Source organism: Poecilia mexicana, unplaced genomic scaffold, assembly GCF_051168715.1.
Source record: "Poecilia mexicana isolate PSO_F unplaced genomic scaffold, ASM5116871v1 scaffold_6, whole genome shotgun sequence".
Taxonomy (NCBI): Eukaryota; Metazoa; Chordata; class Actinopteri; order Cyprinodontiformes; family Poeciliidae; genus Poecilia; species Poecilia mexicana.
The window spans coordinates 22,468,735-22,528,793 of record NW_028263375.1 but is presented as its reverse complement, the minus strand read 5'-3'; the positions used below and the strand labels follow the sequence as shown (position 1 = coordinate 22,528,793).

At 39.6% G+C, this 60,059-nt stretch overlaps 1 protein-coding gene across 1 annotated transcript; it reads right to left on the bottom strand.

The window, feature by feature from the left end:
* Nucleotides 1-4,307: 4,307 nt before the first annotated feature.
* On the bottom strand, nucleotides 4,308-39,440 carry smpd3 (sphingomyelin phosphodiesterase 3). Its single transcript, XM_014969572.2, has 9 exons — nucleotides 38,903-39,440; nucleotides 38,234-38,479; nucleotides 36,189-37,140; nucleotides 21,025-21,100; nucleotides 18,554-18,715; nucleotides 17,557-17,646; nucleotides 14,060-14,123; nucleotides 13,676-13,844; nucleotides 4,308-10,469 (listed from the first exon to the last, which is right to left on the bottom strand). Exons 1-9 carry the CDS (start codon nucleotides 39,202-39,204, stop codon nucleotides 10,368-10,370), a joined length of 2,163 nt encoding a protein of 720 aa, XP_014825058.1. The 5' UTR covers nucleotides 39,205-39,440; the 3' UTR covers nucleotides 4,308-10,367.
* Between the last annotated feature and the right edge of the window lie 20,619 nt (nucleotides 39,441-60,059).

Sequence of the window (60,059 nt, the reverse complement as noted above, 5' to 3'; positions counted from 1 at the left end):
TGTTTGTGTTCTTGTATTTGATACATTGTCAGAACCATTTTCTTAATATGATTTTCTGTTTTTGGGTGACAGGTTCGATTTAGGACTAATTTAGGCCTAATGTGTGAATTGAGTGTAGGCTATGTTTAGGGTAAGGATGAGGGTTAGGCTATAGGAACTAATGAAAGTCAATGCAACGTCAATGTAAAGTCAGAAAGACATACTGCGTGAGTGAGTGTGTGTCTGATGGTCCAGGGGAAGAAGGTGCTGGTCAGTCTGTTGATGTGTGACCTGAACGATCTGACCAGTTTAGATGAAAACTGCTTTGGGAGTTTTTGATTTACCACGAAGAAGAGCATTCCTTCCCTGGTCATGTGGTGAATCATTTCTTGTGATATTTGCTCAATTTCAAGCACTTATTGAAAAAAATCCTGGCTGGATTTCTTGTTTTTGGAGATTCTGCTGTGGCATGGTTCTGGTCTAGGTTGACACTGTTTTCTGTATTTTTCTCATGTTGCAAGAGTGACTTTTTCTAAATAATCCACATCTTTTAGACACCCATTTGGGTTTTTCCTGTTATAATTATTGACTGTTTATTCTGATTTATATTTTTGTTTACCATACTCGATGATGCCTCTACATATGTTTTTGTAATGTTATGCCCAATAATTTTATAATTGTAGAATTAGTAAAGTACATCTTATCTTATCTGTCAAAAGAAAATGTACACTTAGGCAAAGCTCAGATGGCAAACATCACACTTATAAAGCTAAAGAAATAACTGGGGTTTTTGAGACATGTACATATCAGAGTTCACTGTAAAATGACTCATATTTGTGATTTTTACATAATTTACTCATAGTAATCCCCACTGATGAGTTTGAATCAGTCAAGCATAAAGAAAATCTTTCTTCTTTTGCAGCTAAAAAATCCCAAGATAAGTTCAGTCATACTAGAAGCACAGCCTTTTTATGTTTTCCCATCTGCCTGTGAGTCTGTTTAACAAACTGTTTAATAACCTAAGTCACAAACAGAAGCAGATATCTCAGGTCAATTCTCTCTGTCTTTCTTCTTACTGCTTCAAAATAGATACAAAAAAGGAATTTTCAAAGTTTGGAAGAGCAAATCAGTCTGCCTATTGCTGCTAAGGGATTTAACATATTGTTTTAAACTTATACGTGTTGCAAAGAAATATCTAATTAAGGTAAAAATTACATTTTTATTGTCAGTTTTGCTGTTTTGATTTGAACTGCTTTGCCGTGCTCCGTACTGCCTGAAGCATCTTTATGATGTCTTTTTAAATCAAATACAGACAACAAATAATTTGTAAACCATGGCCTGTGTTGAGTGGAGTCATATTGGGTGCACTTGAGGCCATGATATAAAGGTACTTTTGTGTTTACAAAGTGAACTTTATCGTACTTCTCCTTTCTGGGTGTCGACTGCCATTTATTGAGTCTTCTTTGGAAAACGGTGGCTGCCTCTGTGAACTTATGAGTGTGACGGTCTGTGTTTTCTGTGTAGTTATTTTTTGAGGTTTTGTGTCCTGTGTTCCCCTGTGAGTCTCTGCGTCTTCCCCGCTGATTGCTTCCCAGGTGTGTCTAGTTACCTGATTACCCTCCCTGTGTATTTTAATCCACCTGTTGTCTTTGTCTCTTGTCGGGTCCTCATCTAAAGTCGTTTGTTCTGTTCCTTGTGCTGCCAGTGATTTTTGGATTTTAAGTTCTTCATTAAACATCTTTTTGACATCCTGGGCCTGTCGGCGTCTCCCTCACCACCTCCCATCATGACAATGAGAGTGAAAAAACAATAAAACAAAGAACAGAAAGAAGCTTTAAGTCCTCAAAGTAGAAAAACAACATGGGGTTTTTCTAAAGGTTGTATTGGCACAAGCAGACTATTTGATAGTGGTTAGAGAGGAAAGTAGGTCATGAGAAACGACTTTCCTTCTAGCTTTTATGTGTAAATTGAACAAATTCTTTGATTAGGAAAAAAAAATGCAGAAATTTCAAATAAAGACGATGGATAAATACAAATTAACTTTTTGTGGTTTAGTAAGATTCAACATTTACACCAAAAATAATTAATAATTTATGCAATTTATGTTTTTATCTGTGCCAAAACAACATATAGCCCCATAATTTGAAGAAAAGCCAATAATATATACTAGGCAGTTTTGGAACCTCACTAGTTTGTCAAAAATAAGGTGATTTTTGGAGTTTGTAGACAAAATGCTTCGCTGTATGCATTAGGAAAATGGTCCTCATTCTGTATCAAATACAAGGCGCACACACACACACACACACACACGTGTTTGCGTGGCTATCTTTGTGGGGACTTTCCATTGACTTCCATCCTTAACCCTAACCAAAACTCAATTCAGACCTTAGTCCTAAACCTGACCCCTAACCCACAAACAGAGTTTCCCCTCGTGGGGACTGAAGCTTTGTACCCACAAGGAGCAGTGGGTCCCCACAATGTAGTGTCAGGAAACTGGTCCCCACGAGGTATTACAAACAAATGCACACACACACACACACACACCTGCCCGCTTCCGTACACAAAACATCCTTCTTCATGAATATTTTGGTAACTCCTTATGGAGTTGGCAGTACCCACTCTGGTCTCTTCCTCTGTCTATCTGAGGTTCATGTCTTTCTCTTTCTCCTCTTCTTCACTAAGTATTTCTAAGTATGTTTCACTACGTTTGGCTTATTTTGCTGCATCCATTCAGATGTTACTTAGTCTTGTTTTCTTGTAGCCTCCCCTCACACTTTTGTGGTTTGTTGATTTCTACTCACTTCTCCAACTCCGGTCAGCTTCGCTGGAATAACGTAGAACCTTGGTTGAAAGATTTCATTGGATCAACCCAACGTCTTTCAAGAAAATTAACCAATGGACTGTGGATAAAATAATTTTCAATATGTGTTCTTGGTGAAATTATGAAAGCCCTGGGCCCACCCAAAAATGCGTGTGGGCCGGCTGGGCATTACCTGCTCCAGTCCACCTCTGGTTGTGACCATTAGGTTTCCGTGTTTCGTTCGTTCTGTTTAGTGTCATTTCTGTATTTTTGAATGTCAGATCTCACCATTCCAGTTTTCTTGTCTGTTAGATATTTCCTACTTTTATTGACCTTTGCACCTTTTGATGTTCCTAAGATTAGTGTTTTTTTATTTTTTGGTCAGTGTTTATTATGGTTTCAGGTTTCTCCCCTTAAGTTTCAAAGTCTCCGTTTCTTTTATTGTTTAATTTCCTTTCTCCTTCAGGCTGGCAGCCAGCTGCTCTTCTCTCCTTTTTTCCTCAGCTGTTTCTACTCCTGTCATTTTAACTCCTTCCCAAGCCTATATTTAGATTTCATTCTCTCTTTTCTTACTGCCTCCTTCTGTTGCAACCTCTGTTATTCATCTCCTGGTCTTTGCTCCATGTTCTGCTTAATCCTGCAGCCATTAGGTGAAAGTCATCTTCGTTCATTCTTATAAAAACTTTACTTGCATTTATCTCTGCACCATTTAACACCAAACAAGACACCATGTGGCTTCCAGTGCCATGTCTTTTTCCTGTTATAGTTAAATCTCATAATATGAAGCTTGCAGAGAGTCACATGTCAAAATCAAAGACAGTTTAAAAAAAAAAAAATCAAACAGAATTTGCTGACGCTTACTCTTAAAATTCCCATGAGCAAAACACTAAAAACTCATTTAACAAATAATAATTTAGTCTAATTAGTATTTTTGCATTAATTTGTCAGCCATACTTCATACTTGGATGTTAATTATTTAAAATGTAATAAATAAAATCAATGCTTCTTAAGTTTAAGGCAAAGAAACAAAACATTCAGAATGAGTCATCATTATGACCCCTTTGACATTTCTCTGCTGTAACACTTTCATGTTTCTTCAAGTTGACCAACACAACTAGTTTCACTGTATGGGGGAGTTTTCTTACACTTGACCCTGTATGTAAATTTAAATAGCCAGACATCTTCCCCCGCTCACAAAAAGAGGAACCTCTCCTCTGCTTGCTTTTTCACTTCTCATTAAGTGTCCTTTAGAAAACATTTTTGCCCTGGATACACATGTAGAAATGGCGCATCTGGTGTGCATTAGACATTTACATTTAATTACATTAAAAAAAAAAAGCAGAAATAAAGAGATTATTTTTTTTTCCATCAGTGGTTGTTCCCTTTGCTCACACCAGGACTTCAGACGACTTCTTCATTTCACAGCCAACGTCATGCGCGGTTGGCACCGGCTGCCAAGCTCAGCCATTGTTCCCACTCATACTTCAGAGTTCATAACGGTCAAAGAATGACACAAGACACACAAAAATAAAGGGAAAGTTTGTTTGCTTTTTTTTTTATCTTAGAAAAGCAGAAAATAAGCAGTTTGATGAAGATTAGAAAGAGAAAACCAACTGAACCCCTCAGTCATGTTACAGAGACCAAGTCAGACAATCCCAAAGATAAACAATCCCCAACAAAAGACAAAAATCAATAAAAAACATGAAATCATAGAAAAGTCAAACCAGAAAAGGATAGCAAAGAGAGGCATCGATTCTACTGAGACTACTAGCCTGAAGCGTTATTACAGTACATGCAGCTATGCAAGCCTGGAGCTGAACTCCTCCAGCAACTTTGTCCTACTTTGACTTGAAAAAGGAAACATTTGAATAAAAATCCCAGTTTCTTCGTTTCCTCAGAATGCTGTCAGGACCGGATCTACATGTTTGTGGACATGAAACGTTAATAAATCATCGTATAAGTGCCAATGTTGAACAAACATCTAAATCTTTAACTCAAGTCACCTTCTGTCACCAGCATACATTTGGACATTTTGATATTCCTGCCCCAGCGCGGCTTTTAACGGATTACTCGGGGATTATGGATGGCTAATTCCAGTTGCTTGATTGTCGTGAGCAACAGTATCAATAGGAAATGGGATTTATATTATGTGATGTGAGTCAGTGAGGTTGAACTCCATAAGGGAGGAAAGGATAGGAAAATGTATCCTAAGACCTGACTGCAGAGTTTCACTCCATTCTTTAGCGGCGTAATTTAATTATAAATGGAAAGTTTAAGCTCAGATTCTGATAACAGACCTGGTTTAGAAAAACCATTTAAAAAATTAAAAATGGTTGTACATGCCGACCTGCAGAAGTCATTAAACGATTTAAGTATAACTGTACATCTGGTGACTTACAAATCCATCCCTGATCAACAACCACTATATGACAACGTTTTCTTTCCTAGTTGTTCTCCAATATTCATGGCTACAGGTGGCATAATTCTTTATATGTTCAATTTCATATAATTAAATCCGCCCTAAGGCTATTATATTTAAAATATTTTTTAAATTATATATACATTTGAGCATAAAGACCAGTTATTGTGAATTATTACAACATTGTTTGGGCTGGGTGTTATTTTCAATGTTGTGAAAGTTCAACCTCAGAAAATAAGGGATTAATCTTACAATAAATGCTTTTATTCTGTAATTTTGAAAAATTTTTCTATCTTTAATTGGGAAATAACATTTCTGTCGACCTACAACTACAAAATCACAAAAGCCTGAATTAAAAAAATACAATTGACGACTTCCTTGCTCGACACTAAATTAGGTCCAAACGTGGATGTCCAGGCTGGCTCTTTTAGCTCTACAGATCTTTCTGTTTTCTCTATTGTTTGCTGCACATTTTCAAGCGACTTTTGCCCACTGAAAAAAATGTAGCTTAGCAGGTGGGAGGCGGATCCTTCGCGTTAACGTCGCTTGAGTTTGCGCGACATGAACCGAGGCTGGCGATGTGGATTTGCGGTGAACTGTGTTTTGCTTCCAGCATAGAAGAAAACCGCTCCAAGAAACAAAAACAGAACCATATTAATAGTATTTAATTTGCACATAGTGGGAAATGAAACTTGTCTCATAAAATATCACTTCATTTCCTTATTCTCCACCAACAAATGTAAAATTTTTGATCTTCTTCCTTCCACATATAATTTAACACTTGTCTTGCTAAACATCATGGTCCCACCACACTGTCTGTGTATCTGTACTGCTGTAAAATAGTTTTTAAGCTTACATGGAAACAATCTGAAGAACAGAAGGTAACAATATAGATTATGTTCTGAAACTGATATTTTACATTGTGGTAATTTGGGTTTGTCTCTATTACATTTTCCCCATAAAAAGCAGAAACGGCAAAAAGCAAGGAGTATGAACTGAAAGTCGTGGATAAAGCCAGCCAGCATTTTATTTACCAGCAGAGTTCCCACTGTGGGAGTTGTTGATTCACATAGTGTTAGTTAAAATGAAAGTAGACACTCTTCCTAATTCGTGGGTCTTCCCTGTCAAAAAAAATAAATAAATAAAAAATAAAAATCTGAGTTGGTCTTTGTAAAGATTAAGTTGTTTAATTCCAACTTAAAGTGGACAAATTCCAGCAATAAACCAGCAGCCATGTGCTCCTGATCAAATGCACTGTGATAATACAGCACCTCTAAACGAGGAGAAATGTTGGCAGTCTGCTGTGGAGCCCACATGATGCAAAGGTGGGAAGAGACGAGCAATGACCTTGGAGAAAGCACTGTTGCTGTTCTTCAGATCATACAGGCCTCAGCTAGCATGATAAATATTAGCAGGACGATTGGGGAAAAAAAGACTAACGTGGCAGCACGACTTAGATTTGCAAATTTGCACCTGAATGGACCAGAAAACCTCCAGAACTCTGGACAGATGAGACAAACGTAGCGATGTCTGAGCATGTAAGATGCAGCCGCACGACATGGGGGCCCTGCTGTTGGAACGAGCGGTTCTGTGTACCGAATTATCATATTTATATAACTCTAGGTCCATATGCAGCAGGACTTTGATGTTTTAAACCTTCGACCTGAAAGAAGGTGTACTTTTGCTTATAATGACGGCACATCAAAGGAAAAGAAGAGAAAAATAATTCTGGGAATCGGAGCAAAATTTCTTTTAAAATGAATCACACAAGTGATGAATTAGAAAATTAAAAATACAAGCAGTTTAGCATGAAAAATAAGAGTAATTGTGATAATAATTACAATATGTGAGTCATAAGGAGCGTGACCGAGCTGCCAGGTGACCTCCGGACTCAAACCGTAAAACAGAAATGAACAGAAACGACACCTGGCATTTTTCTGACTCATACAGTATCACACACCGTCTCACTGCTGCGCTCAGTAGCTCATGTTTCTACAGCCAGTCTACAGTTTAATAGTTTATAATAATTTACTGTGTGCGAACTCCCCTGACGTGACTCAGAAACAGATGGTTAAAAATGGCTGTAAACATTATTCACCGTGTAAAAACACTGGACGTCAGTCCATATTTACTACTACGACCCCGTGACTTCAGAGTCTGTCCTGAACGATCAGATAAAACTCTTTTCTGCTGAATAACGAATCTGTCGTTAAAATGTGTTTTCAAGGTTAAACGTTCTCTGCTGTGTGTCAAAACAACAACAAAAAAAAACACTGGTTAATCCCTTGAGTTGAACCGTTTTATGCCTGAATGATTCATAGGTCAGACTTAAATGATGGAACAAACTTTCCTCTGGAAATGGTCAAACTGTGAGACGTGGAACATTTTCCTCCCAGAACGCATTTTCCTGCAGTGCTCCAATTTAACGCACCATCTGTGTGTTTTCACCGTGGTGAACCTGAGTGAATGACTTCTACTGCAGAAGGGCTGATCAATGCCTTGTTGAGCTGCTGAAGGAGGCAGAGAAGGGCCAGGTTACGACACCCAGTGGTTCTGTCACAGCGATTGTAACTTAAATACAGAGGTGTAGCTGTGAGAAACCTGAGAACTTTTAAAACAATCGGAGAAGCAGAACCCCTGTTTTCTGTCTTCTGATGCGAAAGAAAAAGGAGAGGAGACTTGCGCATATAGCAGACACATGAGCTGTTATATCTATTGTATAAGATTAAGTCCAATTAATCTCTAAGTAATTTAGAATTTGGTTGACAGCAAAACAAGAAAAATAGGCCAACTAATCCGACTGATTTTTTTTATATTTAATCAACCAATTCAAAAATACTTGACATACTTCCTCCTTTAAAATATTTGCTCAAAGTTAAAAAGATTACAAGAAAATATTGCAGGCTGGAAGGAAAATATGAATCGGTGATCGCATTCGGTAGTTAAAGTTTTAATTTTGTATTTAAGTCCTGGGTGTTTTTAAGTGAATCACGTCAGTATTCAAAACCAAACAATGTAAATGCGTTATATTTCATAATAAGCTTCGAGTTTATCTCCCGTAATGGCAATTTGGTTTGAACCAATCACTGTATGGCATTCCTGTCTGTACCGAGTGCCAACAGGACGGGCTCATAACAAATGATCAAAACACGCCATGCTGCAAACGGTGTTTGCCCTCTCAAGTTTCCCCTGGTTTTGCTTTATTTGGCACACTAAGGTCATCAGGCAAAAGTTGAAATCAGACAAAGACAACCTGGGTAGATTTAATCACAGCTGCAGTGGGTAACTTTTGTAAAAATAGATATATATTTTTTACATATTTGTTAAAACTGTCACTATGGCCTGACTGACAGGAGAACATGACAGAGATAATCTGTGGGTAAAAAAAAAAAAAAAAAATCAAACTCCTCCTCTTTCTCCCAATGATGCTGCTGTTTGCGGAAACAGACTGCAGCCGGTCAATCGACCAATTGGAGCCAGAAGGAGGATTTTAATGCTGTCAATCATGCTTGTGTATGTGCTGCTTACACCTTCCCCCTCCCCCTCACAGTGCATTCAAGCTCAAGATTACTAGCTTGCTTCATCATTGTCCAGTTTTTTTCAACCCCAGGATGTCTCACAAAACTAAAACCTGGCAGAGTCAAAGTCTTTAATCTGATTGAGAATCTGAGAAATGACCCCAATGTGGCTGAATCAAACTAATTCTGTAAAGAAGAGCGGACCCGAACTCCTGCACATTGATTTAAGGGACTTTTTTTCTCCACTTCCCTCCAACGCTTGAAGACGATTATTGCCACCCAGGGGAGTCACAACCAGTTATTAGGTTTTGGAGATAAAATTGTTTTCTCACATGCAGGTTGTTTAGAATAGCGTTATTCCTTCATTATTCCTTCAAATCATTATATGAAAACTGTTTTGTGTGTTTACGGCTTTGTCTGGTTAATGAACTGACAAATTGGGAGAAGGCGATTCATTTTCAAAGCGTAGTAGCTCCACAGGTTTATAACTACACATCCTGATATTATCTATTTGGGACAGTCACATGATGAAGATGATTATTATTATTAGGGTTACCTACAATCTCTTCTCCTTTACACAAAGTGTAGCTGTGTGCTATTGTTGTTTAGATCCTCCTGTTCCTGTGCACACCTTTCTGCGTTTTGCACATGCAAAAATGAAAATCCGAGTGCGTGTTTCAGGGTAAATCGCTCACTGAGGCATCCAATCTCAAGTCAGCGTGAGTCGAGCTGCTATAACAGTGCGGTAAACCGTTTTACCTTCATGCATCACTGGAGCTTTATTTACAAAATGCTCTTCAAATTCATACCGATAGTATCTGAAAAAACATGCTAAAAGCATCACATTGCATCCAACCTCTTCCTTCAATTAGAAACATATCATTTCATATTAAACAGGCATTACAAGTTTTATAAAAAGTGGAGTGTCTATTATAGAAACTCTTATATATATTTTTTTTCTTTCTCATTTTAGTAAGATTTGTTTGTAAGAAAAAAAGACACTTGTTGAGGTTTTGGGAATGATGTGAGGGGGTCAGCGTGGCGAACGACTGACAGCGAAACCGACCGGTAACTTTTAGGGAAGGTGCACAACACAAGGTCACAGATGGTCATCGTAAAGGCCGGTCAGCGGCTTCACTTCAGTTTCATTTTCCTTTCGTACACTCAACAATGAGCGTCCAGCTGTTCCTGAAGGTAGAGTCATAAAAATAAAAGAACTATACTGGAAACTACGTCCTAAAACAGATCAAATGAGTGTGTGCATTGGCTACATGAAACACTTCACTCGAAACAAAACCCCCCCCGCGGCTTAGTTCAGCAGGGAGGGTCGGAGGAAAAACCAACAGTCTCAAAGTCGCAGTGTTCAGCGTGAATCTGTGGGTAATTTACCCAGGAAGATAAAAAAAAAAATTCTGACTTCCTAATACGAATTCCCCCAGCTTACACCTCTCCTTTTCTGAATTTTCTCTCTCGTCCTTCTTCTTAAATGTCCCGACCGCTCTTCCACAGATTTACTCATCCGCTTGCCGTCCCTTCAACCCCCTACCCCCGCGCCGCTCCGTATCTGTAAACTCGGAACTTCACCGAGTTTCTTCCTAATTGCTCCTCCATGGCAGTAAAATTTAAAGAACATAAATGTCAGGCGGTGGATCTAAGGCTCCTCTTCCCCGGTGGACACAGCCAGTCTCATGGCCACAGAAAGGTGGTCGGTGAGGCCGGCCAGCTGAGTGATGAAGCTGAACTCTTCGATGTCCTGCGAAAGAAGGATAAATGTATTCATGCAACAAAATTAAGACAAAAAAAAAAAAAAAAAAAAAAGTAAATGCATACACAGATATAAGAGCATGTAGAAACTGAAAGGTAAGGTGATTCACAGGTCTAATTTAATCTTCTTTTTGAAACAGAAACTCTAAAATTTTTGGTATTGTTTATTTCTGTTCGTTGTGGCAAATGAAAACCAAGACATCAAATTCTCAGAAAACGTGTATATTTAATTTAGGAGATCTGCATTGTATATCATTACTGATATAAATTTGTTATAAAAGTATTACTGATTGCACTTTAAAAATTAGGTAACTTTATGTTATTAAAGGTAAAGTTTAAACAGTAATGATTTCTTGGTTAATGTCAAGTTGTCATAACAAAGACATTTTGAATAATGTCAACTTTGTATTAAAAGTGTCATAATTTACCGAATGACGCTTTATGACAACAGTCATAAATATTCATGAAGGCTTATTCATGTTCATGACAGGTGTTATGTCATGTTAATGAAAGTTTCATGTCATGACAGGTGTTATGTCATGTTAATGAAAGTTTCATGTCAGTCTTATTCAACCCCCTTCAAATAAAGTGTTACCTGATATTTTTATATAAATATACTTATAAAATAGGGAAATAAATTGACTCTCAGGAAATTTTTTTTTTGCTATAGACTTTTCTTCTCGTTTAGACAGAAGTGTTGGGGATTTTCTTTCAGTAAAATAAGATAAACAGCTATAAAGTGACTTATCATGGGACTAATGTATCAGATCCTTTTTTTATTGAGTTTAAACTTTTTTTCCCATTAGACGTTTCTCTGACAGCAGTGTTACATCATGCAACAATCTGCTCTGTCCTGGACTATGATGGGATTTATATCAACTTCCTTTTTCAAAGCATCAATTCTCTGGATGAAGTTTTATTGCAGGTCAGAGCGTCACATACCACAGTCCGCTGCATGCCTCTGTTGAATGGTTTACTTACAGACTGAATCTGCTGCATTTTAATTTACAATGCTATTTTAGGCCTTCGTATCTTTACACCTTATTTTATTAGAAAAGCTAAGGTGCTAAAGAGCTTCGAAGAAAAGGGTGTTTAAATATGCGCCCAGGACTGCTGCGAAAATGCCTGCAAATTAACAATATGGATCCTCAATGAGCTCTTCCTTCATCCTTCCTTTAACATCTGATTGTAAATATTTTGCATAATTTGCTTTTCATGAGGCTTCTTTGCTCTGATTGCAAAACCTGTTGAGTCTTGTTTTCCAGGAGACTCTTTGAAACGCACATCTCAATTAAATCAATATTAAATCAATTTCTACCATGTTTTTTAATCGTAATGCAGGGTTTTAGCCGTGTCTTCATCCTGGTGTGGATTTGGGCCCCATCTGGACTTCCCCTTGTTAATGATGCTGTTTGTGTTGTTTGGGGATCGAAGTGGATCTTCCTTTACAGGACGTAAAGTCTATTAGGGTATTTGCTGCTTTTGCGTTTTTTTTGTTGTTTAGGATATTACCATAATCAAGAGCATGAGTGGTTTTTAGTGAAGTAGTTTCTATGGTTCTCATCTTGAAAAAAGGAGACCATGTCCCTGATGGGAGCCTAGCTCTACTGTGAGGTGAAGACAGACCTGATTGAAAAAGGTCAAGTCCTCAGATCTGTGACCCATTTACATTCCAGACTTTGACTATCATCATAAGGTACTGACTGTAGACAAAATAAAAAGACACAAGGTCAGCAGTGCCATTGTTGTGTTAAGACCACAGGGCCGTCCCCAGGCTGTTACCACTACTTCACATGTCCTTCTCATATTTCTTTTGCTGGAAGTCCAGGGACAAGGTTAAACACATGTAAACAACCTCTACAGTCAATCAGACTCAACGGCCTCGTACGGTACTTTCCAACAACAATTACTTCCTCTATTCTTACTTACTGCAGCTGCTAATGATAACAGAAACTCCACAGGTAAAATTAGATTATTACAGTTAACACAATAAGGCCAAAGGTTTGACAGACATGCTCATAAAAATTGAAGCCAATACTCAAAAGTCTTGTGTAAAATTCCTGACTTATGTCTTAATTGCTTCTTTTTCTCATCAGGTTCTGGGAGGTTTTCTTAAACTTGGTTTAGTGACTTCTTCTGGCTGTGTGCTTCATTTACTACAACGGCAGAACGCCTTAGGAGCCGACGAGATTAGAATAGTGAAGACTCAGTTGTTTATATCTGTATGGTTCCGGGTTGTGTTGCTTTGTTTTGTTGTTCGGGTCGCTGGGTTTAATCAAAGTCCTCCTGTGGGTTTGATAAGTGTGTCGTCCAGAGTGAACCACGAGCAGAAGCCTGAGAGCAAGTTTACTGTTCTTTGGAACAAATTGTAATAAACAGTGGTGTAAATATTCTCAATAAATTGATTAAAAATAAAAAATAAAATAAAATAAAAGTAACTGCTGCCTGTTTCTGCTCTTTACATATTACATCTAAGGGTAGCTGTTGTGAATCAGTCATAATTGAAGCAGAAAAAAGACTCAATATTCAGATTTTGTCTTTTTGTTAAAATTTGTTTGAGTATAAAATCAATACGTTTTTGAAAATAAGTCTCATTGTTCGAGTAGGTTAAACTTAGCATCTTTTTCAGTTTTTAGAGTCAAATTAGACTTTGCAACAAGTTGGGTGTTCATATCTGTTTTGATCATTTCTTCAGATGCAGTTTTAGATTGCCAATGTTGCACTTTTAGATTCATGCGTTTACGTAAATCTCGATAATTTAATATTTAGCATGACATGAAATCAAAGTGGCTTTTAAAACAGTGCAAAGGAGACTTGTGTAGATAATTTCAGTCCGGTTAGGACCTTTAGTTTGACATATTCTGTATATTATCTGACAGAAAAGTCAAAATGTAAAAAAAAATGCTTTCAATTCACTCTCAGCATTCAGTCTTGAGTTTATATCTGCCGCCAATCTTAGAAAATCTTATCAACCAAATGCATAGGGCAGGATATGAGCACAGTCTCTCAGAATATTAACAAAATAAGATTGAAAGGAAAGCTGGGAGCGCTGAGAGCAACACAGAAGGAGCTGCAGGCGTTTTCAGATATAAACTAATTATGATCTACAAGCGCATTCGCCACATTTCTCCACTCGGTTCAATCCAGATTCTTCAACACACAGGAATACATTTCATCATCTCTTTCATCATCTACCAGTTTCCAGTCCTGCTGAATGCCTTCGTCGCCGTAGAGGATGTAGTCGATCCGGCGTCCATTCCCCTTCAGTGGGATTTTCCGGCCCTTCTGACCGCTGGCAGGACACTGGTTCTTACTGGGAGGGAACACCAGATACTCCTTCCTCCCCTCTTCGTTCTCCATCACTCTGTAAGAACAACCAGAGTCACTCAACTGAGGCGGGCTCAACTGCAGGACTTAAAAGTCATACCAGATTAAGAGTTTGTGTGAGTGGAAAATAAACATAGCGTGGTTTAACACAAGCGACAACAATGGCTGCCGAAATGTTTAACGTAAAGTGACAAAAAAAAAGAAGAAAAAAAAAAGTTTGAAGCAATAAGTTTAAACCCACGCGAGACTTACTTTTGTAAACTTTCGGGTGAACTGACGTCATCGTCATAAAGGCCACTGGGATCCAGCAGAGTGCCTGCAGAAGAAACCAATAAAATAAAAAGAGCTGCAGTGTAGACATGTATAAGTGGCAGTCTTACTAAAACCATGTTCAATCTTTTCAATGTGCATAAACATTTAAAATGTAATTGTGTTTTGCAGTTTTCTCCTTCAGTGTTCCTGTTGGTGACTGGTTGATTCATATACCTCGCAGGTTTTGGTTTGAAATAATATTTAACCTTCACCAACATCTTTCTTTTGACTGACATGAATGTTACGGACCCAACTTGAGACACAACCTGAATTTGAGAAATAGTACGTTGAGGGAACTGAAGATCGGCACGACGGCAAAGAGGCCCTGGAGCTCATCACCAAAGATAAACATAAAAATGCAACATGCAAAACACCAGACAGCAATTAAAATAATGGTTTAATGGTAATAAAGAATTTCCCATGCAATTCATTGATCAACCTATATCGATATATATTTAAACTGTATATATATTGTGGACCGCCAAGCAGACTTTCGTCCACTCCAGTAGCGTAACATTAAACCATCTCTGCATCCTCTTTATCGATCTGAGGCTTGCTTTGCAATGTGGCCCTCTCTGTGAAGTTCAGTGCTTTATCTCCAGAATAGCTTTCATAAAAGCAACAGCTTTTCAAGAGCGGATGCTGTTCAACGGGGTCGCTATCTGCCTTCGCAATCCTCAGACTGCAGTGTTCTCTCATGCAGCGGAGAGATGCGACAGTGAGAGGAGAGACGAGCACTCAGAGACGTTTTTCACAATGAGGCTGAACAACGTGATGGAAGCGGCTCCATATGAAGAGAGAGTCCAGTCAATTTACAAGTGCTCGGAGCTCTTAAGGGAAGTGGATGTTTGATGTGCAGACAGCAGTTTTCGCAACTCTAAGAGGAGATTTTTTTTTACGATTACTGGAATAAAGAGGAATGAGATTTCATGCGGGAACTTTGTGCTTCACAGAGTGGAAGTTATTTACACCTCATTTGGGAAAGTGCTGCTACTCAGTCTTGGGAAATGGAGGGTTTTTGTACCATCGTGGTGAAAATATATGTACCGTATTTTCCGGACTATACGCCGCTACTTTTTTCATAAGCTTTGAACCCATGCGGATTTTATGTGGAACCACCAGGGGGCTCTTTAGCAGGAAGTGAGTCATTGGAAGTCAAAATTGGAAATAAAAGAAGAAAGCACCCACTAAAACGGAATTAGGTTTTAATAGAGAACTGAAATTTGAGAATGTTGTTGATCAGTTAAATAGGATTGAGGGGAAAAAGAAGATTTTTTGTTTTTTTTAATAATACTGGGATCATGAGAATTTGAGGTATAGATATTAGGATCCAATCCAATAGATGGCAGTAGTGCAACAATAATGGATGCAAGCTTCCATTGAAATCTGAAGAAGAAGTAGTGTCGGCTTACTGTCTGAACAATTTCTGACAATTTGCAACCAGGCTTCTGCCAACTTATTTACATCTGTTGACTATCCCCTGCTGTCATAAGGAGTTCAATGTAAAGGTGAAGACTCAAAAAGAGGAGCACAGGGTTCAACGTCTCTGTATATCACATTATTCTAGAGTTAAATGTCACAGGTTAGCGTTAGCTTAGTCCAAACTGGGTCAACAGCAGGACAATGATACCAAACGCAAGAATCCAAATGTTCCAGTGGTCCAATTTAAAGTCCAGTACTTTTACAGTTTTGGTTTGCGAAACCTTAGGAAAGCTCAGAGACAGAAAAGTCTGGAATCCTCAAGAAATGAGGTTGAGTCGAGAGACGTACGGAAAACTGCTGAGCGTCACTGGGTCTGAAGGTGGATCTGAAGCACGGATATATTTAGTTTTTTCCATGACTGCAGAAGAGTTTCTCTCTTCTCGGTGGTCAACGTGACCTCAGTTTCTCTGAGCTAATGAATCCGGATATCATTCACACTCTGCGTCGCACCGGAACAGAGAAAACATGCGTTCTTTCACATAGTTTCCACCCACACTTCCTCATTTTCTGTTCTCGTTGGATTGTTTTCCTTCCCAAAGTACATAATGGGTCACAAAAAAAGACGGAACTTTAAACCAGGGAAATACAAATAAATACCGGATATTATTGTGAAAAATAGCGACATGTTAACTTCAAATATGTTTTTTTATAAAGTACTGACTCTTAGTGACTGTATTCTGAAACTACTAGGCCATATGTTCAGGATCTTATAAAATGAAGGTTATCCAAGCAAGACTGACGATGAGAATTTCTGGTGCAAAATTCAAAAATCATTTGATGAAATAGTGTCACATAAGCATACAATTAATATGTGTTACAATGTTTAATAGAAGCTGTGATCACAAGGATGACCCTGGGACGTTAAGACCATGAAATGAAAACTGCTGAACATCACCAGAGATGAAAAGACTGATGACTGAACAAGGAGCCCTGAGGAAAGATTTAAGCGTAGATGAGACAAATACTGAACTTTTTCTCCACAATTATATGCTCATGATCAAAAAATCTTACTGATAATGACTGCAGATAAACTTTTAGGTAAAAGAAAATGTCAAATTAGAAATTAATACGTGATAAAAAAAACACACCTTAAAATGGCTGACATGTTCAACTCATAGTTATTTTGCAACTTCAGGTAATATTTTGTCCTCCAAATGTACTACCTGGTATTTTTATCTTGTCATTAAATATTATTTTATGACAATAATTTACCTCGTATGACGAAAAAAACTCCCTTGAGTCATATGTACTCATTTATCTGGCATTTATTTGCTTCATATGAACTAGTCAGTGGTTCATTTGTTTCATTTGTTTTGTTCATTTCTCTGTTTTTTTCACCAAAAACAGAGATGTTGGTGAAAGTTTTAATTCCTCCACCTTCAGTCAAGTTGTTTTTGAAAGCCGTCTCATGCTTGCTGGTGATAACAGGCTCTCACAGCAGCTGTCAGGTTCGACTCTTCTGTTGCTTCTTACTGCAACACAAATGTTTTTATATACGCCAAGTCTTCTTTGGATTATCTTTGTGAAACACGGTAATTGTCACCTTCATTGATTCCTCTTTTCTCTGCTCCCGCTGAGCTGCTACAGAGGAAGCGCAGAGCCGCTATTTTTCCAGCTTGCTGCAAAAAAAAGATAAATAAGCTCTTCTCCAAACAAGCTCTTTCACTCTGTCCTGCCCACACTGTCCCCGAAATACCCCTGGCCTAAATAATGCTTCACATCCAGACCAAAAGCCTCCCGTCTTTGCGTCACTAATGCCCGTGCATCAGCCCTGCTGTGCTGGTGGTATTTTAATTCACATCCTGATTTAGCCCGAGGATGCAGATTGCAGTCCGCTCTGCTCCGAGCCCGTTTGCTGCAGCAACACCTGGGATTGTGGACGTGTCATAAGCTTCGGGTGACACTGAAATCGCCGTCGGCGTGAGGAGAACTCGAGCGGATGTGTTCGTTCTTACCCAGAGCCCACGGTTTGTCCTCCCCCGGCCCCAGGCGGCATGGGTCCTTGTACTGAGAAAAAAGTGTGTGCTGCTGCTCCAGTTTGTCTTCTGCAAAAGGACAGACGCACACAAACCGACCGTGGACGTTAAAATAATAGTCACGGCTTGAAATACACTGAAAACTTAATGCAAAAGTATCGATTTGAATAGGATTTATTTTGCGGATCTTTTTAGAAAAAGCTTTACACCATCAATCAACACTAGATGGCAGCGAAGGGGAATTTTTTTTTTTACTTTACATTTTACTTGGCACAGAAAAGAAATCTTCATCTTGAGTCTCTGTCACAGATATATGCTCTAATTTCAAAGAGTTTATGATAAGGTGCAATAAGAAATCCAGCTACGTTTAAAACTATTTCTTGTTGAGTTTTAGTATTATTTGCCTGTTATTTTCTTCTAAACATAAATCCGACTCAACAAATACACTCCTGGCAGAAATCTTCAGACCGGGAAAAGAAGGCTGTAATTATTCAAATTTCATATAGTTGGATTATAACCAGGATTTAAAGAAGAATGCATGAATAAGAAATGGGAACAAGAGATCCAAATACATTAAAAATGCAATAAAGGGCGACTGCATTTAAGCTCAAACAGGTTGGATATGAGCCACCAGCACTGAATGGAACTGATTCACTTTAGTGTTGTACTACTAGAACAGTTAGCAGCTTATTTTACTGCACCAAAGTTTTTACTTTTACTTGAGTACTATCATGATGAAGTATTTCTACTCTTATTTGAGTGAAATGTCTGGCTACTCTACCCACTGTGTCAGTAACTTCATTAAATGAAATATAAATCTGTTTCAACCACAAACGCATCAGATCATGCTCGACTGCTCCTCCGTGTTGCAGTTCTGCTGACCTTTACTTTGAAGGTTAACGACATCAACATCTGCACACCTGGAAGACACCAGGGAGGTGCTGGCGGACGGGAAAGAGGATGCGGCTCTGATTACCTGAAGAGCAGTTATCAAAGTTGAGGTCTCCCAGGATGACATCGAAGGCCACCAGGTCCTCCAGCACCTTCTCTCCTTCGGGGGACTGGGAAGAGGATTGGCGAAACTCGGCCCCCCACTGGAGGAGGAGGTCCAGCTGCTCGCAGCGGACCGACGAATCGCCTGGATTGCAAACGAAAACCACCGGAGCGTGTTTGTCCACTCTGAGCTAAAAACAGGCTCATCCAAAGGCTATCATATCTGTTTTGGTTGTTTTTTTTGTTTTTTTTTTTCATGTTATTACATAACGCAGGAGTTAGAGAGACCGTTAGCGTGTTTGTTAACACCGAGGTCTGCTGCATCTATCAACTGCTGCCGGTAAATCTGAGGAGGGAGGAGGCGAGCGGCAGAGGGGGAGGCAAAGGGTGAGAGCATCCGAGGGAACAGATGAACAGTGGAAGGTGTGAGAAACAAAGACGTGTCAAGATATTGGAGGGTGAGTAGGTGGCTTTGGCTTTGATTACTCTGGGCTGCAGCTCAGCTCCATGTGAAATGTTTGTGTTTTATCAAAATTTACAAGGGGAAAAAAAAATGGAAGAAACTGAGGAATGTGGAGGCGTGTGTGTTGTAAATTTGTTTGTGAATGTGTTTGAACAGGAAGATTTAAGGGAAGGAAACATTTAAGCGAGAATTAGAACTTGTGCACTCATGAGTGGAAATGTATTGACTTTTTTCTTCTTAAGGTTTTGAAAAGCTTTTGGTCAGTGTTGAATTGTCAACAAGCCCGGTGAGAATGGGGGCAAGAACAGCTTATATTGTTGATAATTTACAGCCGTGGCTGAGAAAAATCCTTCAGAGGGCCACAGACGGACAGCGGACCGTTCCTAAGTAGTAATAAAATGACCGTGTAAAGCGGTCCATATCAAACTTTCTTAAGGTCTTTCAAAAATATTCCAGATATTTTGCTGCTTATTCAATCACTTTTAGTCCAGAACCCATCTTCAGGGAAACGTTCTGCATGTTGAGCTGCCAAACTAAAAAAAGCTCCAAAGCTCTGCGGATGAGCTGGCGTTGGGCTGACGCAAAGTTATGCTAAAAGGTAAAAACGCCCCTGGATGTTATTTCATTAAAGGAGGATGGATCTGATGGGAAATAATACATTTTTATTTACGTGTCAGAAAATGTCAAAAGATTACTTTAAGCCCGAACGTCAATTTAAAGAAACAAAACACAAAAGAAAACAATCAAGAAGCAAAAAAAACCCCAAAAAAACCCCCCAAAAAACCCCCAAACAACAACAACAAAAAAAAACAATTTAATCCTACTTCTTTAGTTGTACGTACGACAGATAAGGATTTTAGTTCTGACAGTGTGACTCTAAAACAACGACGCTGCATTTCTTGTGTCCCGATTCAGATTTTTCTTCTGCGTCACAAACACAGCTTTCAGAAACTGTTATAGTTGTTTGTTTTTAAATCCAGACACACCCTTTTTTTTATTCAACATGGTGCACAACATTTGTTTTAGCTAAAATACAAAACAAATGCTACAAACGTTAGCCGCCTTTTATTCCAGTCAAACCAGTTGAGACACTTCATGGAAAAGGAAGAGTCTCTGAAATGATGGTTTTTCACTCAGTTGATTAAATCAGACTGCGTCCAGCATCCTGCATCCTAAATAAGAGACCTGATAACCTAAATTTGACTCCTGCCTTGATTTTCTCATATGGATCTCCAGATGGTTACATCAACACCTCACAACAGAGAAACAGGAGGATGTACAAATAGAAATTAAAATAAAGGTACCATGACAATGGTAACATGGTAAGTAAATGAAAGGAAAGACGCTACCGTATTGTTGACAAAAGGAGGTGGGAAACAGAAAAATGAGCAGAAACCCGGGGGGATTTTAGATGTTTCCACATGTGAGCCACGGTTTGTACATATCTGAGAAGCTCACAGGTTGCAGAAGAAAACACACCAGCTGCTGCCCACCTGAAAACCCCCAGACCTCCACTCAGGCCCTGAATTATTAACTCCAGCTCAGTTATAGATTCAGTCCGCCTGCATCTTTTGCTCGTCTCAGGAAAAAAAAAAAAAATTCAGGTCTGTGGTCTCTCTTCTTTCTCCCTGACTCACATCGCAGCCCCCTTCACCTTAAGAGGGGGGTTTATCTTTGGTGCGTCTTTAGAAACAGCCCTGATTCTGCTATATTTGGGCCTGCAACAAGCGAAGGAGAAGCCCAGAATAGCAGGAGAGGAAGGGGGGCGGAGGGGTTGTCTTTGGTAAAAAAATGAGCGTGGCATTGACCGGGAGGCTTTAAATAGGCCTGTGACGCCTTCAGCAGCGTGAGGCAGTCGCCATGGGAACAGCAGTCGGAGGGTTTTGACGCACTCGTTTAGCTAAATTTCTGAACGTGAAAGGCAGACATTGGTAACAGACATTCAGAGCAAACATTTGCACCGCAGAGTAACTGAGCGGCAGCTACTGTACCTTCTATGGCGTGGAGGTGCGTGCAGGTGAGGTATCCCACCACCCTCTGCTCCTGATGGGAGGTGCCCACGTGAACCTGCAGGGATGAGACGCCAACACAATGTCAATGAAACCGAGGCAGGACCGGCGTTGTTTTCTACCTCAGCAATGTTGTAGTTGGTCTGTTGAATTGAGCCACACGGGCTTGTCTCACTTAATTTTCCTCTTTCCCGACACATTAACTAACAAAATGGTCACACAATGAAGAGATAATCTGAACTACTTGGTCATAATGTTATGCCTGGATGGTTTATACTTCTGCTCTCTCTCTGATTAAATGTCCCTGATCAAGTTGCACTTTGACCACTTTGCAATCAGCAAGTTTCTGTCTGGATATTTGACCTCTGCCCTCAGGAGAAATTACAGGCTAATGACATTGGTCGATTTCCTGGCACAGGCGAGGCTTTTAGGCAAAGGTCCAAACATTTTCAACGAGATTGGTACTTTGAGAAGAACATTCCAGAAGTTTAATGTTTGCCTAAATCAATCAAAATCAGTGCTGTGAAAGAAAAAAAACAAAAAACTTTTGCACAAATGGCAATTAAAAATGCTAATGCTTTATCATTTCTTTTTACCTGCTCTGCAATAAATTAAATATGCAATATCTTGCATTACAACATTTTTCTTGAACATTTTCCTTAATAAAATAAAAGGTATAGTTTCCTATTTGGGTCTAATTCTTTCTAAGATTATTCCCAGCAGCAAAACTGAGAACTTTATTTTTCAAAACTCCTGCTGTACTTAGCGACGTTTAATGAGTGGTTATGTTTAAGTCTGTTTTTGTTTCGAACAAAAACAATATAACAAAATCTTATTCTAAATAATTACAAACAGACCTGTTCTGCATCATCACATTTGTCCCATTCTTCAAAATTATCCCACCAGCTGCAAAGTAGCACTGAGACGCTAATGAATGGGAAGTTAGCTTGTGGATCCTGAATGGCACACCAGCAGAGCATTATGGAAGTTGTAGTATTAGAAACAAGACGTGTAGCAGATCTTTAATGGAGCTAAACGTCCAAACTCAAACTGTTTTGCCCAGAAGAAAGGAAGTTGGTTTAAAGGTCGAGCAATAATCCAGAAACCGTGAAGCTTCTGTCCGGAGCAGCATTCAGATGCTTTCCTCCTGATCCTGCTGCTGCAGCCTCTTTGCCTTTTCAGCTTGCAGGGAGACGCTCTCAGTCAGCTGGTTCTCTGCGCTGATTGTGCTCTGATGGCTTGTCTAAACGCTGGCTGCCGCAGCTGTGACATTAGCATGTTGCAGCGCAGTTGATTGATGTTGCATAAAAAGCAAAGCTGCAGTGAGCTCTGCTAGAAACCTGCTGCCTTCCCTGAATCCTGATGTTCCTGCTCCAGAATACAGATACAGATCTGGTTTAACTCAGTCACATGACAGAATTACAATTTGTGCACTCATGTTTTTTATTTGTTTGGTTGAAACACAAAGCTAAATATTCTGTTTTATGATTATTATTATTACTTTCTTTAGATTTTTGTAATGAAGCAGATTAAACCTTGTATTCTCACGTCTGATCAGTTATCTGAATATGTCTTCCTGTTTATGTATATAAATGGTAGATATGTCATAATGCTACTGTATAAAAATGGTTAATAGGTTAAAAAAGAAAAAATAGAAACCTTTTCTAAGAATATTCTGAAAAATCTGTAAATATCAGCTAAAGTTCTTTGCGTGCAAAAACAAATACTGCTGATCACCATTTGATCTGCTCCTTCCCAGGAAATAATGGTACTCCTGACATTCTGTGCAGGATTATAGATGATCTGAGGTGCTGCTGAGGGCATGAAACATTTTTTTTAATCAGCAGTAAGCAATGCAAGCAGAAAGGTTGCTACACTAAAAGTAAAACTGTTTTTTTTTTTTCCAGAGAGGATTTCAGGAAGATAAGCAAAACAGGACGACTAGGGAAAAATAAAATCCAAAGCTTTTCAAGAGTCATTTGCAACTGAAGTCAGTTCATCTCACAAAAAAAAAAAAACAAGCCGGTTCAGTCAGAGACAACAAACGACGCAACTGAGGAGATCATTATTTTTAACACATCCACATCGCTCTTCATACATTTTTCACAACTTCTTCCCGACCTCAATTTCTCCACTCCGCAAGCAGCAGACGTGGAGAGCAACGTCACAACAACAAGACATCACTCTGGATTTAATCAGACACCTTCAACAGCAGCGCTAAGAGTCCTGAAGGAGCGCGAGCGAAGGCAGCGACTCGCAGCTCTGAAGTGTCGGTGGGTGGAAGCAGACTCACGGTGATGAGGAGGAATAAAGGGCTGCAGAGGAGAAAAGGGAAGCTGTGATTGTGGGGTTTGAAGTGCAAAAGGCGTCCGCGTGAAGCAGGTCTGTTTCAAGAGAGATCAAAACAGATCGCTGCTCGGGTTCACATATCAGACGCCGAGCTAAAGACAGGAGCATCTATCCAGGTAAGCTGAACGCAGAATAACAGAGCAAAAAACAAAATCACCGGAGGGCTGCTTGAAAAGCCAAACAACCTACGTTAAGTTCAACAAAAGCTTGTAAAAAAAATCTGCAACAGTCTGGCAATAGTTGAATTTGACTAAGTCAGAAAATGCTATTTTAAATCTACAGATGCTGCATGTAGCTTTAATTTATTCATTTAGTAGAATACCAGTTGACCTACAATAGTGTAAAATAAACAGGAAACCCTAAAACAGCCAGATTGTTTTTCAGACATATATATGTATATATAAATCAATATATATTGATTTTAACAACAATGAAAAAGCCAAATGATAAAAATGAGACAATTAAAACTGAGGAGAAGATATTTATATACTCTGTAAATTGCAATAAAGCAATCCCTTTTTCCAGTGAGGAATAATTAGGAAACCTCCGCATTTCGTTTAAAAATCCCATCAGCAGTGCATTATGAGAACGTCACTACATCTTCAGGGAGGTTTGCCTGATCAGATCTGTAGTTTGGTGCTCCTGACTGTTGAAGTGAGAGCGAACACCGAGGTGAGTCCGAAAGGTTTAACTGAGGCCTTCGGAAAGAAAATGGTCACCAGAGGGAGACAGGCGCCCTCTAGTGGTCACAAACAAAATACTGTCTTTCTTTCAGAGCTTAATATCTTTAAAATAATGACGCAACATTAAGATTTATGCAGCGCAAACCAGCACAGACAGAGCTTAAGGCTTTGAGTCAGTCCATTTTGGTTTGTTCTGCAGTTTCTCAGCTTTTCCAGACATTTTGTTCTTGCTTTGACAACTAACAACGTAACGACAATTTAAGGCTCCAACAATTGACATCGAACAACGACAAGTTTCTCTAACCTTTCATAATTCATTGCTCTTAGTTCTCTTAAATTTGGATCACAGTTACAGTGAATGTAAATATTGTGCACAAATAAAAGGAATTATATTTTAGATTGCAGCACTACCATTAATATTTTTTTTCCCACCGCTCCAACAAAAGTGAAAATATGATTATCTGAAAAATAATTTGAATAAAGAACTAAAATTAACATTTTAGATTGTTTTTACAGCCTGACTGAAAGTGAGATTTATGTCGTCAGTGACCACATGTTGCCCATCGTCGCGCCAACCAACCAGCTCTTTCATAGGTCCTCTCTTAATCGAAGCCTTCAGTACAGCGACAGAAAAATAAAGAAAATGATAAATTGAAAAGGAAAGTTTTGACAGGTCTACATGTGACAGGTTTAGCAGAGATTTTCGACAGCCGAGGACTTGTTGGAGCATTTTTCCTGTCAGCTCTGGAAACATTTTGTCATTTGTGTGGAGCTGTGACAAATCAACAGGTACCACGTTGGTACCGAAGCAAAGGTTTATCCACAAGTGGATGTATTTAGTGTTTAACCCCATATTCAGTCATTTTATTTATTCACATGATTATTGTACATACAGTAAATAGTTCAAATGTTATTACAAATTATTCAGGTTTGACATTTTGCTACGTGGTTGAAGAATTTTGTCTGAACCAATAGTATCTTCTAGCAGTGACAGTCTGCGGGACCCGGCACAGAGGTGTTGGTAAAGCCTGCATACGAATGAACCATTATTACAGTCGCAAAATTAATCAAAAACAGGGGGAAAATAATTAACTTTTTAGATTTTCTCACAAATTTGTCCAATGAGAATACGAGCATGATGATCTGAAATTCTAAAGCCTGATTCGAAAAAAAAAAGAAGCAAAAACACAATCAATCTCTAAGCTCTTTTTCACACAACTTGAAACAACCAAGAAAAAAAGAGGAAACACTCGTAAACGTACAACGTGAGAATGAAGCATCTCAGTTAAACCAAACAAAACTTATGCTTCGTTAACACAACTATTCTCTGATCCACCGTCTCTCAGATTTAAAAACACGCTTCTTTTCTAATGTCTCGTTGACAAAAAAAAAAAAAAAAAGGCATTCTGAATGCGCAAATGCGTCCTACATAACGAGTCAAGAAAACAGGGTTTTCTGTTCTCTGAATTAGCCACAGTGTTGAGGCAGCCTGCAGAAGAGTGGACATTTATTCAGACAAATTGAAGAGAACTGCCAACAACAGGCGATATGTTTTGGCTTGATGTCTGCGAAGAGGCTTTCACAGAAAAACCCTCAGAGCCACAGGAAAGCATTAGCTTAATTAATCTTACTGTAATACCAAACACAAGCCAACTTTTCAGGTTGGAAACACTAAATAAACCCCACAGCCCCAGATTTCCCACTCAACATTTAAGTCTCTAATTCAATTACTCCTCATATAACGAGTGTTTAGGGAATGTGGGTGGCATAATGCAGTACACTCTGTGTTGCCAACAGTATTCACTCATCCATCCATATCATTGAATTCAGACATTCACTCCCCTCATTTCCATTTCCACAAAATCCAGCAGCCTTATGGAAGAACGGGTCACTCAACGGGACGTTGATGAATTTCAGCATGATAGGATGCCACCCGTGCATCAAGTCCAGCCATCAAACATCCTTGTTAACCAATCAATTCTTATTGGTATGAAGTATAAAGTGATTGCCAATGAAGAGTCACGAAACATTTCTTTGGTTTCGTGGAAGTTGCATTTCAAACAGTGCAACTTCCACTGTTTGAAGTTGCACTTTTAATCTGACGAGGCTTAACCTGTGGCTTCAGCAGCTGCATGCTCAAGAGGGATTATTTATACAATTATTTTATTATTTATATGCAGTACAGATGACACATAAGGGAGAAAGGGGCCAGGCTATGCAAATCTAAAGCAACGCTGGAAAGCCCTGCAGGCCTTTCACCTGTAACGTTGTGCTTTGGTTATAATAAACAACTAAAGAAGAAACGTTGCCTTCGGAGAAAGACGAACCAAACTCCTGGGAGCAGATCAGGTATGGTTTCAGGTTTCAGGAACAATGAGAAAAGTGAAAGAGATCCCTTTCTTTTTCCTCCCTCTCCATTCTCAGTCTACGACGGAAAATTACCACTTAGAAAAGTTCATGTTCACACATCCGTTTGTTTACACGCAAAGCTGGATGTAGCTCGAAGATTCAGTTAATCCAGGAACGAGGCTGGTTGGTATCTTGTTGTTTTTTGACATCATTTAAAAACTGGGTTTGTGTGTCATGAATAAAAACTGAACTGTGCTTTAAATTTAGCCGGCAATATAAACGAGTGCCACGGCTAGGCGGCGTCGTAAAATCACTGCCGTTTCCCTCAGAGTAATATTTTATTTTTCAAATTTTGCTTTCACATTTTTAAGACTGAATTTTTTTTTTTTTTTTAACTTCACACGGGAAATGCTTTCATCTTTCCTCTTGTCTAGGTTTGCATTAAGGCAGGAGGAAAGTTAAAAAAACAACTATTGTTTAAATTGGTTCAAATTCATTTAATTCACTCCAAATTAAATTGTAATCAAAATTTAATAAAATACGAGATTCTTTTGGTGCATCTCTCCAACTACATCTCCCATTCCTGCCTGTTCAGTCGCTCCTTTTCTCCTCCAGTGCTGTTCCCTCCATCCACATGCCACACTGTGTATTAATATTTCAGGGGCTTATTCATGCCTCAATAGGTGTGTGTGCACCCTGAAACTGACAAGAGGCCTGCGGGGACGTTTCAGTGTGTGTATATGCGCGCATTCGTGCTTTTAGGGAATGTTGGACAGTAAATATGTGTACAATCCAAGACATAAGGTTGTGTTGACATGGTGCCGAGGCTTTTTAAAGCTCAGAGCTGAGACGGAAAGCCTCATCAGCAAAAAAAAAAAAATCAGTTCCTTTTTTCTCCTCTTCTGCTCAGCATGAGCCAAAAGAACAAGAAGTATAATTAACTGGGTTTCTCATAAAATAATAATAATTAAAAAAAAGAAGAAGAAAAAAAAAAAAAATGAGTCGAGAATGTGGGATGCTGAAAATTTCCAAGACTTCCTCTCGTTACGGAGCGTTGAGACGGAACCGAGCGGAGAAGAGACGAGCCGCGAGAGGAGATTTCACACTCGACGCCAACCGAACCGGGCAAGTCTGAATACAAGAGCTCTGAGCCTGCTGTAAATAATTACTTTAACTTTTATGGTCACATTGGGGATGAACAGAGATTTCACCTCACACACTACTTGCATGCATTTGATTACTTCACTTGAAAATTAAACAGCCAATTTGTTGCCACGAACAACAGGAAGCAGAGCAAAGCTGGGAAAAAGAATATTTTGAACTCTAGCGTTATCTGCATTGTTAACAAAAGATGCCTGCATTAAATATAGTAAATAGTTAACTGCGAACTTTCACGTACATATAACCCTGACCTAAATACATGGTCGGATGGCTTTTTTGGAATTTGTTACTTAAAGTAAACAGCATACCGTAAGACTTCAACATCAAATAAAGTACAGAGTACATTAGCAATTAAAACAACAATTAATGAATTAATAATCAACAAATTCAGAAATTACAATGTCAGAATTGTGATCACATTGCCAGCAGTTCGGGTCTTTTTGCTGGGTTTTCAGCAAAAAAACATTTGGGAATAAATCTCAATAATAACAATAATAATTGACAGAAAGTGAAAATTTCAGATCCTGATCTTTGTGCACTGCAAAGAAAATGGCTGACAGCTCTAGTGGGGGTGGTCAGTGGCCCCCTCAGTCACCAAATACTCCTGACACAAACAGCAAGAAAGTGTCTCAGACTCGGCTTCACTGTGTCTTGTGAAAGTCAAAGTCAAAACCTTGTGTGACCGAAGAGAAGTCGGGAAACCCATAAAACAAATTGAATAAGACCAGGCAGAAATAAAAGCTCCATGTCAGTGGATACATGATCCACTCAAATCTTAATTTAATGAAGACAGACCAAAGAAACATTTAAATCCTGACTGAACTGCAGTTTCTGACTCTTACATGGAAACATGAACCCTCTTTGATTAAATGTTGAAATTTGGCAGATTTTTTTTTTCCCACAATAAAATATGCAAATGAGAGAAACAAAAAAAAAAAGCACTTTCAAGTCTCAAAGCAGTGACCTCCAAACCCCCAGATGCCACCACAAAAACTTGCTGCAAGGCGCTGCTCTAATTGGCTTCATCGAGAGTGTTGCTCAAATGATGCAGATCAGAATGACTGGAGTTAAAAAGGCAAAAAGCTTTTGCAGGAAAAAGGGATTAAATGCTCGAGTTGCTCTAAGAAATGTTCTTTTTGGTTGGTGAACTACGTCCAAACCAACTCTCATGGATTCCATTTTTGTCTTGCCTTCAAGGTCGACACGGTTTTAGTTCTGAATAGTTGACGAAAAAAGAAAATAATTAAAACCTGTTCTACTGTTAAAAGGACTGTGTAGACATCAAGCTCAGTCAGATGACGGTATTATCAAGGTTTCAGACAGAAAAGATTCAGAATCTCTCCTGCAGAAAAATCTTTTTTCCGTCAGACTGACCAACTTTGGTTACAAATTGAAATCCTTCAGGTCACTAAATCTCTGAGGTAAGGTTTTTTCCTACAGTTTTTCGCCATCTGTCGTCTATGTTCAGATCCAATTTGTAGTAATGCATCTAAAACTGTGTATTTACTCACTAGCACATGTGCGACTCCTCAACCATGCACTTAATAGCTTCAAATAATTATAAGAGGGGATAAATGTTGAGACTGGAAAAGCTTTAATTATGGGGTCCAGCTTTGGTGCTCTCTTCCTCTCCATGCTGTGTTTCTCTTTGGGGAAACATTTTTAATTAATATTCTCTCTCTTCCTGTCTTTCTCCCCCCGTCTCTCTCCCGTGTCACAATTCAGATTTATGTTGCTGACCTGCCGCTGCTCTCCAGGTAAACACATCCACGGGGAAATCATCAGAACGCGTGCGCCCCTCGAGTTACATTTCCAACCCACCGGCATCAAACTCCGAACCATAAATTGTTCCTAATTGGAGCGAACTCATCAGGCAGAAATTGCCGGCGATGATCTGGGTTGAGCTTTGACTTGATGTACTCATTTCCCAGATAAATGTCACCAACCCGACTGCCAGATTGAAACGCAGAGCCACAACAATTGCTCAGAGGTCGTTTTAGAAATTCAACCTGCCCGAACCTTGGTTTGTGGTAAGGTCAAGAGAGAGTTCTCCAACTCCAGTCCCCCTAAGCTACCTTTCTCCAAGACAGCTGAGTCAAATTAAGGGCTTGTTGCCAGTTGAATGACTGCTGATGACGAGGGAGTTCAATGATTTGATCCTAGCGTGTTTGAGCAGGAACGCGTCTAAATGTTGCAGGACATTAGCTTTTGAGGAGAAGGAGACCTCCGGGTTAAGAGTGGTTGCATCTTCACTGAATATCTTCTGCTCACTGATTCTCTCTCTTTCTCCTCACAGCTGCACCCTTTTTCCAATCAGCCACCTGTCCTCTCCAGTAATCGATCCCTCCTCATTTTCGTTCACTTCCTGCTGCAGTTTACTGTCGTCTCTGTTCCATGCTGCCCCATGTCATGCATTACTCTGACGTGGCGCACGTCTCACTTATTTTCCTCGTTGTAACTTCTCGACTACCCTCCAGTGGCTATCTGTGCTTGGTTCCTTTAACTAAAACCTTCCAAACCTCTGTGGAGCACGACACAGCCTGCGAATGCAGTCTAACGTCTGCGCCGCTTCCTGAAAAATCAAAGTGATTTCCCCGTTTGTGCCACAACGTCAGACCCAACTGGTCACCGCTGCTCCCCGACGCACTCAGCCGAGACTCAGCTGGCAGCAGCGTGAAAGAGACCTGACCATATTAGACATTAAATATTAAGGCGATCAAGGCAAACGGCTCGGTTTATAAAGGAGAACAATTCTCCCGGTTGTAAAGTTGAGTGAAAGCTTTGGAAAGCCTTTTAAGCTCTAACAGTCCTTCCTAAATGAATTATCAATAAGTGATAAAGATGTTTTTTTTTTATGTGAAGATCCCTGCTGACCAGTCACACTCAGGTTGTTAAACCTGATGTTTCTCTGTTTGTTGTTTATTTTTTTTGCCATGGATGAGTTGCCACCGACTCCTCCACGTCACACCCAGGACCCAAATATGATGTCTTTATGATACTGGACCCATATGACCTCACCAGTTCTGGAAATACTCAAAAAACATGAGGGACTTACAATCTAATACTCATAACAGGTTGTGCACTATGTTCTTGGCTCACCTTAAGGGACTTTTCCAAAACCCCTGCAAAGACCATCCACATCCTAGACGATTTTTAATGCCTTAGTCCAGTTTAAAGGTGATTTTGTCATTTATATAATGAAAATGAAGCAGGAAGGAAGCAAGTCAAAGAATAACCACAATCCATGCAGTTTCAGGTTTAAATTTAGTGAATGTTATTCTAATTTTATAAGCATAGTGTTCACTTAACCAGTGGGTGTATATAATTAATAAGTCGTTTAATTACAATATCATTCAAACAGGCTATGTTCAATAAATTTTCTACGTGATCAGAACTGAAAAAAAGAAAAAAGAAGAGAAATGAATTGTAAGTCACGTGTAGAAATGACACTGATGCGCCACAGCAAACACGGCAAAGCATCAAAGGACAAAAACAAACAAAGGAACAACACTAATGCGTTTCATATGAGAGAACAATCAAGTCATCTGGTGAGTACAAAGACAAACACAGTGTGAACATCAGGTGCCTCAAATGAACTGCATCTAATGAGATGCGTCCCAGCTGGCGGTGAAGTGAGCTGGGGGATCGGCGCGGGAACGAGGGCTTCACCTTGGAAAGTTGCCAAGATGTCTGAAGGATGAAGAATAAAGAGCAGACACATGAAAGCCTGCAGCTGGCCGAGAAACGGGCGGCGGATGAGCGAAGTAATATAAAACCGGAGCTGATCGATGCAGCAGAGATAACATGCAATCAGGACACTGAAGCTGAGAAGTTCTTGCACTAACGATGACTAAGAGGGTTGCATCTAAAAGGACTTTCAGTGTAGCCTGAACAAATAAAAAAGATACAGAGGACTTTTTCTTTTAAAAGAATTTAATTTCAGGAGCTGTCAAGCAGCAAAGCATGAACACAAAGAAAAGAACAAGTAAATTATGTTTTGCTTTCAAATAACGGTATTAATTTAAAACTAGTGTCCGCTGAGACAACATTTCATTTGGTAGACTGAAGCAAGAATATGGTCAGAAATATTTCAAATAAACTTTAATACTTAGACTGGACTGAACGTTTGATCATTTTGTTTTTTTTAAGTTAAAAGATTTTGAACGTGAGCCGGCTTTACACAAAACACCAAGTAACCGCATGAAAATGCATAAAAGTGAATCCTAAAGTTTTCCTGACAAAGAGACAGATTTGCACAGGGGGAAACCTGAAAGCCATGTCCGGAATAAAGCTGTGGATCTGGTTGCAGATTAAAGACGAATTTAGAGGTTTAATATGTCAGTCCTCATGAGGCCGGTTTTGATTTTAGGTTATAGTTGCATCTGTTCACAGTAGCCATATTTACATCCTCTCTCACTTTGAGTGATCAAAAGAATCAGTGAAGCTCACGTTTGGAGCATTGTCCTCACCTCCTCCTGCATTTGATTCTGGAAGTGCAGCAGGAAATTCAGTTTGACACTTACTAACGGTGTGGCTGCCCCTCAGCTCTCTACTGTAGGATTATTGTGACTAGCAACATGTGTTGCCTTCATGTAATGTTACTTTCCTTTTCTGCTTGTACATGCAGAGGCACAATTTACTTATATATTGTTTTGAACTTTCCACACATTTAGTCAAAAAGCGGTGTGGGTTTAGTTATGAGTGCAAAGGTTGATGCCTCTACTTGCGCAGCAAGAACAGAGATGCTTTCTCTTCACCAGCAGCATTGAGCCTTTTTATCAATAATTTCTTCTTTCGCAATAATAATGTTTGAGAAAATTTGTTTTATTGAAAATAAGAATTTCAATAAGATTTGACTGTAATAAAAATCAAAGAAAGAATCCTTTAGGTAGCCATTTCACTCTGATGGATGCTTTGTGAACAGGACATATTAATGTGCAAAACACTAAGTTTAACACTGATAAAAATCCCAGCTTAGCAGAGAAACAATACTTTGAGCGATTGTCGTTAATTTGCCTAAAGTTGCAAATTGTTCCTAAATACCATCAGAGTTGGAAACACGTAGAAGAAACCACCATCGCTTCCCACCAACAATCCTTTTATTTCAAGTGAAGCGCTTATGTGTGTTTACAGTTTTAGAGAGATGTGCCCACGTTGTAGCCAGAAACACAGCTAAATTAGCGAGAAGTATTTTGTTAAACAGAGCTCTTTCTTCCTCAGCAGCTTGCTCTGAGACAACCACCAGCCAGCTGGCGCCCAGCCGACTTGTCAACGAGACCTGGAGTGACCTTACATGCACGGAGGTGGTGAAACAAGAAAGCGAAGGCAGCTTGGAAAGCCGCTGCCGCCGCAGTCAGCAGGGAAACAGGGAAACAGGATGAGGCTGTCAGCGTGCAAGCTGTGATGGAGTGTGGCTTCACAAGATCCGGGGCTTGTAAGGCGTGCTCATACAGGTATTCACCACCCACATCTGGTCACATAATGCCAACCCAGCCCCAGCGGGGACTGGAACTGATCCAGCTTCGCGTTCTGTCAGAGTCGCAGCATGCGACTGATTAATGAACCCGCACACTGTCAAAACGTGGCACTTGCACTCAATAAATGGCATACATGCGGCACCTAGCCTTAGCTTCTGCAGAGATCCAGCACACTGAAAAGCTTTTAACTCTGCGCCGCTCTGTTTTCATCCAGCTGCCATGAGTTTGGTTATTATATAAAGTAACATCGACAGCTGGTAAATGGAAACAGAAAACAACAAATATGTCCAGTTTAGAAATCCCATTGTTGTGCATGGAGCCTGCAGTGCATTAGCAGGCATAGCATAAACCCATTGTGCCTGATGGGCTGGCTTTTATGCATTAGAACTGCTAAGCAGCACATAGTAAAATATACACATGTTCAATGTAGAGATGAGCTAAATGATGCTATAACTCATTACCTAGCATACAACCTTCTGCACATTGTTTGCATGTCTGATAAAGATGCATAAAAAGTATTATTATCTTTTTCAGCAGTAGCATAACATCAGACCAAAACAGTCTAAAAACTCAAACATCCAGTATGAACAAAAACCTCAGAGTAAGAAAAACAAAACAAACAAAAAAAAACAAACAATATTTGTAAAAACTACTGGTGCAGCAACAATCCAAACAATTCCTGAAATAAATGTAACCAAAGCGTTTCTGCTAAGGATGGATCGGCTCCAATTTCCTCAATTTCGTGTGATCTGCGATCAGTGGATACTTGCATGTGAACTTCATCTTTCCTCTGTTTTTTGTCAACGTCCAGAGAGGTCTGAAAGTCAGCCGTTGTCCCTTTCTTATGCTGTGAGAGAGGGTTGATTGATAAACTCTGTTGTGCAAGTTATGTTTGTTTTTAAAATATAAAAAAATGAAGACCGAAGGAACTCGTTTTTAATTTAGCTTTTTAACAGTCTGAACAGCAACGCTCTAAGCTTTTCAATTTCATTTGAGAGCACTTCCTCATGTGCAGCTAAGACAAGTTTCATGGGCATTGGTCAGTGTTTTTCAGTAAAATAAGATTAGAACATTGAACATCGGTCCATTTCTGTTAGCCGCTCCTCAGACGAATGCGCCATGAGAAAGCTGCAACTCCTTGACATTTTAGTATCAAGTCCTTTATTAAAGTGCTAAGTGCGGCAGAGAAAAACCCAAATGTGCAATGCGCACTAATTTATCGGCAAACGTGAAACCCGAAGACCTTGTGAAAATAATGACATGTTTATTTTCGCTTTCACACTGTCGAGAGTCATGCATTAGTAAGGAGGATTCGCTTGATACAATGACAGATGTGCTCTGTGTGTGAATGGATGTGGGCGTTAAAAGTGTATTTTTACACGTCTGCCAAATGCTTCAAAAGAGTGACGGCTTTCAAGCACCAAAATGTTGTCCAACCGCCGCAGCGAACATGCATTCAAATTGTACGTTGAATGAATCTAATAACATCATCATAAAAGGCGTTTCAAACCATAAAGATAAGAAGGAAAGAAAGAGAACGTGGGTTTGAAATGTGCCACTGCACAAGAGTCCTTTGCAACAATGTCGACAATACAGTCAGCCAGCAGGTCATTCCAGCCTCTTCACTTCTCTCTTATGCACTCTTTCACAAATATCACAGATTTAATTACCAGACTAACAAAGTCATGGAAATGGAAAGCATAGTTAAAATAGCAACATAGAGGGATCAGGGTAACAGATTTCCACAGCAGCAGAACCAGAAAATTAGGCTCACTGAGACATTCATATTCAAATTTAGCTCAGTTTTCCTCCAAAAAAAAGAGGAAACGTTCACAGCTAAATCTGTACAGGGAGTTAAAAGACCAACTGCGACTTAAAATGACTCCAGGAAAAGGTAATGAGCGACTCACAGCTGTGTCAAAGCTTCTTTAACAGGAGCACACTCTAAATGTAGACATGCTGTTACCGTTCTGCCTCAATCTCAACTTCTGTCTCTGCTGCAAGTCAAACCGATTCTGAAATTAATTAGAAGCATTGGGGGAAAATTATGAAAAGAATGGCTGCGGAAGGGCAGCTCTGTGCTAAAATGTCCTCTCGACCCAATGCAACTAGTGACACGATTTGATTGAATTACACTTTGCTGTTGTTGCGCCAGAGCTTTCCCATTTTAGGACAATAATGGGATTTCTATGCTATTCTATTCTATTCGAGAAATGCGCCAACATTCAGAAAAAAAAAAAAAAACATATTTTGCCTTATATAATGTAAAATTCTTCCAAATCTTCAGGGAACTTTTGTGCTCTCACACAGAACAAAAATAAACTTATTTTGGAATAAGTAATATGTTACGGCCCCCAGTTTGTGTCTTTGTTCCTCGCCGGGTTCGGAGAGAGACCTTCTGCCTGAGCTGCTGGTTGGCTTGATTTCTGCCTGCTGCTTAAAAGCTGCCACACATGCAGCACAGGCTCCCTCTGCTCCCTCCCCAGATCCCTGTTTGGTTTGGCTTGTGTCTTATGGTTTGTCAGCACTGTTTTGGCTTTTACTTATTTGATTTTCCATGAGTTTTTGATTAACCCAAATTTGGTTTTTCATATTAAATATTCTTTTTCAGGTTTTATTTCTGTGGTATAGTTTATGTGACTCCACCCAACAAGCCTGGACGTAACGGTAAGTAAAATAGCGAATACTGATAAAAAAAAAAATCTTAATAGACAGGAACAATCAAGTTGACCTTTTTAATCCTAAGGGTCTGAAAACAGAGTTGTTAAATATGAAATCATATGTTTACATACATGGTATGGTCCTCTGAGGCAGCCAATTAGATTTCACCTTTTTCTGTTTAAAATTGGGCTTCTGTCTCTTTAAGAAGCTCCTGCTCTTCTCAGCACTTCAGGAAGTCACCACTATTTCACATCTCTATTAAGCATTTAGCAACATTTTTACCAGCAAGCTACTTCTTGGAAATAAGGATTTTGATATTTGGAAACCTTTTCTATAACCTGATGAAACTACAACTGCTTGGTGGAAGAAAAAAGAAAGAAAAACTAAAAGAAAAGAAATTTAAATTTGTACTCCCGGAAGGTTAACTTCATGCAGAGTTGGAAGAGGAAATGGGGAAACCACTGACCTTAGCAAACAGCGCCCCCTTGGCTGCCAGCGCGTCCTCTCCCCTCCCGTTGGGGTAGCACTCATACCGAGCATCCAGGATAGGGTAGCGACTGGCTAGCAACAGGCCACTGTTCAAAAACTTAAACCTGGAGCAGCAGCCTTTCCAGCCATAGCGACCGACGTCGCTCAGCACATAGGGAAAGTAGCGATGAAGCTGACGTCGAAGTCTCGTTGTTGCTCCGTGGTCAAAAACTTCCTGTAGAGCTAGAAAATCCAAGTTGGCAGGGAAAAAGGCAGAGATCTCATGGTCGAACGTTTCATCTCCATGGCGGCGTTTCCTTCCAGGTCTCTTGAAGATGGACGTGCGTGGTACGTGAGAGAGGGTGTTGTTGGAGGATATCCCTACTGCTGTGTCGCCTCCATGGTAACGAGTGAGGGATTCGCGAGAGGCAGTCATGCTGCCGGTGTCTCCTCCTGCCAGATCTCGATGGTTTCCAGTCTCAGCCTCCTCCTCCTGGGGGTCCGGTTCTGGGGCACTGATGCTGATCTGAACCCCTGAGGTGTGAAGCGGACACTCTGTGGAGGGCTTTTTCTGTGCTACCTCCCCGTGCATGGGGCAGTCATGATGGCCAGAGTCATTCTGACCGTCTGTTGAATGCATTGGGCAGTCAGTGGCATCGCTCGAGGGGTGGATGGGACAGTCTGAGCTGTTGGTAGTTCCAGCCAGGTGGAGGGGGCAATCTGCTGTGTTGTCTGATCCATCATGGTGAACGGGGCAATTGGTAAAACTCTGGTCTTCCGAAGGTGGGTGAACAGGGCAGTCGGTGGTGTCCGAGGGGTGAACAGGGCACTCTGTGACAGGCTCTATTTCAGTTTCAGCTGGGCCATTGGTGGTGTGGACTTGCTCTGGACGCTGGTCCAGAGAGGACGTGCGGCGGAAACCAGTGGCAAGACTGCTGAAGGATGCTGCACTGAATAACAGAATGAAAAGAGAGACGTATTTAAAGGCATGGTCACTACACCCAGCTCAGAAAACTAACCCCCAAGACAACTTTCTTTCCTGATAAAGTGTCTAAAGGTCATTTAAGGTCCTTTCTTTATGCAAATTTTGATATTTTTGTACAATTGGTTTAGTTCGGCATTATTTTGCTTAAAACCGTCTCACTGCTCACCTCCGTTGGTTCGAACGGTTCTTAGACAGTTGAATTTTCCTATTGGCTGCAGCCGTACGGCTTGGTGCAACTTTGTTACAGCCCTGCATTCGGGAATAAAAGCACTGCTGGAGAGGCTAATGGCCGCTCTCACTACTTGCTCAAGTCATTCAGGCTGCAGCAGAGTGCTGTCGCCATAAAAGTCTCCAAAAACACAGAAAAAGAGTTGCTAGACTTATCAGTAGTAGGTGTTTTGAACATAAAGTCACTGGAGGAGTCTGAAAAATCTGTATATGTTGACAACAGTGCTTCTTTCGCCTTGATCTCACCCCGCCTTTATTTAGTTACACTTTAAATCCATCCATCCATTTTCTTTACACCCTTGTCCCTCAGTGGGGTCGGGAGGGTTGCTGGTGCCTATATCTCCAGCTATCGTTCCAGGTGAGAGGTGGGGTACACCCTGGACAGGTCGCCAGTCTGTTGCAGGGCAACACAGAGACAAACAACCATGCATACACACACTCACATCTAGAGGCAATTTGGAGAGGCCAATTAATCTGACATGTTTTTGGACTGTGGGAGGAAACCGGAGTACCTGGAGAAAACCCATGCATGCACAGGGAGAACATGCAAACTCCATGCAGAAAGACCAGGGCTTGAACCCAGAACCTTCTTGCTGCAAGGCAACAGCTCTACCAACTGCGCCACTGTGCAGCCCCTACACTTTAAATGTTTTTTCAAAATAAAAAAAAAATTAAAATAAAATAAAATCCATCCATCCATTCAAAAAAAAATATTTTGCTGATTTGAGAAAAGTATGAATTTTTAACCTTTATATGGACAAGAACTCTTTCAATGTATAACAATAGTCTCTGCAATGCACAAAACCTTTGCAGACGTAGAGTCCACTCACCTGATGGATGTGTTGGTTGGCGAGTCGATGTATATTTTAATCTGGGGCCGACTCGCACCATTGCGGATTCTCTTGCCCAGCTCGCGTGCTCTTCTCTGGGTGTCTGATAAGTTATTGAACCGGGCCAGGGAGTCCGGGAGGAGACAAACATTGGCGCTGCAGAAACAGAAGCTTCTGCCTTGTGGCCTCCATTCTCCTGTCCCAGCGCCACCTGCTTGACCTTGCTCTGCCTGGTTCTTGTCTGGTCTGGAAACAAAGAAACCCCCCACCAAAAAAAAATTCAAAAGTATGAAAAACATTTTAGAAATCAGCTTTTCTCCCTTTTTGCTGAGGGAGAAAAAATGTTAGGAATACGAGGGTCAACAGAAATTTGAAAGAATTTGACTTGAAGCAAACCTACATGTGGATTATTAGATCCCTTCAAAAATAGGTGAAATGTTAACATCTTCCCAGCAAAACTTTGTCATATTCGGTGTTTTCTAAGGGACTGTTTAAAGATAACAAAATAAATTGTGCGCTTGTGTTGCCACAGTTTGCCACTCAAATGTCGCCACGATTGAACAAAAACCAAAACAAACCAAAAAAAGATTTTTCCACAAAGCAATCATGTTTACTCTGAGACAACATTTCTCCTTAGTGGTACAAAAAATTAGCTGAATCGACACTCACCTCCGATATGTGTACAGGTATGGCTGGCGGACAGCCTGCAGGGGAGCCCAAATGATGAAACCCAGCAGGGCAAAGGGCAGGGATGCGAGGAGGAGCAGCAGATAAAGGGGTGCAGCAACCAGGACACACAGGGTGAGGAAGGAGCAGGGGTCTTGGGATCGCTGGCGCTTCTCCAGGGAAGTGGCCACGCAGGAGGCCAGGAGCCGGTCCAGGAGCCAGTAGCAGGGGAACACCAGGCTCCACGACAGCCCATCCAGGAAGTGCAAACAGGCACTGGAGTAAGGGGTGGTGTGGAGGACCATCTCTTCCCTTCTTTTTCTGTTCGTTCACTCTTTTTTTTCCTCTTTCACTTTCTCCTCACCTCACGCTTTCTGCCCACGCCCACATACACTCAGCAATCGAGCAACAAATCTGTCCCAGCGATTACATGAACAGAAACGAGTTAAAAAAAAAAAAAATTAAAAAAATACAATCACAATCCAGCTTACACCCTCCCCCCTCTTTGGAGAAAGGAACACTACATGGTTTGAACGATTTTCATCTGCAGGTGGAGGCTTTTCTCAGACTCGCTGCCCCTCCCTCAGTTATTACACCCTCCACAGGAGGGCTCAAGAAGCACAGGCTGAAGGTGGCTCGTTGCCATGATGAAAACCGTTCGCTTGATGTCGGGTCTATGATTGCGAGGACTCCAACGACCTCCGAAGGGGGCATCCATTAAACGTCACGATTTCCTGTGGCCCTGGAGAAAGTGAGGAAATCAATAAGGAGGGGAGGGAGAAAGGAGGAAGAACAAGGAGGATGTCAGTAATTGACTCGCTCTCATGTTTGTATCCTAGGAGGAGGACACATTCATTCAAGAGTATCTGAACTCAATGCACAGCGTACAAATCCTTCTAAAGATTCTTGCATTGGATGAAGCCACAGTGACAGATTTCACATTTCAGTCCCACCAGGATGAGCTGAACACAAATATACTGCACTCCACATCAGCAATTAAACAAAGCTCATCTGGTTCACCGTTCAAGACAAAGTTGAAACTCAGGTAATGTATTCTGATTTTGCATTTTTCTTAAAATTCGAATAAAAGGCCATTTTAGGCTTCAAAGCAGACCGCATTGTTACCTGATTAGCTTAGAAAGTAGATGATGGCGTCATGTTCTCTTTTAGTTTTTGGCTTTTATGTTGAGGTAATTAAAGCCACTTCATAATCTTGTGTGAGACTAAGCAGCAATATTGTTGGATAATTGCAACAAAATTTGGGTTGGTTTTGGGCTAATTCTGCAGCAGATGCACACATGTGCAAACAGTTGCAGTGAAATATTTAGATTTTTCCAGTAAATCTGTGGCAACTTGTGACAAGGCAGTATTTTCCCACCATATGCTGTCTTCCAGTGCTATTCCAGCAAAAGCTGATAGCAGTGTGATGAGGGTATCACCAAGTAAAGTGGCCATGTGTACCAAATAAAAAGGACTGGTTTACAGTCACCTATTATTATTATTATTATTATTATTATTATTATTATTATTATTATTATTCATTTTTCTGCTTTTAACACAAGAATGGGAACAAATTTCACTAATGTAAATCAGTCATAAGCAAATTACCGTAAATTCCGGACTATAAGCCTGAGATATCTCTTCCGCTCTAGGTTTTCCACGACGATGCAGCAGCAGCAGCAGAGGAGGGCGGACACCCAAAATGTGAGTTGTAGCAGGTCAATTGAATATCACATTTATTATGGTTGAAAAAGAAAAAGTTGCCAAGTTTAGATTTAACTGAACTGATTATGAGGGCGTATGAGTTTGAATAGAAAAATCTCCTTACTGTCTGCTACTAGCATGTGCTAAATGAAAATGGGCGCCTTCTTCTTCTTCTGCTTTAGATTTCAACGACAGCTTGCATCCATTATTTCCATTATGATCCCAGTATTATTTAAAAAACGAAACATCTTCTTTTCCCCCTCAACGCTACTTAACTGACCTAATTCTGTTTTAATGGGCGCGTTCTTCTTTTATTTCCAATTTTGACTTCCAATGACTCACTTTCTGCTAAAGAGCCCCCTGGTGGTTGAAGAAAAATCCACATATAAGCTGCACCGGCCTACAATCATGAACAAAGACTGCACTGAATTTTGGCCAAGCTGATATAACCCACAAAGATCAAAAGAGCAGCAGCACCTCCTCGGCAAACACCGTCTCATCTACAGCCAGGCTATTTTAGTTCAGCAATTTATTTAACCTTTGTTGTTTCAAGCAAGCTGTCATGAGCTCACTAAGTGACTCAATTTTCCTCCAAACCGTACAAACCATCATTTGTGGTGTGGATTTTTTATATTAAATGTGCATCGCATATCAAAGTAAAAAAGCTCAAAAGTAAATCTGGAAGGATGTCAATAAAATTTGATTTATGTTTTTTCATTTCTGTCCATACCTGTCTCCTTAGAAAAGCAACTATGCATTTTTCTGTAAAAAAACAAAAACAAGAGAAAGTAAAAGAAAATCACATAAAAGGCTTTAGAATAAAGTTACTCTGTGTGAGCCTTATGTCCTTGCAGTCTGTTGTTTTCTTCCAAAATGAGGCTTGTTTGTTCGATAAAGGGTTTTCCTATGAATAGCACATCTCTCTCTCACATGAACAATGAGCACTGACTACTGCATCCCGATAATCTTCTTCTCCACAATCCAACCCTTTTGTACACCATAATGGGTCTTCCTAGGATGAGTGAGCTGCCTGTAATGTTCTGTGACTGACTTGCATCCTGCTACTTTCGGTTGAGCAGAAGACGCAGTAAGGTCTGCTGATTCATCACCACATCAGGCTGACATATTGTGCTGCTTCTATAGGTGGTTGTTTTGCTTGTTTTGGTTGTCAGGCTTGTCTGAAGATCATCTGACTGCACTTGATTGTGCAGCCTGTGCTGTACTTTTGGTTTCACTTCTTCTATAAGTCAAATTTACAAATGTGTACCATCTGTTCTAAAATGATAACTTTATGAAAATGTACTCAGCTACATAAAAGTTGAACTGAAAAACAATTAAATTCACAGTCCCCATTGCATCTCCATATGATCCACATTATATAAAACACATCTGATAAAAGATTACTGCTGTGTTTAAAGTTTTAGCTTGAGTATTTTCATCTTATTTATGTAATTTTTGACATTTTTGCTTTTAGTATGACTCTAGGTAAACTGTGATTTTATTGTCTTATCCAGTTTTCACAACCATGTTTCTGTTCTCTGCACGTATTTGAGCAGGCCAACAGCAGACTTAATAGTATCTTCAGAGAATCATTTCTGTCCAATTATCTGCAGCCAGATTGCGTTTGATTCTATTCTTAGGCATTGTTTTATTACTCAGCATTTAATTTAACCAAGTGGAGTTTTGCATAGTTTATTCAGCACTGAAATATACCACATACCCAGGAACATTTTGTGAAACTTTATTTGTCCCACAAATAAAGTGAGTGTAACTTAATAAACTTAACTCTACGGTTATATAGTGTATTTCATAAACTAGACTCTTTTTACATTAAATTAAGTGGATTGCATAAATAAATGCTTAATCTCGTCTGAAGAACAGTCTCATCACGATGATACAGTTAATCATTTTATAATGCAGGTCTAGCATTTTCAGAGTATGTACAGCCAAATACATGTATTTCGAAAATGAGGAGAATTTCAAGAGTGGCGAGGTTGTAATACAAGTTTCTAGAAGAAGCTGAAATGGTTCCATAACAGGGTTCACTAGTGTTGAGTTGCTATATTACCAACATCACTGGATGGCATTTCAGGGTATGAAACTCAAAGTGAGATCAAGGTTAAAGCAGGTCAACTACTGGGAAAGATAGCCTTCGCTGCGCTGTGGGGTTTTGTTTGTTGCTTCCTTCTGTACTCGCGGCAGAATTAAACACTGCGACCCACAGCATTTAAAGACCTCCACTCTTCAACACGGCTGTCTTTTCTTTAATCATCTGATGGATTTTCTCTTTGGTAACAGCAGACGGCATCAACAACCAGTCCCTGAAAAATACCCGTCAATCAGAACAGATATATCAGCAAGTGCAGCAAGTGTCAGTCTTGGCCTTATCAGGCTAAATGCAGCTGTGCATATTTTATACTCAAAACTGAGCACGAACATGAAGAAACAGAAAAAAAGTCATGATGACGTGTGCCATGAAAAACTCATATTGCAAAAAAAAAAATCCTTTGCAACCTTTACAGAAAGTAAACCTAAAAGTTTGCTGCTTGACAGACGTGTGATATGAGGTGTCAGTTCATATTCTCCTTTTGATTTATGAAAAAATAGCACACCGGTATAATAAGGGAATCAAAATGATTTGTACAAGGAGAGAAAATAAGCTCAAGCCATAAAGTATCACAAAATGCTGTTTAAAATAAAGAACCTCCACACTGAAGGGTAAAATAATCTGTAGAAACATAAACATAACAAATGTATCTACAAAACAACCACAGTTGCTCTATTATTTCCTTTCCCACAAAACAGTGACACACTGAGTGTCACAAAAGGGGGATGGTGGTTACAAAGAACGTCAATGCAGGTAAAAGGGAGGCAGAGGTTCAACAAAACTGTCAGGATTTTGGGTTGTTTGAGTTGGTTTTGGGTCTGTTTTACTTACTTTAGTTCAACCCTATCTTAGTGATTCACCCTCACAGTATTAAACCCTGCTCCCATGTTCACACTCCTTCCTGGTTCCTCCTGTTAAATTCTGTCATATTCTGTTTTTTTCCCCGGGTGAGACTCTGCTTTCTTTCTGTGAGAAAACTATTTGCAGGTGATGTCCAAAGTGAATAAGTGGTGCTTTAATCAGAACAGAGTGTGGGAGTTTTGTCTAATTTTTAAACAAAAAAAAAAAACAAAACAAAAAAAATCACACCTAATAAATACATTTTTGTAATTTACATGAACAAAAAACTGACAGATCGTTATGGGACATTTTGGGAATCTGCCTTATTATGTAATGATAAATTAAGGTCAAATTTTCAAATCTAATATTTTATTCCATACCCCGACTTCTGAACTTTTATCAAATGGTTTTTATAAGTAAAGGCAGGTGCAGGGAGCTCTTTACATGGCAGTAATTGGCAAATCTGATGTCAGTGATAAACGACAGTCTTGTGACCTTGAGGATTGTTGGGAAATTCATCCATACGTCTGCCTCAGACAATTTCCCTTCCAGCCAGAATCAATACTGTCTGCCTGGATAAACGACAGGAAAACTGTGTTCTCTAGCGGTCTGCTTTGTTTCCATGTTAGTCAATGTTACTGTAAGACTGTTAGCATTTGTTGGTGGTGTCGAGATAAAACACAAAATAATTCAAAAGAAAATAAAAACTTACTTTAAAACATGCAAAATGACTAGATTTGGATTAATTAAAAGTATTACAACCTTAAATGCAACCAAAGAGTGACAACCAAGTGTCACAAAAACAAATTATATATATATATATATCTATATATATATATATTTTAGTCTAATTTCCTTCTTCGCTTTTTGACAGCAATAGAAAAAATAAACATGAATTAAAGATTTTATGATATTAAAATAAACATAGCGTGAGCGTAGAGTGTTTTGCTTATTTGTTTATTTAAGGCGCCCCATTAGCCTCTGCTGTAGTAGAGACTCTTGGGGTCCACACCAAACATTACAATAAAAAATTCTTTACAAATATTACAGAAAAGACAGCTTGGATAAGAAACAAAATTTGCAAGGTTTGAATTGTTGGACAGATGTGTGCAGCGTGATTTCTTGTTCCATTTATGGTCCTTCACTCTAGAATGCAAGTTTCTTTCATGAGATGAAGATAACGTGATTATATAAGGCTATATAAGGCTTGCTACTGGAGTTTGGTGTGGCTCAAGACAACAGATCCGCTAGCTAATCAATGTTCATCCCTTGGATAATAGGATAGAGCATGCACCCTTGCATTAAGAGACCTTTTCCATAGCAACATCTCTGAAGCCAACTGGTTGTACTAACAGTGCTGCGGCAGCAAAACCCCCCAAAAAGAAACTTTGTGTCAGCTGTTACATCTTAAACCTGATGTGGGTTAAAATACAAAGCAATAATGAAAATACTGAAGATTAACACCATCCATTTGTCAGTATAACAGCTGGTTACCGTGGAGACTGGGCACAGGCCAGAGAAGACAGATTGCTAACCAAGGAGTCACACTGATTTTCTAGGCCTCTTCCAATGGATAATGTTTGGTGTCAGGAGAAGTTACACGTGCTGCAACCACCCTAAGAGGTAATAAAGAGCTAGATCTTTAGGAAAATGTGATTTTATTGATGCCATTAACATTTATGAATTAGCAGAAATGACACAACAATATGTTAAGTGATAAAAATATACCTTATTAATACTGAATATTGTTTTGTAGAAAATGAAGAACCTGCACAACACAGAGTACTAAACGAGTTGTGTAAAAGACGATCAAAACAAAAAAGCTCTGAGAAAATGTATCAAAAAGATCAACATCCACATTTCTTTATGAAGCTCTTCAACAAGACAAGCGGGCTAGAATTAATTCTTCTGCACTCAGGGGTCTTTTGTTTCACAATCATTTAACAACTGTTGAACAGCGCAGTTATCAATACCTCTTGATTGTTTCAGAGGAAAGAGCAACACACTAAACCGCATGCACATCACCCTGAAAACTGATATGAATGAGAAAATAAAACAATGTAGTGCAAACCAGAGTTTAATGTCTTTATTATCCATCTTCTGCCTCAGTTGTCTACCATTTTTAGATTTTTTTTTTTTTTTAGTTTATTTTTCTTGCAGCGTACTCCAGCAGCTTCTGGACAAAGCAGTGCCACCCAACATTAACACACGCACAAACCTGCAAAGGCCAGTGACGTCACTCTGCTGACAGCATGCTCCAGGGACTGCTGTTGTCATGGTGACCTACTCCCTTCTCTACTACTGTACAGAAAATACAGACTCTCACACACACACAGACACACACACACACGCACACACACACACACGCACGCACCTACACACACACACAGGCAGGGGCTCAGTCGGGCCAAAGCCTATCTTCAATAAACGGAGAGTGACGAGTGTAACATCGGCATACCGTGGGAGATTTCAGTGCTTTGTAGAAGTCGGATTTTTTTTTTTTACGTCTTTGTTTAAAATAAACTGAGATCAACTTATAGTAAATACAGTTCAGATTGTTTAAAATATTTTTCTTTGCTCATTGGAGAAAACCTGAAATAGCGACACAAGTTATACCCAGAGAAGTAATGCGTTCAAATGGCAGTTTTACCCAAACCAATAGCATTTTAGCATAAACGTGCTTATTCTTATCAGTCATGTGAAAACAACGTGACGCCTCACTGTGTTCAGTGTCTTCCAAACTAATGCTTTTCTGCATGCAGAGCTTGCTTAATTCTTATAGATGACCGGATCCTGCTGCAGTAAAGCAACCCCAAACCATGACACTTCCACCTCCATGCTTCACAGCTCGTTGAGGTCTTTTTCCAAGGATTTCTTATGCCAAACATATTGTTTGTTCTTGAGTCCGCATACTTAAATTTTTGACTCATTCGACCACAAGACAGCTTTTCAAAAGTTCTCCGCCTACCGTCTCTCTGCCAAACTTCAGGAAGGACTTTGAGTTTTCTGTAGAGAGCAAAAATTCCCATGAAAGACAAACTTTTCCTCTCTCTGTCTGAGACAGGCGCAAACTCTTACAACAGTAGCAAAAACCTGCAGGATGACATTTTAGGGTGTTTGAAAACTTCTTTTAGCATATTGCATTGTTGAAATTTTTAGATACAGTGGAACCGCTGGTTTTTTAAAAAGCTGATCCTGCACTTTTTTCTATTTCTTAAAAGTATGACTTTTAGGCACTGTTTATTTGATGTAGATTATCATTTGGCCTGAAACACTGCTTTTCATTTTCATCTCTGATTTAACTCCACGATTAGTTGTTGTTGTGATGCTGAGCAGGGAACTGATGTAGATTAGTAAACGAGTAGCCAACGTCTGTAGAATAAGACATTTTAAAAATCTGCAGACAAACTGATCAAGACAATCGATATGTTGGGAAGAAAAACACAGGAAGTAATATAAATAAATTAGAGGTGCAGTTCACTATAGGCTTTGGTTCTCTGGAGGCTCTGGGAGATTCATTACCTATGTCACATGTCTCCCATATGGTTATTTTCATATCAATTAAAATGTATGGCTTCAGGTTTCCATCCACAACAGCAACACAATCAGGGATGGACTCAAACTCATGGGAACTGCTGAGCTGAACAAGAACTCCCACAGGCGTCTAAGACTTCTGCGCTGGGCTGGATGAACTGTCATATTACTCATCATTAATCAGAGAAAAACTGGGTGCTTATTACCCATAATGATCTGTGGCTTGCAACAGATTCATGTATATCATAACAGATTTACATATGGGAACGTTTTAAATGTTGTTTCTGTTAAGTACAATATTCATAAACTCACCATGGACTGTCGTCAAAATGACACCAAGGCTCGCAAATATCAAACTGTGCTATATCAATTGATACAATGTGTTTCACTTAGTGAGTTGAGTCATTTAAAAAAAATAAGTTTTCAGTATTATTCAAATGACTGCATTTGAGTCTCTATGCGTTATTTTGACCCTATGAGGAATAATGAGCCACACTAAATTCAAACTCTTTTAACTTTTAGTGATCAGTGAATCGGTGACTGTGTTGTATAATCAACCAATCCTGAAGGATTTCCAATTCAAATGCATCCTTATATTCCATAAAAACAATGGCAAATATTCCTCTCATAAGAGTCCGTAAACTTCTTACTAAAGCTTTGCACATTGCTTTAAAACAATAAAAGATGGCATAGGGAGCTGTTTCAGTAATATTTCTCAACAAAAATAATGAACATTTATTGAAGTGAATAACTCTAAGCCTGTGCAAAAGAAAATTAATTACATAATAATATTATCTAGGGTATCTGAGTTGTTTTTCTTAAGTTGTACCCAATAATATTGGCATGATATTGAGGGAATATCCCAGCACTTAAAGCTTTGTGTTCATTAAATAAGGCTAAAGTTTTTCCCCCCCTGCTTTAAACGTCTGCAGTCATCTTGGACCATCAAGTAATAACGCCCTCCTCCCCCTCCGTGTTCCTCCGTGTCTGAATAATTGTGGTTACATAACACGGTTAGGGAAGGCACATAATGCCATCACTATGAGGTGCAGTAATTCTATCAGGACCTGCTGCCACCTGCTCTGGAGCAACACTGCTGCATTTACAACAACAAACAAACCAGACAAGGCTGAGTCACTGCAGGATGGAGAGCCGGACGCCTCTCTGAACACCTGCCAGCAAAGATGATCTAAACGTATGCTGAGGAAATTAGTTTTGCAGATTCAAGCACAGACGCAAGGAAGCACCATTTGTCCTCTGGGCTTATCATATGGCGGGGGTTTATTGTGGCGGACAATGGAGCGGCTCACATGAAAGGGGAGCACGTGATCTGAAGAAAGCGGCTGAAATGCCCCTTTAACTGAATGACATTAAAGGTATTATTCCAACCGTGACCTTTTGTTTCATCTCTTCCTCTCCTTCATCTCTCAGTCCGGCTCCCTCCCACAGTCGCCGCCCCTCTTTCCCGTCGCTGATCTGATAAATTGCGCTGCAGGGCAGCACAGCCTCACCTCTGCCCTTTTATGTAACGCAAAGGTTGCTATTAGAGCCATTAACCCGCTTTTGATTCAGGGCCCACATCAGCATGTCATCGGCCAGGTATGACAACCGCAGTGACTTGTTGGTACAGCAGCACCTTTGGCTTATGCAGGGATATTTTTAGGCGGGCCAGAAGCGTCGCCGCATTCAACGATTTCGATTCAGGAGGGCAAGATGCAGGTGTTGCGTAATATGAAATGGAGATAAATAGCAGGCAAGTTTGAAGTAAAGTGGTTAGAGAGCAAACAGGTTGCCTGTGCTACCTTCCTCTTGTTAATAACTGTAAAGGAAAAAAATTTATCGGAACATTAAACATTCTACAGTGGCTATGTTGACTGGTTAGAAGATGGAAAACCTGTTAGCATGTTATATATAACTTTTTGTAATGAAGAAGTTATACTACATATATTCTAATGACTGAGCAAGTAATCGCAATCTTTCTCTGGAGCCCCAAAACCAAGATCAGTGCAGACTTGCTGGTTTGGAACCAAAGAACTGAAATCTGCTACCTAGAACTGCCTATTCTAATAGTTCAAACAGCAAACATAACTTCACATGCATTAACTGGAAACTGTCTTGGCACAACCACACACGCTACAGTCTTTCTTATCGCCATACTTTTGGCGATAAGAAAATGAAAGGTGGCCCTGGAGCAAAACACCAACCAATAACGTGTCAAGAGGCATTCTTTGAATATTACAGAAATACTCTGCAACAAAATCTGCCAAATGGCATTTTTATCTGGGAATAATTTAGAGTTATGTTCCATAAAAAAAGAAGCACATTTTTCAATTTAAGCCTAGACAATTTACAACAAAAATAAACTTCTCCATGAATAATTTGCAAATATTTTAGCTACAGCTTTGTTTCTACAGAAGCCAGGAAACATGGGGAAAAAGCAAATTATGAGACTGTTCGGCACTGATTAGCGTCACAGTTGGGCAAAACCTAAATTATTCACTTTCAAAGCATATTTTGACTAAAAACAATTTTCTGATGTTTCCTGTTCATCTCCTTAATGCTTTGTTATTATCTACTGCCTGCAAGTCTTTTTAGAGTGCAATTCTGAAAACAGAACTAAGACAGACTTCCTATCTGCTAATGTTCAACATACTAAATTCTTGACCTTTTTTGCAGCCATCCATATTGGCTGACATCAGCCAGCATTCAGACTCGGACAAACAATGTGTGTGTTTTGTCCATTTGCTGTGCTTACATTTGCATGACCGTGTGATTGTACTCAGAAACGCTGCAGCTCTGCTGTTTGTTCAGCTTTATCCAGGTCAACTAGTTTGTTATTGATCAATACTGGAAACTGATGACTGTCCGTGTACCACAACTGAGAACCGATTTTCATGACAGAATTTATAATCACTTAACAAATGAATACCACAAAGATATTTGGACTTAATAAAATGATCTAGTTCTTACAAGCTCTTAAAATTATTCCAAAAAGCACAAATCAGATTTCATGCCTTTATGTACCAAGTAAAGATGAAGGCATAACTGTGAAGTTATCAGTGCAGCTCCAAAAGTCACAGAAAAATCCTCAAATACGTATATTAGCGTTCCTTGTCTGCTCAAATTAAAGGAAAGGACTTTTGCTAACATTTAAAAATTGAGAGACATTGATAAATTTGAATAGTCTCAATGACTATTATTCCGATGAGAGAACCGGATTTTAGTTTTTGAGTGTTTCTGGATTCGACACTTCACCCTCTGCACACACTTTGGATGCAGGTGAAGTTGACCCAGAAACCTTTTGACCTCTGGACTGGATATTATAAAAATGTGTAGAAGTTGTGACATAAAGGCCTTTCTTATGTCAGTTCATCATCACTTTCTGTGCTAGAAGAAACGTTTCTTTCTGGGTCTGCATCGCTTTGTCCCGATTGTTCCCATAAACCTTTAACTCTAGGCAGGAATTTGATTACAAAGAGGAAATTGTAAACAGAGTTGATGAAAATACCAGGTGTAAATGTTTTTGGATCAGTCTGGCAAAGCTTTCGCTACAATCCTTCTTTTTGCTTTTCTGAATTTTGATGTTGACAATATCAACATTACCGCCACCTAGTGGTGCTGCGTACATATAATACATATTACATGGTTTCTATCAGAAATCCCAAAGCTGCGTGTTTTTTTTTTTTTTTTTTTTTTTACAAACAAGCAAAAATCCTGCTTTCCATTTGTCCATTTTAATGTTGTAAAGTGAGAAACAACAGTAAATTTTTAGCAAAAATGTGATGCATCAAAAAATACAGTTAGGCTCTTTCACCTATCTGATCCTCTTTTAAGTTAGATAGAAAAAAATGAAGAGCAAAGCACATATAGACATGATTTGTGCTGTCAGTGTTGCTCTATGAGAGTTATTGTTTTGTTCGGAGGGAGAAAACAACACACGGGCCTCTGGAGAGTTTCATCCATTTCATTCACTCCCCAGCCTCGCCTGCTTTTCTGTGCTACTAAACCCTGACCTCTGCCCCCCTACAAACCTGCTAGCTCATGCGTATAAACCCAGAAATGCAAACACACGATGAGATTTCACTCTCAGTTCGCTAAATCATCAATACTTAGCTAGAGGCAGTGTGCAAGGCTATAGAAATAAATTAATACATTTATATCTGAGGGAATCTCTGTCTGCAGCACAAAATGATTTTTTAAAATAGGTTTTAACAATCACTGCCAAGACGAAACAGTAAAACACTGAAAACAGTGATGTTGTATTCCCGTTGAAAACCCTTACTTTGTTTTGACTCCAACGACACACAGGATCATCAGTGCCAGGTTTCTGCAAGTTTCCTCCTAAGCTAACATACACGTGCGGTACAGCACTACTGTGTAAAATTCATCTCTCATTTCTTTCTAATTTACATCCCAGGAGACACAATTCCAAGTAAGCTTTCATAGGAGTCTCAAGCAAAGAGTTTTAAGTTTTTCCAAGCATTAACCAGCATAAGGAAATTTGCCTTTGTTTGAAACTTCTGCGCAGTCTGTTGAGTACCGCATCATTGCTTCCCTACTTGCAGTCGGAGCAGAACTCTCCCCTGACAACCAAAACCTCTTCCTGTCCTATCAATTATTTATCAGACTTGTGACAGCAGCCCCTTGCTTTGCGTAGAACACATCTCCTGCATCTCCATCATTTCTTCCTCTGCTATGAGAGTCCTCAGTCTCTCTGGACACTAAACTATAGCTATAATATGGCTTCTGTGATGGGTTTTTATGTTCATGAATCACAATCTAGAGAAAAACTGCTGAATTTTGTCTTTCTAGAAAGTCAAATTCTGCAGAACAAGTGAAAAGAAGCTGAGAAAGAGGTTGTGTCGTCTGTGAATGTTAAGAGAGAAAGCAGCCGCAGCGGACAGCTTCCTGGCTGTCACTGTTGCTGAGTATGATTAATGCTGTCATGGAAACGGCCCGAAGTCCAGGCTATGGCAAACACAGGTAAGCGCTGGGTGGTGGAGATGAAGACGTTTTCAAAGTTCTACACATGAATGGGCATTTGGTTCATCATCAGTTTTTCATTTATTTGTAGTGTAAATTGTTCAAATTGAGAAAACATATATCATAATATGATTAATGTAATAAAATAAATAAATAAACTTTGAAGAAGGAGACGTCAGTGCATATTTCTCATTCAAAAACCAAGGCCTCACACTTTCATCCTGGACTCTCCAGTGTTTATTATCATGACTGACAGATGCCAACATGACCACATTATTGCACAACTGTGTGGTTGGGATGGACGGTGTTACAGAACCACAGCAGGCTGCAGGGTAATCCATAAACATGACTTGGCTCTGTGTTGCAGTCCTCAACACTTCCATGTTCTAAATCTAACTTTACTCTTAAATACAAGCACAGTTTTGTAATTATCCATAACATGCTATTATTATCTGCATCAGTCTACAGTCCACAGACTCCTATTGCTTCTGCAACTGTCTCCATTTTGTATTATATCACTGTGTCACACTGATTCTATAATCCACTGGGGTTCATAACACACACGCGCCAGACAAATACCTTTTTCCTGAACATGTGCAGGGATATTTTTGTTCAGAACTAAGCGCGCTAAACAATGTTCCAACTTTAAAAAGTGACACCAGAACAGAACAGAGAGGACTCCCACCTATCATTAAACTCTGCTCTTTGGAAACATTAAAGGTCATAAAGAAAGGTGGACTTTATGTGGCATGATTCAGCAGCAGTAAGACATGGGGCTCACTTTGCACCGAACCAAATTACTCATCGAAAACAACGTCCAGCTATATGCAAACATACATACTGGAGAACAATCAACTGATGTTAAAATCTGGCTACCTGCATCATGCAATCAGTCCAAACTCTGAATATCTTATAAAATGCACGACAGAGGAATCTCTGATTGATGAGGGAGATTTTTCAGGTACAGCTGGGACACGAAAACTCCAGTGATTTAAACATGTTTTCACTGAATATGGGCACAGTCTGATTTAAAGTTTCTTAAACATCAACACTAACTGTTTTCAAATTATTATATTGTTGTATCTAAGCTACTTTATACCTCATCCTACATTATTTTTTGAAAAAAAATCCTACTAAATCTGTGAAATGTATCCAAATGTGTATCGAACTACATTTTTACAGTTGCTACATGCCGCAGCTCAGAGCTGCGCTGCTTCCCCTCCAGCACAAAAGCTGTTTAAATTTTATGTGTTTGCTTTATTTCCAGTTCAAATCTCCATCTGGGATCCATAAAGTCATCGTAAATTATGTATCGAGGAGCACTTTGTAATCCTCGCAGGAAATTAACAGAAAGTGAGGAGGTGGGGAAATCTATGGTTGTAAGAATCAACAAATTTACAGACTTGGGAAATCAATATCTTTATTCATTTTTATCCTTTCTTAAGTGATATTGCACGTTTTGAATGAATGTTGGTTGTGCTTTGAGCTACAACACTGAAATGCCCATGTGAACAACACTTAAAATTATTTTTAAGGTAGGGTTAAATATAATTTAAAAGAATCAATGGACTATGTCTCTATAATATAAATGTTAAGTGAGCATAATTCTGTTTTTTTATCCAAAGCTCTCAAAATTGAACCTAATATCAAGACATTTCTTTTTTCTGCTTCAGTGCCCCTGTCCCTAATTATGATTCATTCCTGCGACAGATTATCTTCTTTCACCGTGGGATGATGACTTCAATTTTCAACCACGACAGGAGAAATATTGTTTCCAATCTTCCTCCACATTTTTACTTCTGTCCAAATGAGTTCATGATTGAATTATCATTTGAAAATAAGTTTATTTTGTATTGTGTTAACTACAAACCCACACCCCAAAAATGACCAACATTGTGTTAAACGAAGTAAAAATAAAACTTTTTACATCACTGGCCACTATAACCACCATACCCATAATATGAATATTACTTAGGATGACTGTGATGATGAATTAATGTGAGCATAATGGTCAGGGCCGTGCAGAGACCACTAAAGGGGCAGGTGCTCAAAAAAAAAAAAAAAAGGGCACATCTTACCGCATTCTAGGACAGAATATTAACAAAGCCACACAGCTTTCAGAGTTTAATAAACAATGATAAATTACAAAATTGTGAAATATACAATCAAATAGGGCTGTTGTAAACGAATATTTTAGTAATCAAGTAATCTATCGATTATTCTTATGATTAATCGAGTAATCGGATAAAAAAAATTATAAAATGAAATATTGGTAAATCTGGCATAATACCGGTGTTACTATCAGATATCAATATCAGTCCAATTGTTCACATTTGAGCATCCCTAACAGTTGCTTTTTTGTAGTTTAGAAAACTAACCTGTAACAATAATAGCTCACTTTCTAAGTTAACCAGAAGAAAAGTTATAGAAAAATCTGAAATTATATTGAATTTAATAACAAAGAGGCAGGCTCACAAATATCCTTATAAAAAATGTCTACAATCCAGCTTTTAGTTTATGTATTCATCTTCAGTGAGTTTAATAGATTAATTAAACTCACCTTGCCACCTAACCTGTCACGCTTTGGGTTTGAAAATGCGGGAAATGCCGCCTGGACTGGGAGGAGAGGGCGAATGAACGAACGTAAGATGGGGTGGAGGGGAGGAAATAGACCAGCGGACTGACGAACCGTTAGACCGGGGGACGAACACGGGGGGAAGCAATACGGGATATTTACACACCTTCACTGGTCACACTCAGAAACTCATCTACCAGCCATGTACGATGCGCTCCGCCACCCGTTTCTTCAGACCGGGATATGAAATGTATTGTGCGGTTCGTCGGTAAAGCTACATTTACACGGTAAGCATCAGCTACTCAGCCGCCCGCCCTGTTCAAGCTATCCGCTCACCTCAGCGCTCTTCCCGCCGTTCGCTTTCAACCAGCAGCCCCGGAGGAGAAATGCTGCCGTACTCCAGGCATTCCCCCAGTCATTTTAAGGATGCTTATTGGTTCCCCAAAAACGATTACAATTACGGCATTATCATCAATCAATAAAATCCCCACGGGCCAATCTTGAAGATTGGACTTTATGCCGCTGAGACTTAGCTTTTGTCAACAACTCAGAGGCGGAAGTGAGAGCTCCGCGCAACGCAAATGAAGCCCCGGCCGGAACACGGTGCGCTAAATAATAAAACATAAATTAACGAAGCTTCGAGGCAGGTAAATTTTCCTCGAGGAATTTTAGTAATCGAGGTACTCGAATCATTCGAGGAATCGTTTCAGCCCTACAATCAAAGCTAAGGTAAATCTCTATACAGAGCATACAACTATGCATATGTAAGATATTTTATTAGTAATTTCTTTCTGCAGGTCTATTTTGTTATAGGAAAGTATTGCAATATTCAAACCCGCAATTTAGCAAGATATGTAAATCAGAGCTGGTGGTTTAGCTCTGATTTACATATTTTGTCTTTACAGAATTACACTATTAAAAATATAAACAAGGGCACAATGCAACCTTTTAGTGAACTGTAATCATTAAAAAAAACAGCTGCCTGTTTGCTGCAGTGGAGATGAAGATGGTCCATTCAGGAAAGCAGAGCTGCATCAAACTTTAAGGTGGAACTGCAGAAAAAAAGAAAAAAACAAAAGCAAAAATGGAATTGTTAATGCATGTCACTATGGGAAAAGCCTACTGAGTTTTGCTTAAAACTTTTTTAAACATTTAAATCACACATTTGTCTCATGAAGGGAAGTTTTTTTTTGCAAAACAAACATATTTGTGCATGTCAGAAATCTTTTCTTGATATTCTAAGTTTTTGTTTGACTCAAAGTTTTGCTTGTGATTCTCACATGACATCATGGGCAGGACCCAAAATCGCAACAAAAGATTTCTGATGTGTGCAAATAAAAGTTTGTTTGGCAAATAACTTTTTAAGTTCACAAGACAAAAATTTGTTATTTAACTTAAAAAAGTTTTTTAAACAAAATTTGTTTTTAAAAAAGAAATCATTACAATTCCAAAAGTTTTGATTACAATTTTATTTTACTTAACTGAGGTTAGTTTATTTTTCCCATTGAATAATTGGGGAAAAAATTTAACTACATACTCTGCGAACCAGACCCTAAACTTAAAGTCTGGGTTGAGTTTTTTCCCCTTCATTAATGACATACATTATATCTATCATGGTAATCCAGGGTGAGTTATTTTTAATTCTAAATGAATATCCTTGTTGGACTTTTATTTAAGTGCTATTCTCCTTCAAGATACATTTACCTAACGCCAGAATAAATGCAATGTACATTATGCAGCAAAGGAAATTAGAAGATCGGACATATATTCATTATGGAGATGATCGGTTTTGGACGGGCGATGTGCCTCATACACAGGGAATAAGCTTTTCAGTTATCTAGCTTCTAGCAAAGTCGTTAGCTAGCAGCTAGCTAATAGCACATCAACAACAGCCTAATGTCAGTATGATAAGAATACTGAATCGATAGATAAGAACAGTTTTTCTTTACCTGAGTGTCTCCTCCCGTTCAGTCGTTCTTCAGAGAAAAGCAGACGCAGAGGCCTGTCAGTGTCTGTTGTATTTCATTTACCTCTCTGCTTAAACCGCGACTCCGTGGTGAAGCAGAAACGATACTTCAACGTTTTCCGTCATCTGACAAGTAGCAAGTCTACTCCACTTTATTCACCAAAAACGTTTTTTTATATATATATTTCACCAAAAATTGTTCTGTAATCTGGAACGTTCCCTACATTGAGCTCCAGTTAACCGCCTTATCTCACTGCGCGAGAGGCAACTGCGTCATGCGTCACGGGCAAAAGGTCAAAGGTAACAAGGTAACAGGTGTTATGCCCTGAAACGCATGCCTGTCCAAAATTGCATCCCCTCTCGCGGGAGCGCGCATTGTTCTAAGCTCTCGCATATTGACGAGAAAACGGACTGAAATATGACCGAAGAGGAAATTTTAAAGATATAACACCGGTCAGAAAGACGCATTTAGTTCAGTGTCCATGAGATGATAATCAGAAAGGATTCTTTTACTGATTGATTTTAGTTTCCTCTGCGATGCACTCTTTGCTAAAGTCTGTCACGTGCTCGCATGAGGGTGTTAATTATAACCTGTCAAATCACCGACGGGCTTTAAATTTTCATGTAGTTAAAAAAAAAAACCGGTCAAATACGGAAAATATTCCGCTAACGCGACCTCTGGGTCGCATGTAACGAAGCACAGCACATGGCGCTACCCCCCTCCCCCCGCCACCAGGAGGCGGCATCCTGCTACAGAGCCAAGAAGGGCCGGTGGAAACGCGGTCACTCCGAAATAGAGAAGAGCCGAGCCGAACCGGGTTGTTTCTATTGCCGGTGGAAAAGGGGCATTTGAAAGTCATCAAGCAAATCAGAACAGCGGAGAGGACTTAACAGAATGTCGCCAGTGAAAGTCCATGAGTAGCAGGAATAAAACAAGACCACCAGAGGGCGGTGTTGTCACATAGAACAGAATGGAATGGGTCAAACACGTCACAGGGTCCGAACTGCGTCACGTGTTCCCTCATGACGTAATTATTATAAAACTTAAAAGTATTTTTAGGTGTTTATAACGTGCTGCACAGTTGGCGCAGTTGGTAGAGCTGTTGCCTTGCAGCAAGAAGGTTGTGGGTTCGATACCCGGCCCGGACGCTTCTGCATGGAGTTTGCATGTTCTCCCTGTGCATGCGTGGGTTTCCACCCACAGTCCAAAAACATGACTGTCAGGTTAATTGGGGTCCCTCTAAATTCTCCCTAGGTGTGAATGTGTGTGCATGGTTGTCTGTCTCTATGTTCCCCCTGGGATGTGCTGGTGATCTGCCCAGGGGCGTTAACCCGCTCACCCCCAAAAGTTCAACTGGCGAACGAGTCGGGTAATGTTTCGTCCGAAACGTTACCCTCTGTGAGGGCACCTGTTCGGGGGGATACTCACAGGGGGAGGGTTAAAGTGAATGATGAATGAATGTTTTACCTCACATTCAAAAAATAACATTTTTCAGATAAAAATATTTACATGATTGTTCCATTTCTGAAACATGAGTTAGAAAAACAAAATATGAATGTGGAATCAAAAATAAAATATAAGTAAGAGTGAAGAAATAATAATATGAATTGGATATATTAAATGGGTAATTATTGAAGCCATTCAACTCTGTATTTATTTTATATTGATGTGCCGCAGCAATCTGATTGGTCTGATTGGAGTTACTTGCTCCACGCTGGGAGCAAGTAACTCTCACACAATTATTCGCTGAAGTTATTCTTTAAATCCATTTAAAGAATAACACCTGGGCACAACACCGAGCTGACGCAGCTGTGCTGACGCTTTGGAGCGTCTGGTTAGGAAGGCCATTCAAAAACCTTGGTAGAAATGGCGCGTTTAATTTCAGTCTCCATTACATACAGAACAGAGAAAACTAAAGAGAATGCAATGTTGAACCCATTTATCTTGAGGAAATAAATAAAGGTGAACAAGTTATCGTAACGTGCGCAGTTCGCTGCGGCTGCACAACCAACGCGGACGCGGCTCTGCCGCTGCAAAGAATTAAACTTAACTCACGCTGTGGCTTTAAGTAATGGAGCTGAAGACGTGACCCTAACGCACCCAGAAGGAGAGCGGCGCTCAGAAGCCCGGCAGACATAACGTCTGTCTATTTCGGGGAAGTGAAATCACGAAAAAAAAAAAAAAAATCCAACTGCCCGATGAACCAGATGCGAACCAGGAGGAATTTGTGAAGCTGTGCGTTCAGACCCCGGCAGGTGAAGTGCTGGTAATTTAAGTGGAGTCGTTTAATTTCATTTATTATAAGTTATTGGGGGCAATAGTCAGTGGTTTTTGTCTCTACCGAGAAAAACCACGGGCTGCGGACCGGTCCAAGTCTTGACCGGTCGGTGGTAACAAAAAAGGTTGGGGACCACTGACGTAGAGGACGTTTATTTGAGTCAGGCGGAGTAACGAGATTTGCTTCCTCTGGTAAACATCTAGGTTTTCTGTGGTCAACTGTTCTTGTATGTTGCATTTGTAAAATTATTTTGTTTCCATCTACAGTTTAAAGGTTTGTTGGCCAATCAAGAGCAGGAAAACGATGGTCGTTGAACCTTCTTTTTTTGTAGGTATTTTTAGCAGAGTAGGCAAATGTCAAGGCCTGATGGGAAATGAAATCATCATCTCTGTAAAGTTTGTCGTCAGAAGGAAGCATAAAGTTCTTTAAAATTATCTGTTAGATGGTTGAGCTGACTGGACTTCAGTAAACCCCATAGACCGACACCAGGAGCAGACATGGCAACCCAAACCATCCCACTTTAAGCAACATTGATTCTTTGCTTCTCCACTCTTCCTCCAAACTCTGGCACCTTGATTTCCAAAAGAAATTAAAACTGTGGACCAGTCAGCAACAGTCCAGCTGTTTGTCCTCTGTAGCCCAGTTAAGATGTTTCTGACTTTTGTCTCAGCATCGTGAGGAATGTAAAGTTGTAGGATCTGTCTGCACACAGTCGTGGAATTTAATCACAACAACTTATGGTATTACATTATGAATCAGAAACTGAAAACTATTCATGTGACATCAAGTCACTGTTTTTGCCATGTGCCATGTGCTGTGCTTCGTTACATGCGACCCAGAGGTCGCGTTAGCGGAATATTTTCCGTATTTGACCGGTTATTTATTTATTTTTTTTAACTACATGAAAATTTAAAGCCCGTCGTTCATTTGACAGGTTATAATTAACACCCTCATGCGAGCACGTGACAGACTTTAGCAAAGAGTGCATCGAAGGAAACTAAAATCAATCAGTAAAAGAATCCTTTCTGATTATCATCTCATGGACACTGAACTAAATGCGTCCTTCTGACCGGTGTTATATCTTTAAAATTTCCTCTTCAGTCATATTTCAGTCCGTTTTCTCGTCAATATGCGAGAGCTTAAAGCGATGCGCGCTCCCGCGAGAGGGGATG

Coding starts and splice junctions, on each gene's coding strand:
- smpd3 (XM_014969572.2), bottom strand. CDS start 39,204: ATGGTCCTCCACACCACCCCTTACTCCAGTGCCTGTTTGCACTTCCTG. Junction 21,101..36,188: donor AGGGGGCGCTGTTTGCTAAG/GTCAGTGGTTTC, acceptor TCATCCCTGCAG/GTTCACGTGGGCACCTCCCA. Junction 10,470..13,675: donor TTCAGCAGGACTGGAAACTG/GTAGATGATGAA, acceptor CTTCTTTCGCAG/GACATCGAAGAGTTCAGCTT.